General features: G+C 41.1%; 3 protein-coding genes across 6 annotated transcripts; 1 reads left to right on the forward strand and 2 right to left on the reverse strand.

The window, feature by feature from the left end:
- Positions 1 to 699: 699 nt before the first annotated feature.
- On the reverse strand, positions 700 to 7,902 carry ATP5F1C (ATP synthase F1 subunit gamma; the record flags this gene model as incomplete). Of its 3 annotated transcripts, XM_082784438.1 has the most annotated exons (10): positions 7,759 to 7,902; positions 7,115 to 7,149; positions 6,108 to 6,239; positions 5,227 to 5,431; positions 4,594 to 4,737; positions 4,137 to 4,201; positions 3,388 to 3,543; positions 2,240 to 2,336; positions 1,355 to 1,392; positions 700 to 839 (listed from the first exon to the last, which is right to left on the reverse strand). In XM_082784438.1, exons 1-9 carry the CDS (start codon positions 7,800 to 7,802, stop codon positions 1,386 to 1,388), a joined length of 885 nt encoding a protein of 294 aa, XP_082640564.1. In that variant the 5' UTR covers positions 7,803 to 7,902. The 3 variants fall into 3 exon arrangements, with proteins under 3 accessions (XP_082640564.1, XP_082640565.1, XP_082640566.1); XM_082784439.1 differs by lacking the exon at positions 1,355 to 1,392; XM_082784440.1 differs by lacking the exons at positions 700 to 839; positions 1,355 to 1,392 and having other exon boundaries at positions 2,236 to 2,336.
- A 101-nt stretch (positions 7,903 to 8,003) lies between these two features.
- Positions 8,004 to 23,010, forward strand: KIN (Kin17 DNA and RNA binding protein). 2 transcript variants are annotated; one of them, XM_082761101.1, is made up of 13 exons: positions 8,004 to 8,144; positions 9,194 to 9,288; positions 10,213 to 10,256; positions 10,356 to 10,478; positions 11,416 to 11,597; positions 12,736 to 12,784; positions 13,130 to 13,187; positions 16,718 to 16,841; positions 17,281 to 17,331; positions 17,998 to 18,066; positions 19,132 to 19,231; positions 19,473 to 19,573; positions 21,042 to 23,010. In XM_082761101.1, the coding sequence occupies exons 1-13, from the start codon at positions 8,031 to 8,033 to the stop codon at positions 21,102 to 21,104; spliced, it is 1,173 nt and encodes a 390-aa protein (XP_082617227.1). In that variant the 5' UTR covers positions 8,004 to 8,030; the 3' UTR covers positions 21,105 to 23,010. The 2 variants fall into 2 exon arrangements, with proteins under 2 accessions (XP_082617227.1, XP_082617228.1); XM_082761102.1 differs by having other exon boundaries at positions 16,721 to 16,841.
- A 603-nt stretch (positions 23,011 to 23,613) lies between these two features.
- Positions 23,614 to 51,048, reverse strand: ITIH2 (inter-alpha-trypsin inhibitor heavy chain 2). The gene is made up of 21 exons (XM_082758216.1): positions 50,871 to 51,048; positions 49,134 to 49,208; positions 44,363 to 44,398; positions 43,664 to 43,836; positions 42,833 to 42,937; positions 42,339 to 42,501; positions 40,985 to 41,092; positions 39,372 to 39,500; positions 38,572 to 38,688; positions 37,150 to 37,318; positions 35,894 to 36,019; positions 34,783 to 34,964; positions 33,602 to 33,787; positions 32,595 to 32,734; positions 31,849 to 32,021; positions 29,212 to 29,346; positions 27,565 to 27,678; positions 26,119 to 26,317; positions 25,241 to 25,413; positions 24,406 to 24,517; positions 23,614 to 23,957 (listed from the first exon to the last, which is right to left on the reverse strand). Exons 1-21 carry the CDS (start codon positions 50,952 to 50,954, stop codon positions 23,810 to 23,812), a joined length of 2,847 nt encoding a protein of 948 aa, XP_082614342.1. The 5' UTR covers positions 50,955 to 51,048; the 3' UTR covers positions 23,614 to 23,809.
- Between the last annotated feature and the right edge of the window lie 1,199 nt (positions 51,049 to 52,247).

Consider the following 52,247-nt stretch of genomic DNA (forward strand, 5'->3'; position numbering starts at 1 on the left):
TCCCTGCTGTCAAACTCAGATGGGTTTGATGCTTAATGCCACATCCATTTTCTTCAGTTCTCTTCTGTAGATCCTCTTCCCGTTTCTGTCCTGTATGATGCTGAGTCCTTCAGAGCTCTTGATTTAATTGCAGAACTTGGGCTGGGAGCTTTCAACTTTTATGGTCATACTACACCACTATTTCTTTCCTACACGTCTGCTATATCCTTTTATTCACATTTTTCCTTTCTCATATCTGCCACGCCCAGTGAAGGCTGGAAATGGGAGCATTATTGTATTTTACAGCATTCAAATATATATGAACAGTGTGCATTTCAAGTAAACACTGAAATGATTCATATCATCGGCTCAGTTTCTTTTAGAATGTAAACTTCTGGAAACAGTACTAGTATTGTGTTCAAATGAGATAGAGGTCAGTGTTCCAACTGCATGATCCAGAGAGATTATTCCTGTTACCCTCCTTCAGGGCACAATACAACACATATGAAAAAACCAACACTTTAAAACACAAGGTGTTAGTACACTAAACACAGAATCTCTTTTACTCTTCAAAAGAAGCTCCCACTTATATGCTTTCTATGCCAGAAATTAAAAGAATAAGGTTCATGGCCTTTAAAAATTGTATTTTAAAAGAGCAATCAAATCAAAGCCAGATGTTTAGACAACTGAAAGCATTTGCTCCATAGACAAACAAGAACATGTGTTTCATGTAGGTGGTTTATTGTAAGAATTTACATATATTTCTGGGGCTTTACCACTTCTTCACAAAATAGCAAAGCAGTCTCATTAACACAGACACCGGTAAGTTAAACCATCTGCTCAGAAGGACTCTTCTTCACCTGTAAGGCAAAGTGAATCAAATTAAAATCCTTCAATTAATTCTTTTTTAAACTCATCTCCTCCAATCTAAATGCTTTATCAACTCATTCATCTCCCTTACTCCCCGCTCCCCTCAAATTCTCTATATCAATTCTGTTTTTCCTTGAAGCTTTGAATGTGCTTATTTTGCTAAGGAACCCTCCTCAGGTACAATGTGTTACAGACATTTTTAAGTCATAACACAGCATTACAAGGCACTATAGAAAAAAATAAACTGTAATTTCAAATGAATCCAATAACCCATAAATTAAAAAGAAACATAGAAAACTGTCAAATATTGATGTATGCTATTATGGGCATAGTTTGTTTAAAATAATTGGTGCTTAACCTCTTAGATTCAAACTAGCAATGGGCAGTTTCTCAGCTGTCTGAGAGTAGAAATTTGTCTGAACAGCATCACTGAACTCTGACTTCCTTGTTTAAGACTGTGTTTAGAAACCCTCCATTTTAAATGCAATCTATTCCATAACTTTACCTCTTGGATTTGGCTGAACCTCTTTTGTCGATTAATCCCTGGTTATGGTATTATGAGAAAAAAACAGAACAAGCAGGTTAGCAAGCAACTCATGCAAATTAAGGCAAAACTATGCAAGTATTCATAACTGCAAATGTATTGTGAGGAGCACAATACAGCACGTAATTGCAATAGGGGATGTATTCCAGACACTGTAACCATACAGGGTATTATCACATGTATTTGCATCTTTGAGTACACCACAAGTTTTTCAACTGTTAGCTGTAATACACATTGGCTACATGCAGTTACAAAGTGTGGTCTAAGCCCACACATTTTGTAACCTGCCGTACACACAGTTGCAGAACTTCATTCTCAGGGAAACAAGCAATATACTCAACTTTAACATTTATGATACACAGTTGGCATCAACAGACTCTAGAAATTCCCTCTTCTTTCCAACCCCTCCCCCAAACTTCTGAACACACAAGGCTGGTTTATGCAAAGGTATTTCAGTCACCTGAGTTCCTCTGCTGTACTATAGCAATGCGCTGGGCTGCTTCAGGCAGACAGTACGAAAAAAAACATGTAGCAGGGGCAGCGGGGAAACCAATTCAAAACCCAAAATGAGGAAACATCCTCTGCTCAGGCAAGGATGTGTGTTGAAGCTAAAAATCTATTTTACCAGCTTCTGAAGCGTATCTAGCCATAAAAGACTGTCAAGCTTCACATTTGTTAGTAGAACTGCCACAAGCTGAAAAAACTTGGGAGTCATGCCATGGGCTGTTTTCCCTTTGGTTCTGGAAGTTACACGCCTTGACCTTCCCCGTTAACCTGACTGAAGCAGGATGCAAGCACGACATGACTTTGGAAAAACTCCTCTTTCATGTTTATACGGGTACTCACAGAGCAGCAGCACCAGAGATGATCTCAATAAGCTCCTTGGTAATGACGGCTTGACGGGTACGGTTGAATGTCAAGGTCAATTTGTCAATCATCTCAGCTAGAATAAATTAAGGTGGGAATTTAAGCATGTAAGTATTCAAATACAGGAAAAGTTGAATGAACAGAATACCAAATATTCTTGTAAATCCACGGGGATGATCAAGAGTCTCACTGCACTTTTCAGTTTCCCCTACAGGTAATACAACTCACAGCCAATCTAGAAACTAGATAATTTGGCTCGAGGCAACTGAACTAAACACCTAAAGAACAGGTGACAGACTAATAAATACCACAGTACCATTATCACTTATTTTAACATAAAACCAAATAGTGTACGCTTAAGTTAGATTTCCCTGTAAATACCAGCAATATTTCCTTCTAAGTTACTGCTGTTATGGCAAATGGAGCCTGATTTTTTAAATTATTTTTCCTTTTAATGGAGACTGTACCACCACTTTCAAGATAAAGAGGTCAGCAGAGACCTATACTTACAGTTCCAGGTAGTCCTACTGCATATCACATCAGCTTCATTCAGCTTCCAGTAAGCTTTATGCAACACTACTTTCTTGAGACTGAAGTCTTATCACCATGCCCCGTTAAATGTTATTGGCACTCTCCCACTAACACCAACTGCAACTCACTGCAGTGCACTCAACTTGGACATCACCCAAGGAATACTTGCATATTCTCAACTTTCTGCATGACAGGCGGTAAAATATTTAACCTGTTTCAGTTTCCCCACCTTTAAATTGATGCATTACTAGTTACATCAGTCCTACAAATAGATACAGGTTTATAAAATAAATATGGAAATCCTCAGGCCTGCCACCAGGTTAGTTGAATATTTCATGTTCTTATTTAAAAAAACATTAAGTTTGCTTTCAGTCACCGAGTCTTGTTTTCTAGAAAATTGACGGCAATCCTTCTTTCCAGGGACAAAATGAGGTTCACATGTTCCAAAAAAAGCAACAATAGAATTAGCTCACAAAAAATGACTCATATTGTAATTAAGAGAAAAGCTGGTTCACTTCTGATCATTTTGGAAGCAAAAAATTGCAAAAAGGGAGGTCAGCAGTTGAAGTCCTGGATAACCCAGGCAGCAGACTCACATGCGTTTTTGCTTGCGTTGTCCATGGCGGTCATCCTAGCACTCTGCTCACTGGTGGTGGACTCCTTCAGGGAGTAGTACAGAATATTTGCAAGTGTAAATTCCTGGTAGTTTCTCAGCACATCAGCATCGATGTCATCGTAGATACTTAGGCTTTCTGTAAAATATGGAAGAGTGGATTCAGAGAAACCCAAGCTGTACTACTTTTAACAAAACACCACAATATCATGTGGAAAACATGTCGTACGAAAGCTTGTTTCCATTTAAGGCAACGTGGAGGGATTTTCTCCTTGTACTATGTCTACTTTCATAACATAAATTAACGAGCAAGATTACATATTTGGTGTTTTTAATTAAGTTTAATCACTGGCAAGCCAGATTCTAACAAGGGCCAAAGTATCAGTGGTGTATTATGTTTAATCTTCCCGCACAATGCTGCACAAAAATTTTGGGGTGTTTCTACTGAATAGCGCAAAAACACTCAATGCCAAAAACACTGGAACCAAGGGTTTTGCATATGCAATTCTTGCTTGAGAGAAAAGTCTCAAACCAAAATTAGTACAACATTTCTTTTTCACCTTCCTCCCCACAGCCGTTGGATTTGTCAACCTTGGAATGCCAAGAGAAAACAAAATTTTAAACTTATGATACAGTCACCATAATACAATGACCTAATATTTATTTGCAGAATCTCTGCAAAGATACTTTCTATCCCTTGACATACCTGGTGGTTTCCAGTTTGCTACTTACCAGCACCAGCAACTGTTTCAAATGAGAAGATTGGTTTTTCATCAGTTTTGTAGGAGATAACAGACCTATATAAAAAAAGCATAACAGGCTTTGGCTGAAGAGCCTCAACTGAGCATTTAATATCAACTTCTAAGAGACAACTTCTAATTCCTCAAAGTTTTGTGATACTCCTGATGAAGAGATATCAAATACCTGAAAAATATAACGATGCACTGACTGGAAATAGAACAGCACGAGCTATACAAGTAAAAAGAGAACTCCAACCATGGCTATTAAAAAAAAAAAAGGAACGACCAAACCACGAAATCAGGTCTTCACAAAAAATAACAAACCGCACTGAATCTTCTAAACTGAACATGCCAATTCACAGTTTTCACATTTTATTTCACTGGACCAACACCCTATTTGGAAGTCTTTCACCCAAGATCTTTCCAGTGCAGCTTCAGTTTAACCTTACCTGAACCGATTGAAGATGACAGAGCCTTCATCAAATTCGTACCCAGAGTTTAGCAACTCTGAAGCAATGATTGAAGCATCTCCAAAGCTAGGAGGTCTCCGGCCCACTTCTTTGAATGTCATCAGGAAGTAATTGCTGTGTGTCCTGCAGTAACAAAAATCTGTGTCAGAACCAAGCTGGTGCTCTAGCAAACAACTACCTAGCACCAAGAGGCAAGGAATGACACTAACTTACTAGTGTTAGGAACCAAGCATCCTGCTGAATTAGGGTCTGGGAGAAATTTTGCTTCCCTCCCCCAGTTAAATTATGATTATAATTTAACTACAGCTTCATGATGAGCAGACACTTACAACAGGGTTCATGTTGCTACCTTGCATTTTTGGAACAAATCTGAAATGTCATGCAGCAGTTTTGTAAGACAGCAGTCAAATCCCAGTGATCAAAACCCATTTTAGCCCATCACCAATTTTCTTTTATCTAAAGGAACTTGTATTTAGCACAGTTAAAAAAAATGCAATTAGCTGTGAATGCCACACAGCTTTGAGCAGTTTTGCAATTTTAAAATTTCTACAACAGGAAAAACAAAAACAACCCCAACCCCTCTCCTTTTTTTTTTTTTTTTTTTTTTTTTACCTCTGAAGTAGGCCTCTAATCTTGTCGCCTACACCAACCACCATAACTTCTTTCCCTGCATTTGAGAGGTTGGTAATCTGATTCTTCAAGGTTTTAGCAATAGATGTATGGATAGCACCACACAGACCTCTGTCAGAGGACACACCAATAAGCAGGTGCTTCTTCTTGTCCTCGGGTGCCTTAATTTCTGCTTTCTCATACAGAGCTGAAAACAAAAAAAAGGAAATAAGTAAGTTATTCAAAAGTGCCAGGAAGCAAATAGGTCCCATCAAAACATCTTTGACTAATTTCAGTTAAAATCACTTGTAAAGGAATTCCACATCACAGCCAGGTGAATTCTACCTCCCTTACAATCATTCCAAGTTTGCACATGATCTGACCAGGTGACAAAGAAGCAATTCAAAGCCACCTGCACCTCTGCATCAGTGAATTTCAACTAAATAATGACACCGATTGCAAGTCCAGTGTCCAAGAAGCACGTGCAGTTTAAGAGTTTCCAGTAAGGTTTGGCAGTACCTTTAAGTATTAGACCTGATGCTACCGGAGGTACAACACTATTTCATTAACAGGAAGAAGGAGGCCAAAAAATCTGAGTGATGTTGCTTTTATGACTAATAAAGTAAATTATACAACCACACAAAGTTAAAAAATAATTCAGTTATCAGAATGAATTTCACAGTACAACTCTTAAACATATCTTTCCATAAATTACTTATAAAGGAATACTCCAGGTAACGGTGGCTTAGGGATACAAATTCTTTTGGAAAAAAAATCTACAAAAAGGTTAAAAGTCTAGGAATTTAAAAGTGTAGGCATTTAATCAACATCCTAAAAGCTTCCCTCTTCTATTCCCAAATTGAAGTGCAAGAGCCTTCTCTCACCCAGTGCTCCTGTTCCATATATTCTAGCAGGCTTCAGCTCCCTCTCAGCTCTTGCGTATTTTGCTGCAGAAACCATCTTCATGGACTTTGTGATTTTCTGAATGTTCTTGATGGACTTCAAACGCCGGGTAACTATAAGGTTAACGGATGAAGGTCAAAACTAGTTAACACGGGGCACAATGACATTGAAAACAAGCAATAAAATGCTATCAAGACCTATTCAGAAATCATTCTCTGCGTTCCTCAAAGAAGAAAGGTATGCCCTTTGTGTTTGTACCAAGACAGCATACACAGCAAACCACCTAATACAAATGCATTTTTACAGCAGTTAGTTTTGCACCCTAGACATAAATTTAGTATTTACCCCAACATAAGATTTATTTACTACTCTTTCCTTCCATTTCTACCTGTTGCACAAACACATAATTTGAGGAATATTGCTAGCTTTTCCAGGATGACAGGGAACAAACCCAGACCCAATACTATAAAGAGACAGAATAGCTTCCCTCCTCTGTTTAGATTGTGGCAATGAGATTCATAAAGATATTGATGTGAAAAGGAAACAAAACAGGTGTCCTAAGAATAAGTCCAAGACCAAGCCCCTGTATAAAAACCTGTAATAGCTTAAAGAAGCATTATCAAAGCAGAAACGTTCAGACAACCTTTTATTCCCCAATGTGGGACAATAATCATAACAAAATAAGCTCTGTTTACTTAAAGATTAACAAAAGCCTGTTTTAAAAGATTTGACAAAGTTACTTTTAAGATGTGTTTGAATAAGACTATGCTGGTTTGCTTATACGGCACCTGAATTAGTTCTAGCAATGTTTTAAGTGGTGACTTTCCTGAAGGACACATGGTTCATGTAAGTTCAATGAGGCTCACATATCATTGTTGTGGTCTACCACAATGACTTTATCCAACAGATACCAACTGAAATTATCATCTAACAAAGGGCCTTCCTGAAACATTTTTCCCTCTGAAAAGCAGGCCAAAGCAGCACTTACTGTCTTTCAGAGTTGCCATATTCCTGACTTGGCCCCTGAAAATGAAAGTGGGAGAAATTAGGGCAGTTCATTACAACACCTGTCAAAGACAGGTCCGTTTGTGAGAGGCGGAAATTTAAGAACAGTTATTTTTCAAAAAACACCCCTCAGCAGGGACACATCTCTCCAAACCTTCCACATTTCTTCCACATTTCTTTCTTTAGATATATCACTTAATAGATTATCCTCTACCTTGGCTAACAGCATAAGGCAAACAAGGCCCGCAGCGCAGGACACCAGAAGGGCACAACCTCCAAAACACCTCACGTTTTTCTTCTTAAATACTTAAACCCAGGAAGCAGAGAGGGTAACACCGTGACAAACACCCTCCTGGCCCTGTCCATCCCCTCACCCTGCACCACCAGCCGCCTGCCCGTAAAGAGCAGAGCCCTGAGACCCCTTCCTCGCCCCATCGTTCCCCTCACAGCTCCCCCTGCTCCTTCGCCCCCTCAGAGCTCCCCTCAGCCCCATCGCCCCCTCACGGCTCCCCTCAGAGCTCCCCTCAGAGCTCCCCCTCGACCCCTCACAGCTCCCCCCAGACCCCTCACAGCTCTCCCCCCGACCCCATCTCCCCCTCACAGCTCCTCCCCAGCCCTTCCCGTTACCATGCCGGCTGGTAAAGCCCGACGGCAGCGCCCCGGCACAACATGGCGGCGGTGGCGGTGACAGCGGCGGCGGCAGCAGCGCCCGGGGCCAAGATGGCGGCGGCTCCCCCCCGAGCCCCGCTGAAGGTCAGCGCCGCCGCACCGCGCACGCGCGCAGGGCTCAAGGAAGGCGACTTCCGGCAGCACCTCGGTGACTTCCGGTATGCCTCTCGGCGACTTCCGGCGGTGACTTCCGGGAGGGTGCCGGGGGAAGGAGGCGGCCCGCGGGCGCCATGGGGAAGTCGGATTTCCTCAGCCCCAAGGCCATCGCCAACCGCATCAAGTCCAAGGGGCTGCAGAAGCTCCGCTGGTACTGCCAGATGTGCCAGAAGCAGTGCCGCGATGAGGTGAGCCCCGCCTGGGTGCACCAATCCTAACCCTGGGGGGGGGCCTCGGGCTGTGGGAGGGGCGCCTGAAGGGCCCCGACCCCTCTAGGGGCTGCGTGAGGGCGTCTAAAGGGCCTCGACCCCCTTAGGGGTGCTGTGGGGGGCCTCCTGAAGGGCCCTGACCCCTCAGGGGCTGTGTATTGGGCTCCTGACCTTCATTGTGGGGTCCCCAGGAGGAGTTGCAGGGCTGGCAGCCGTTCTGCAGTCGCCTTTTGTGTGTTCTTATCCTTCCCGTTGGGGTTTGAGTCTGTCAGGGAGAGGCTGGACCTCGTTCAGTGGGAGCCAGGGATCTCTGATTGGGAGAGGATCTGTATGGATCTCTTCTGGGGAGGATCTTCAGGTTCTGGGGCTTTGCAGCCCCTCCTGTGTGGATCAAAATCTCCTTGGGAGGAGCTGGGTGGGACCTGAAGGGTTCCTGATCAATTGGATTAGGGATTTATCCCACTAGGATCCCCAGTCCCCCCCCCCCCCGGAGAAGTCCTGAGCCACTTCAGTGAAAGTACAGTGGCCCCAAGCCTTCTTTGGGCACAATCGATCCCCAACACAGTGATTGATCAGCCCTGGGTGAGAGGGAGAGTGTGGTGGTTCCAAACCACCCTGGTGGGGTAATTCACTCCCCACAACCTTAACAGGGCAGTGGGGATAAGTACGAGGTGGCTCTCATCAGCCTTAGGAGTTCAGGGAGGTCGTGGTTTCCCTTGGGTTCAGGACGAGTACTGTGACGTGCTTGAGGGGATGCTGCATATCTGGAGTGCAGTAAGGTCACTTTTCCACCCTTGTCATTCTGTCTCATGATCTTCTCTGCTTCTCCTGTTAGAAAAAGATCTTTTCTCTCTGACCCTTCCCCCTCTTTTTGGTTGTGTTCACCTGGGACCAGATGCCCATGGAATGCGAGTGTCCTCTTCCTCCTGGTTTTCTCAACTCAGGAGGGTTTTGTTTCTGGCTTGCCTCACCAGGAGGAGCAGCAAACTAATTGAGATAAAGCTAAAATAGTTATTTTTGTTTTATAGAATGGCTTCAAATGTCACTGCATGTCTGAGTCCCACCAGAGGCAATTGCTGCTGGCTTCTGAGAATCCCCAGCAATTCCTGAATTACTTCTCTGAGTAAGTTTGCTACATCTTCTTACCCAGCTTTGCATTCCTATGTCAGATCTGCACAGCCAGACCTCTTAAGGCCAGTTATGACCCACTGAAGACACTTTATTCTGATACACCTTAGTGCCAGCTATATTTTTAATGGCTCTTTGAAAAGTTTCCTCCTGAAAGCTCATAAGAGATTTCAGGGAGCCACGATGTTTAAAATCTGACAATCTTATCCCATTTGATTTTTTTTCACCTCCAAATGCAGCAACTTTTTCTCCCAGATTTTTATCCCAAATATGACAGCTTTATCCCATGTCTGAGCCCTGTTCTGAGTTGCTCTCCCTTACAAATTACGTCCCTGTTGTGCCCCAGCTCAGCGGCTGTCACGCTTGCAGAGTTACAAAGAGCTGAAAACCACTGCAGGGAGATAAGAAGCTGGTGATCTGCCCCCGGTCTCGATGTTTCCCTCATGTTTCCCTCGTTCCTTTGTCCAGCTGACCTGCCTGACAGTGCAGCTGCCTGCAGCAGGAGGCTGGAGGGAGGCTTTATCCTCCTGCCATTGAATTAGCAGCGAGATGAGTGATCAATCTCTCCAGCCTGCTGCTGCCCTTTGTCCTGCCTCGTGTTTTGTGTCAGCCGTTAGTCAAGCCTGGAAGATAGCTGGTAATGAAATACCAGCAATTAGCGGGAAGTGTTTAGGCTTCATTCTTTCTTTTTTATCCCTTTGAAAGGGTATTAATGCCTTCGGAGGATTTAACTTGTATGTGTACACGCTGTGCTTAGTGCCACCTCACTGAAAAGAGGGAAATGAGCAGCTGAATTTCATCACGCTCAGCTCAAAGAGTGCTCCTGTTTATGTTGCTGTGACATAAATGCTAATGACAGTAGAAAATCTCTCTGTAATTCTTTACATTTTCCTAAAATACTTTATTTTTATCCCCTAAGGGAATTCCGAAATGATTTCCTAGAGCTGCTCAGAAGACGATTTGGTAAATATTGTTTGCTTGTTTTTAATGTTGTCTCTTGATTCTCTTTTGGTTGGTTTCTCCTAGGACCAATACTTACGTTTAATATTAATTCTGTTTCAGGAACCAAGAGAGTCCACAATAACATCGTGTACAACGAATACATCAGTCACCGCGAGCACATCCACATGAACGCCACGCAGTGGGAGACGCTGACTGATTTCACGAAATGGCTGGGGAGAGAAGGTGAATAGGGTTGGTCAGGGTCAGGAAATTTTAAAATTATTAGATAATGGTATTGCTGATAAGTAACCAATAAGTATTTGTGTTAGTTCTCCTGTTTCTTTCCCTTCCCTCCTGTATGTGTGTAGCAGATATTCAAACACATTTCTGTGCTAACCGTTAGGAATTTGCTTATGGAAAGTGCCAGTGCTCTGGGATAAGTGCATCAATTGTGAACCTTTCCTGTAGTTACTGGAGGTATTGCTAAATCCTAAGTCAACTTCCAAGAGTTGTCATTTAAAAAGTAAAAACTGTGGCAGGACATCTCTTACAAATACAGAATCCTTCAGGATTTAAGGTGACAAGAAGCACACAATTGTTTTAATTCCTGACCTAATGAAAGGGTTTAAACTTGAGCAATTTTGGGTTCAGTGGGGGGAACAGAGTGTTATACTGTGGTACCACAAATTTTACATTGGCTTAATTGTTTGTGTACTACAGGATACATTCGTGAGTCATTTAATGTTTGAAAAGGCACTCTGAGTGTCAGTAACAATAAGGGAGCATAATGAAGTTTCCTACAGTGTGATGCTATAGTGTTTATAGAGGTTAGATTTCTGTTTACTTCCTTGTTAAAACAGTGTGAAGGAAGCCTTTTCTTCAATAAGGAAAGCATTCTGTCTGCTTTACTACATCTTCTGGCCTATTTCCAAATAGAACTGGCTAGCCGAAGGAAGGAAACAATCACTAAAGATAATTCAAAGTCAATTTAACTAGGCCTGTAGGGGATGTATTCTCTCCCTATGAAATATACAAAAAAGTATTTCCTAAATATTCCTAAATATTCCTAAAGAAGAGGTCATTATAGCAAACGTGAGCTATGAAAATGATCTTGATATATTTTTTGTTCCTCCCTTGTTGTTTGTTAGTATTAATTTAATTTTTTCTTGTGGGTTTTTAGGTCTTTGCAAGGTGGATGAGACTCCAAAAGGCTGGTACATTCAGTATATCGATAGGGACCCAGAGACTATTCGCAGGCAACAGGAACAAGAGAGGAAGAAGAAGCAAGACCTTGACGATGAAGAAAAAACTGCGAAATTCATTGAACAGCAAGTTAGGAGAGGCTTGGAGGGGAAGGAACTGGTGAGGAAAATTGCATTATAATTCCTTTCAGTTCAGTTAATGCTGCTAGGATCCTCCCACTGGCATTTCCTTTGCAGTCAGTTAAAAGGTGATGACTAATCTTCAGGCACCAGGTTGCAGGCTGGTCACCAGTTCAAACTGGGGAGCAGTGGGCAATTGTGGCTGCATTTACAGCACTGTTCTTCTCTATACCAAGAGAAAAATTATTTCCCCATCTTACTGTCTGATCCTAGCCATGTCAGGTTTGATTTATGTTGTCTTTTCCCATACTTAAATCATCACATTATTGCGCTTATGTCCTGAAACTTCTGTTAAACATTTATCTAAGATTATAGCCTGCTCTGGAGGAACGCTTGGAATTGCTTTGTACCTGGCTTGCTTTACCACTAAGTGAGTAATAGTTCTCTTCAAGTCATAAGCAATTTAAAAATCCTGATTTTAAAATAGGAGAGTGAACAATGTCCAGGATGATGTCTACATTTATGAGGTTTTAAAAACTTTTAGGGCTGCAAATAACAAGTACAGTAGGAAGGCTAAGGTAACCCGGGAGGCTGAAATAATCAAATCCACAAAGTGAAAAGTTTTTTTTTGATAGTCCCAGCATGCAGTTTGAGAGCTGTTCCTTTGGCATCGTTCCATGACTTCCCTATGCGTTGTTGCCTGGGATTGAGACCTCTCATTTGATCCTGGATGTTGATAGGTACATTTAAATGCAGTTGTAAGCAATTATCTTTTACTTAATTTAAAACTAATTGAAATTTAAATGGTCTGAGCCTTTAGTACTAAAAATCTGGAAAGATTCCAGTATTTTTCTTCTTTAGGTTATCAGTCTGTCCAAAAACCAGTCTAATCATGCTGGTTCAAAATGAGAAAATTTAAGGTAAGCCCCCTTTCCTTTCATGCTAGAATCAAGCAAGTTTAGACAGCATCTCTGGAGAGAGTGTTGAGTAGTTAAGTTTGCACAGCAGCCTGTGATGAGATAATGTTTTCAAGTTATAATTGTATGAATCAAGCCAGGCAGATTATTACAGTTACTAGATAACCTCACAGTAGTCTGTAAAACTGAGCTAATCAGTGATCACAAAAAAATGATATCTTGGCTCAGCTTTCTGAAATCTATTTTGTATTCTTTTGGCAGGAGGCACCAGTCTATACTGAACTGAACAGAGAAAATGAAGAAGAAAAAGGTAACCGATTCTTGAAACATGCCGTTTTTTAGAACTTACAGAAGCTGATCTTGGGACTAAAATGTGATGAGAACTAAGTCTTGCTCAGTGCTTCATAAAGTACTTTGAGATAAGTTAAAAAGAGCAATGGAAATGTGGAAACACAGAGAATTTTTGTGTACTTTTTTTGAACTAGTGTAATTTTTTGAACTAGTTTATTTTAAAAGTGAAAATACTTACTAATTTTTGTTTTAAATCTTACGATCTTTCCCATTTGTGGATTGTTAAAATTGTAACACCTTTCAATGTACTTACATATAAAGATAGACATAAAGTAATTCTTTTTTTTTTGTTTTTGTTTTTCAGTTGCATTTAATTTAAACAAAGGAGCAAGTACTTCAGTAGCAGCATCTTCTAAAACCAGGTGAGAAAAGAATTTAAGGACAACCTTGACTTTTACAAATTACTTACATGTCAATGGTATTTGTATTGGAAGATGTATGTTGTCCTGGAGTATCTGGAGTCTGCTGTCTCATCCTGCCATTTATTCAGGAGGGGATACTAGGCAGCTTCATGGTTCCTTTTGTATTTTAAGTGGTTGAATGGTTAGATCTTAAACGCATGCTGTGAGGAGCCTTCTTGAATTCACTAAGGTCCGTGGTAGGTGCCAATAAAGTAATAAGCAGTAGTAGGTTCCTCTAGGAAGAGATTATTATGTGAGATAGTGGATAAGGGATCTAATCAAACTATTTAAAGTGAATCCCATCTAGTCCCAGCTGCCTTCTGTGAATGGGTATTCATGACTTGTTCATTTCAATTCCTAAAACCTTTGACTGCTTTGTCTAATTGGAGGTAACACTTTCCCTGATCATCTTTAAAGGAGCTGAACCTACCTGACATAAATCTTTCTAAAGCTCACAAATTTAATTGTCATCATATAACCACAAGCAACATGGACAGAAGAGATCAATAATGCAAACGATCTGTACTCACAGCAGTCTGGGGAACTGTGTGATGAGCAGCACATCTTTTCTTGTGAGGCAATATTGTAATTAAATGTATTGCAGGTAAAACGAAAGCTTTCTTCTCATCATAAGCTTAGCTTCCAGATAAGGTATCTGATGGGTGATATGCCAGGCAGAAAATGAGACAGTAAAGTAGTTCTTTGCAATAAGAGATACAGATGCAGGCTTTGAGGAATACTTGTAAATTATCCCTAAGTGTTGAGTTGTGCTTAAGGTGAGTTTGAAACTTAATGCAGACACTCACCTGAATAGTTTGAGTGAAGAAAACTCAGGTTTGCTTTTAGGGTGCTTGCTAAAATTTGGCTGAATGTGAAATCATGTACCAGGAGATCTATTTTTTTTTCAAAGTATAAGATAGGTACTTGTCTGTAAGCTTTGTAAAGGTAGTGTTGAAACAAAATTTGGATATCTCCTTCGCAGTAAGGTGACTGTGGTTTATCTGTCACTGGGGATATAGTTTCCGTGTATGACTGAAGTGAATCCTGCCTCCCTGTGTCAGCCTAAAGGTGTGTTCTGCAGCTGTGAGATGTGTTGGCTGCTGCTGAGGATCATTTTGGTTCAACCTGATACCACACGCTGCAGAATCCTGCCAAGGATTAGTGCTTGCATTTCCTGAATGGGGACAGAAATAGGGCCAAGAGGCCATAGGCTGTGGATGGTGGATTTTGGAGGGCATGGGGCTCCTGGTTTTAGGGTACAGAGATGTAGTTGGAGACTTGCTGAGAAGGGGGGTGAGAGGGGAGGTGTGCCCTCTGTTGTGTTTCCATGTACCTGACACGGAGCTGGGAATCGCCGCTGCAGGAACGGCTTCTGATGCTTTCTGTATGCTCACCTTTAAGTAAACCAAGGGCCCTGGGTTTATTTTTTTCTTTGAGAACTTACATCCTCAAATCCCTGCTTAACGGGGCTGCTCTAGTGGACAAGATTAGAATTACTTCTAATTAAGGAATAGGTAGGAGCTATGGCCAAGGTCACCCTACTGCAAATGTACCCGTGCACAGTCCTGCCCACACAGTTATCAGCCTCTGCTGTCTGCAGTCAGGGGCTCCCCAGCCCTACAATCCCACGGGGAGTTCCTTCAGAACCTGTTTGCCCTAATGTTTAGGAATTTGTCCGCAGTTTTCTGTCTAAATGTAGTCATGGCCAGTTTATACCAGTTGGTCTTGTGTTGGTGCGGGTGTTTAATGTAAATGGTTGTTTTTCTCCCCAGTGATTCTTTCTCCTCAGGCACTAAATATATATAGAGAACAGTTTTAGCCTTTCAACCTTTCCTGTACTGCATGAGCAGGCTTATACTGTGCTAGCTTTTACTGTGCTGGCCTTGTTTTCTTGATCCCTTCCTTGCTCTTGTTCTAGAGTCAGCTAAACTTCCTTGGAACAGGAGAGCTGATCCAATTTGTGCATGCTGCAAAGGAAACCTCACCGTGGCTTATGCAAGACACTAATACTTGTCTGGCTTGATGCCTCCTAGGGTTGCGTTTGACCCTCATGGTTGGTCTGCATTGGTAGTTGTCATCCACGCTTATAGCTAGACCCTCCTCTGCTTCTGTTGTTCTTAAACACTGAGCTTCCAGCAGACAGAAGCTACTCAGAGTAAACTGTTCCAAAGCATGTGAGCTTGCCTAACGTGCTGGTTAATTTTGTCTCATGTAAAACAGGTTTCAAGGTAAAACAGTCCTTTCTTGCATCCAGTTCTTTTTTGTGTCATCCATGCTGATGGCACACCTGAATAGTGTTGGTGGTCTCTCACTCTTTGTTCCAGGGTCCTTGATGAATACCTTAAATAAGACTTGTTTTAGTCCTGGCACCCAGGAATCCCTTAGTGACCTCACAGCATATTCATTTTCTTTCTTAAATGTAGGCATTCCAGTTGTTGTTTTAATTGTATTTTGCCCTGTATAAGATACTTATTTTAAGTATTTGCTGTTGGATTTGTGGTTTAATGCGCTGTTTTTTCTAGAACTCTACTATGGAGGTTTTCCAGTCTTCCTTTGAGACACGTTTGATTTTTCTCTCAATTTTGTTTCTATTGCCATTTCTGTATCTCGTTCCCATTATGAATCTTCCCTTTGCTCCCTTTGCTAGTACCTCCAACATCCTCACTAGAGAACCCAGGCAAAACATGAAGTTTGTTGTAAGGCTGTAAGATTATCTTACTGTCCACCTCACAGTAAGAGGTGACCTTCTTCACCTTTCTGGATGAGAAAACACCCTAATTTTTACTGCATCCAAATGTTTTTCTATAAAAATGTGCAAACACAGGCTGCCTTTAAGCAGTTCTCACTTTACCTAGGTGTTCCCTGATCCCTAAGATAAAAATATCTGTGCTGATTGCTCTTTTCTTTCATAAATCATAGGCTGTTTGCCTATTTTTACATATGACCCTGGAGGTGGTGTTTATTTGCTGGGTGTAGAGCCCTTTTCTACAATTTCCCCTTGTTTCCCTCCCTCTGCCTGATTGATTGATTATCTCTGTCTGGAAGGATTTCCAGGCCTCTACCCGTGTTGGAGAGTTGCTCAGTCCAGGTGGCTTCTCTACAGCCACAAGCTTGCCATTTTTATTCAAGTATTTGAAGGAAATATTCCAAGCAAATGTAAAACTCTTATTTGCAGACTTGTTTTTGCCTTTACCATTTAACTCGAGCCCCCAGACAACTCTTAGCTTTTGCACTGGTGAACTGCCCACTAGGTGGTTTTCATTAACTGGACTGCTTGCAGTGAGCATCAGGGGACATGGAACTCACACCTTGAGATCAGCTCTCGCTGCAAAGCGCAGTCCTAGAGGAGGCATGAGTGGTCTGGAAGGTGATGTTGCGCAACAGAAGTCAGAAAGATCAGCAGGCCTTTTTGTGCAAACAGTTCTTCAAATGCAGCTTGGTAGAGAAGACAAGTTGAGGTCTGCTGTGAAAACTCCATCTTGTTCTTCCAGCAGCGTCCTTGGACCAAGTGCATTGAAGACAGCGGAAGGGGCAGTTAAAAGAAAAGAATCGTCTCATAGCTCTGGTCAGTCCAAAGAGAAAAAGAAGAAATCTGCACTGGATGAGATTATGGAGGTAACAGTTGTGCAAGGATCTCTGTCTTTATAACCCCAATGAGTCCACTCTCCCAGGGCCTCAGTTACCTCAGACCTTCAGTTCCTGTGGAATTCAGACTTTCATGTCCTATCAGGCAAAACTATTTCACTTCCCATTTAAAACTGTTTGCTGCTGCTCATCTGTGCTCCCCACACAATCCAGATGTTGGAAGTAAAGGAATACAGCTTTTGCAAGAGAAGAAAATATCTTGACAGAAATAAATGTAAATCTCCATCATTTTATCATGGACTGCTAGATCTCATCAGATTCATTTTTGTGCAGCAAACACATGATGGCATACCCTTGTACTTTTCTCTACTTGATGTGGGTCTGGAGAATTGGTTCAGCTGTTTGAAAGCATGGGGAAGCTGCGGTAAAAGGAGAAAATAAATGGTGATTATTTCTCATTGTTCTGTAGCTTGAAGAAGAGAAGAAAAGAATATCTCGAACAGACTACTGGTTGCAGCCTGTAAGTGTCTTAAAAATTATTGTCAAAACAATGAAGCTGCTAGTGATTTGAAGCATGTAAAGATCCAAAAGCAGATTCCAACTTAAATTCACTCATTTCCCAAGCTGCCAAATGTGAGAAATTAAAGTATCTGTGAGGAATTGCCCTCTCAGACTGCAGGTCATGCTCAACTAGAAACATCATATACCAGATCTCAGATGGGGTGGAATTCTTTAATTAGGGAGTTGGTGCCATCAGTCTCTGCAGATGATGTTTAAATCGTGGTGTGACTTACAGCCCTCTTCTTCCTATGCTAGTAGTTGACTCACAGAGATGCAGAGTTCAGCATCAGCCTTTGAGCTGCGAGACCTCATTTTAGACTGTTTTTTAGATCAAGAACTGCCCTTTAACCGTTGAGGGCTGTCATTTTATATCCTACATTAAAATGTAACTGAATATGTAAAACAAAAGAAGTCCTGAGAGATTATACTTGGAACCAACAATTCAAGGGTAAATACAAGGTGCTGAATGATGAGAGCAGAGCAGCTATTGCTGCTTCCTTCAGTGTGTCCATAGTGTCACTGTGGTTGGGGTTAGAGTGACTTGAATGTGTAATTAGGTTGTGTAATTGTTTGTATATTTTGTCATTGTAATGTGTTTTTTTTTCCTTCCTTTCAAATCTTCCAGGAAATCGTTGTAAAAATTGTCACAAAAAAGCTGGGGGAGAAGTATCACAAAAAGAAAGGAGTCGTTAAGGTAAAGTGTGCAAATGGAAGCACATCACTTTGGTTAAGTTGTTCTGGTATCAGATGACTTCTGAAGTTTTCTGTTTCACTGTGTAAGCTGTTCAGCCTCGAGTGAACACTTGATGGGGCTGTAATTCACCTTAACTTCACTGGGACTTACTCTGGGCTGAGCAAATCTCTGAATTGATTTAGCTGCATTTACTCAGTGATCCTTTAGCTGTTTTTGTCCTGCCCAGCTTATCCCTATGAACACATCCCTTGTGGGGAACGGTCACTTTTTCAGTATGAGAAGACCAAGAGCAGTGCAATTGCATTTTAATCTGAGACGAGTCAGTTTTGCACAAATATTTACACCACATGCTGCCTTTGAGCAAGATATCTTTTGTGTACAAAATCTTCAGTCTGTAAGCCTTGCTCTGTTCAGAAGTGGTTTCTTTTAGCCACTGCCAGTGAAATAATGCTGTACTAGGTAGTCTGAGGCCAAACAGTCTCTGGCAGGAGCACCGAAGAACAACACCCAAGTGTGTTTTGAATGGTTGACAGAGGCATAGAGAGCTCAGAATCACAGCTTTTTTTTGGTAAGCATCTGAGAAGGTCATGTGTCATGGTGGCTGTCTTCCACTGAGCTCTGAACAAGGGAGGTTGAATGTGGTTTATGCTAGGTGTAAAGATGGTCAGTAACATTTTTCCTAATTGAGAGGCAGTAACGCCAGTTTAGCCCACCAAGAGAGAAAGAATTTACTCCCCATCTTTGAGAGGATAGCTAAGGTAGCTTTATCTGAAGGTTGACAAAACCTTCAGACAAAGCTGACCAAAATTTTTGGTCTTCATTTACAAGGTAGATTGAAGTCATTGATGTTTAAGAGAAGCCCTTTGAGGGTATCCTTAACTTCAGGGTGAGGCCAGCTGGTGGCTTACAGAAACTGGATGCCTTTAGGACAGCTCAGAAGTCATCATTGCATTTGAAAATGTACAAATGCAGACTCACGGTCCTGAATTTGTTAATTTTGAAAATGTAAACTTAGAGAATTTTTGGATGTCATAGTCACTGTTAGGCCTCTGTCTTTCACAACAGGAAGTGATTGACAAATACACAGCAGTTGTGAAGATGATTGATTCTGGAGACAAACTGAAGCTTGATCAGACACATCTGGAGACAGTAATACCAGCACCAGGTATGGCTGTTTGTTCTGCTTGTTTTCCAACTTAGCAGTCACAGCAAAACTTAAATTTCAGTTCTTTTAAACCACAAATCATCCACTTGAAAACACTTTGTGAACGGGCAGGCTGTAAGGCAGCTTGCTGGAGCCTCGAGGAGAAACCTTCTGTTCTGTGGTGGGTGGTGAAGTTGAACCCAGCTCCATGAAAAGAAGTTGGGAGCCCTCTTTGTAACCGTTTTCCTATTTCTCACTTCAGGCAAGAAAGTTATGGTATTAAATGGTGGTTACAGGGGAAACGAAGGCATCTTGGAATCTATCAATGAAAAGAAATTTTCAGCAACAATAATCATCGACTCTGTAAGTATAAAATGCTGTAAGGTTAGTTTGTGTAGAGTGCTTTTTCATCTGTATGCTGGAGAGCTTTCACAAAAAAAAAAAGTGTCATTAATCCCGTCTTATAGGTGGGATTTATGGTGTACAAAATGCTGTGCTCACCCCTCTATTCCCAACCAGTAGGAAAACAGCTGCTTGTTCTTCATTGCAGATTAAGGTTCTGCTATTTGCTTTTAAGAAGATGCCAAGATGCTGAATTTGGCAAGTTTTCAACTTGAAAGAGACTTGCAAAATATTTTGTATGTTTGTTTTGAATGTGGCTGTTGTTGCACTGTTTTGTGGGAAGGTAAAAAAAAAAAAAAAAAAAAAAAAAAAAGTGAAATATGCAGGGAGGTGATTTTTCTCCTCCCTTTTTCTCTTCCCTTCCACTAGTCTGAATACGGGGCTTTATATGCTTCTCTGTTGTTTTGTTTATAGTTAACAACTACATTTGAGGTTTGTTTTTGGCTCTGTTTGTTTTTTTACATCCCACCTTTCTCCGGGCTAAAGTTAAGCCACGTGATCACCTCTGTGTTTGTGGCTATTTCTTTGCTCTCCTCTGCCACGCCATCTCTAAACTCGTGGATATGGCAGGAGATAGACCCTGTTAGTATCCTGTTTAAAGAAGGGCTGCAGAAACTCAGCCCATGTGGAATTCTGGAGAATTTGCTTGAGGACAGACTGTGCAGGTGTCCTAACCACAGCTTTGGCTGGAGATGAGGATTGTGAAACATTGGTCTTGGGAAAGGAGGCTACTTCTTCTCATGTTCTTGTATATGTAGATGTAAAGATTACCTCCTTCTGTGTGAACTGTAAGTCTATACATTAAAAAAGGGTGAAACTACCTCTGAAAACCACTAAAGTCTGTGAGAATTTTCTTAATGATTGTAAGGTTACCAGGAGTTTTATATATAACATGTCTGTATTCAAAATCAAATCTGTTATTCCTTAGAAGCTTACAGTGAATCAACTCAAAACAGCTGCTTAGATTTGCCCCAAAATTTGAGGAACTTGAATTAACACAAAGTGTCCTGAACGTGAAAAGATGTCTGGGACAATATTGGAGCCTTTTCATGTTCTGCAGTCAGATTGCAGGCAATGAAACAAAATGCTGTGTTGTGAAAAAATCCCAAACCTGCAGTTCTTTTTTTTTTAATGCATTCCACTATGTATCACCTGTACAACAGCCGTTGTGTATTTATATGTGGCTTTTGCGCAGAGCTCTTAAGCAGAAAAGTAGCTGTTGTGCTTTTACTGTGCACAGCACCGGATAAAAATGCTAATGCCTGGGGTTTCCAGTACTGTTCATTTCAGTTGTGCTTCTTAAAAAACGACTGAATGCAGCAAGATTTGATACGGCCTATTTAGCTACGTTACTTTAAGTTCTCTGGTGGGAAATTCAACAAACGAGTTTATGCTCTGATCTTATTTCTTACACTGTGTTATTTTCCAGGGACCTTTAAAAGGACGCCGAGTTGAAGGTATCCAGTATGAAGACATTTCCAAACTTGCCTGAGGCGCTAACTGTGGATCAAGAGATGATTTTGGTTCCCGAAAACATCTTTCTGGCTTCTTCCAGGCAGATACAAGACTCTACCATGTCAGGGTTTTTGTTTTCTGTGTATATGTATTTATAATGTATATAGAAATCAACCACGAGCAAACTGGTTTTATTTAAAAATCACTATAAATTTGTTACATAAAATGTTTGTGGAAATCTTATCAGTGGAAGTACTCTGTCTGATTCTGTTTCAGAGTTATTTTATGATACTTGATTCAATTTCCAGTTGTAAAACACAGCAGATAGCTGCAAGCTGGAGTATTCTATTTACTGAGGTGCATTACAAGTTCCGTAGGGTAGAGAATTACCTACAATAACTGCTTGAGGTGGGCGGAGAGTGTTAGGGCCAATGGAGTTTAAACTGCACACTTTTCAGCCTGCAGCCAAAATTAAATTCTGGCTGGAGGAACAAGGGAAAGGATTAACAGAATAGCAAGAAGATAGCAGTGCTGCAAGGGATTATTCTGGATTTTTTCTAAAGAATGGTCTGGTTTATTAAGTGTTGTTACCAACTTATTTTTAGTTAACTTATCATCTGTAGTAGAATCCACATAATCAACTTTCTCCATCACCTTGTTTTCAGGGCTTCTAATAATACCAATATGCAATTTATCTGCATGTGGACTGCCAAGATAAATGTTACTTGTGGGCTTTCTAGGATGCCAACCTGAGTGCGTGCAGATATGAGTTGGTGATTGCTGTTTGGGTTTTCCAGAGCCTTTTCCTTTGTTCATATTTCCATTGTTTCCATACTTTGCTGTGGATGCTAAATGATTAACATTATTTTTTTATTTTTTGACACATTTTGTACAATATTTTTAAGGCTTTTCAGGAATAAATGTAAACCTTTCTTAGGTGAGTGTATTCCTTTTCAGCCTTTTAAACACACTGGGTGGCACTCTGTAGGTTTATATCTACTGAAGAGCACAGTAAAGTGTCCAACTGTTGTAACTGCCTTACTTGTGGAATAGAAAGGTGCAAGTTTTTCTTTTACAGGCAAACTACAACCCAGTCAAACTACAAACCATCGCCTTATGGTTCAGTCTGCCTCTGATTACACTGTGTGGATCTGGAACCTGATGGCAAGAAAACTGATACCCCTGTACCTTTCAGAGCAGATCTTAGCTGTGGGAAGCTGCTGTGTTTGATGCTGTGTGGCTTTTGGGGGAAGCTGAGATGTAGGAAGCTGGGGAAGGTGAGAAGACCATCTGGTCTGCTCATCTGGGAATAGTAGAACTTTTTTGCCATGCTAACACAACAATTTTCTGTGTTTGAGCAAAAATCCTTTCATGAGACTTGATTTTTTTTTTTTTCTTAGAAGAGGTACTCAGCACCTTCTTTAGTGGGCTGAGGGTCGCATAGGACAGGATGCTGTTGTGATGTCACATTCAGTGACGTGACATCAGTTGCACTGCAATCTACAGTTCAGGGTCAGTAGCAGCGAAGTCACTATTGTACCTTTCTTTGCCTCAGAGAACCATGATTTTGTGGTTTCCAGGGGACCCCTGCAGGAAGGCTGGAAGACTGCAGAGGCTTAGTGAAACAAGCTGCTGTCTGGAATGACCTCATACAGGAGAACCAAATGGCTTTCCAGGGATCCCAGACATAAATGCAAGTCTAGCAGTAATGCAGTACCTAAAAAAAAAAATGCAGAAGGGATCTGAAGACAGAAGATTGGCTGTCAATTTAGGCTGTTTGAGCAACCTGGATTGTGTAAAGAGCTCTACCTTTTCTCAAAGGACAGGTTCTGATTAAGAAGAGGCATGTAAGAGACTAATGAGAATAAATGAAAAAACTGAACAGCTTTTCTCTCACTGAAAACAATTACACCTGACATTCTAGAGCCTGAAACGTTAGAGTGAATATAATAGAAAAGTTGAGTTGTGTGGAGATGAACAGAGAATGATTATTCACTGCTTTTCACATACGGGCCATGAAATGGTAGAACTAATCCCCCTGGAGGAGAAGCTTTTAGTCCTGTTGGTGATTTCTGTATAGTCTGAATTCTAGGCTCTTTATCTGATTTTACCAGTTTTATATCTGGGTATGAACTTCACTGTGACATTGAAATTTTTCCCAAAAACAAGCAAAGTCTGGAAGATATTTTGGGCTCATCCAATTTATTTTCCTGCAATATGGCACTATCAGCCATTTCAAGGACATTTCTGACCACTAGTTAACTCATGCTTAAAGACTGGAGACTCCTTAGGATACCCATTCCAGACCCCACGTTCCTTTTCTCTTAATCCAGCAGTCCTTGAACTTGCATTTTCCTAGTGCTTTGACAAGGCAAAAGCTTAAATTCTACATCTGTCTGTGGGTGTTGCCCACGCTACAGAAGTCACAATGCTGTGACATGTCTACTATGAGATGTATATTACAAAGTAGTTAATATTTTTAATGTGGTTTAATATACACCAAATCACACAGGGTAAGTACAAGATACCGACTCCACTCCAGCATGTCACCTTATTACAGATTTATTTATTTTTAATGGAAAAGGGAGTTACATTTGAAACACTTTGAAACACTGATCACTTATAAAAGAATGGATGAAGTCACCTTTGGTCAATCCAGCTTGGTAGGCTGACAACTACTGTTTGGGGTGTGAAGGAGCAGAGAAGAATTTTTTGTAATAAATCTGTCTAGTGCTTGAGCATTCAGGGTTTCTTCAAAAAGCTGTACAGGTGAGGGACGAGGTAATCTTTGTAATGGCCGTCAATGAAGCCTTTCCCACTGTTGTGCACAAACCAGCACTGCACGTTAGTCCCAAACACACGGTCTGTCCTGTAGTCCTTCTGCAGTCCCCTGTGAGGAAGAGGCCACCCAAAATGAAGGTCAGGGCATGACAAGTAGATGAGAAGACATCATTAATCCTGCTTGCTTCTGGCACTGCAAAGTGGCGCCTTCACTGGCAGAGTGGAAATGACCACAAATGCAATGAATTTCTTGTTTCTGTGACTGCGTGGGCCTTTTGTGGGCATCCCAGGCACTTTTATATGGTCTGTCCAAGATGAGATGATGGGCAGCTACAGGGCCAGGACTGCTCATGTCCAGGTACAAATACAAAAGAACCCAACTTGCATTACTGCCCTGAGTGTCTTGCCAAAAGCTAAAGCCAGATTATTTGTTAGCAGAGGGAAAACAGGGATTATTTTCCCCTCAAGATCCTTAAAAATTATTAAGCCTGCAGTCAGTGATGTCATTAAAAAGAGAAGAAAGATTTAGAAAGAGCAATAAAGCACATTATGTCTACCTGGTAACGGTGAGCTTGTTTCCTTTCACTTCCATGGTGGCTTGTGGTTTTTCTGGAATTTGCCCAGGTCTTTGGTGGTGGATATACACTTCTGGTTCAGCTGCGAACTGACCTGATCAAAGAGAGATTCAAAGCTCTTCGCATGTACTAACTTTTGTGGCTGTGATGTAAGCTGCTGCTGGGCACTTCTGAAAATCCAAACTGGCTGCTGGAGGCAAACCACTCTGCATGGATCACAGCATCGTGTCTCCAGCTCTATAGGATCACCCGCACAGGGCGGTTAAAAAGCTCTGCTTCTGAGCCAGTGAACCTTTACTTAAGCAGACTGGAGCTGTGAAGGGAAAACCACCTCTGCTGCACTGGGTTCCCACATCTTAAAAGGAGCCCTGGGTGGGTCCAAGGCTTGGAGGGCTCTTTTTCCCTGTGGATTGAGCCCTTGGCTTTTGTTTTATACTCTTGCCAGAAAAGGGAGAGCTGAATTACAAACTTTTTCACAGACATTTCAGAAAGAAGAAAGAAGGTTTGAGGCGTTTGATTCAGGCTTGTTTTCAACTCACAACAGATTAGCCAGGCTGGGAAAGCCCCGTGACGACATGACCAAGGCTAGCAGGCCTTCTATGAAAACACCCTCCACAGCTGGGATAAGGAATTATCTCCTGGCCCCTGATGTCCCACAGTGTCCTTGGAGCTTCCAGGACATTACAGAAATCTCCCCGATTTCCTACTTGAATGCTTTTCATGCCTTCTCCATCAGGACTCAGAGACGGCTGATTCACTCAAAGATCTAGCAAAAACCCTTCCTAGCACCCCCCTTGTCCCAGCACCCAGCCCTTACCTATCAGCCCATGTGCTTCAGGAGATAACTGGTTTTCAGGGGGGATGTAGATTCCCAGGAAGTCAACGTTAACTGGGTGATTCTTCCACACACGGTGCAGCAGAACCATGAAGGACATTTCCTCACCCACGGTGATAGTGACATTGCTTTCCTTCTTCACCGATATGAGAAGTCTAGCAGGAACAAAACAAAAATACGGCTCAGTTCAGCTGCCCATGGGGCAGCTCTCAGGCCCCTTGAGATGCTTTGGGGCATCCAAAGCTACTGTATGAGGCTAGGAGATAGGACAGGCCCCAGGAGAAACCCATAGCCCTGGAGTGGTCCCAGAGGTTTGGCAGGACATTGTCTAATAGGATACTTCATGCCCATGTTCAGGCAACCGAATCCTGCCCTACAAATCCAAGCTCTTGTGACAAATAATGAAATTTAAGAAGTGAACCCACTGCCTACACAGGTGTCCAGTGCTGGAGGGTGTCCAGTTTTGCTGCCAGCTGTTAATCTGCAGGTGAAGGTCTCTGGGATGTTGTGAGTCATCTCCCATCTATTGGTGTATATCAGGAGCCCCTTGGGTACCTCAAATAATACGGTGTGCTTATGTTCAGGCAACTGAATCTTGGTCTTTGTTAATACAGTTAGCAGCAGGGAGAGAAATTCAGCTCTTTGTATTTGCTCTTGATGAATTTAATCACCCTCTTGGCTCTGCTGCCTAATCTTCATTAAATTCATAATCTTCATATTGAGACCTCATATGTCTAGCTAAGATGCACACACCCAAATGTAGGCACCCTGCAGCCTGGATCCCACCCACGGGTGGATAAACCCAATGCTGTGTTGCAAACGGTCTCCATGGGGCAACCAACAAATGCTCAGCAACTTACTGTTTCCGAATGATGTGTCCCGTGTCAGACCAGGTCAGCGCGATGCTGTAAGATCCATCCTTCAGCGTTATTGTCTCTGTGTTGATCTCCACTTTCAGGCCTTTGGTTTTGAAATAAAACCCAATTTTGCCAAAGTAGGTGTTGAGTTTCTTATTCTCTGCCTTCTTGGCCCCGATTAGCTGCCCATTGACAACAACTCCTGTGAAGAGCAGAGAAAGAAATGTTGCCTGAGTGTTGGAGCACAACCTAGAGGCTTAGGATTCTGCTCTCAGCAGGGAGTGCCATGGGATCAGCAGAAGTGGGACCCCCCTCTTACCCCTGCTCCTAACAAGCAAAGAATTTATCAGATCATCTCCTGATGGTACTATTCACCCCTTGGCATATTAATTTGGTGGGAATCCATGCTAGGTCTTGCTGGTATTATGAGTCGATTCATAAGCCATTCAGTCCCTTGTGTGACAGGTGAGAGGGATGGGCAGTGGAGGGATTTCCAAAGCATTTTCACCCTTCTGGACAAAAGCAAACACTGCCACGCTTTAATAGGCAAACCCTGATTGTTGGGAAGGCGAGCACATGAAGACAAGAAGATTCAGCCTACAGCGTTTTAAGCCACCACCATTTGGAGAAAGCAGGCAGAAAAGTGGATGCCAGGAGCCAGGTTCTACCCTCTGCCTGTGGTGGAAGTACCCTGGAAACTTGTGCCTCTGCTTTAATGTGGGTCAGGAGTGACCTTAATGGTATGCAAGTTGTTAGTGTTTAATGGGGGCAGGCAACAAGGAAAAAATCATGGAGCAATTTATGTTCTGAATGGATTTCTGGAGCTCTCTAGTCCAATCCTCCATTCAAAGCAGGCTTATCTAGACTGGGTTGCTCAGGGCCTTTTTCAGTTTAGTGCATAATATCTTTAATGATGGGGATTTCCTCATGTATCCTGCCCCCCTTTACAGTATTTGGCTGTCCTTATGGTGCGCTTTTCCTAGTACCCTCTAGTGTGAATTTGATATGTTTCAACTGGCTTCTGTTGCCTCTTTTGCTTTTGCTATGCATCTCTGAGAACCATCTGGCTACATCTTTGCCTTCTGATTAGGTGTTTGTAGACAGCAACAAGATTCATCCTGAGACTTTGAGTATTTTTAAAATAAATAAATAAATAAATATATTGATTGGCCACAGCTCTGTCAGCCCCTGCCTGTACATCCTGTGTTCCAGCCCCAAAATATCTCTGTGGCCACCACCGACTTTGGTCATTTTTTGTACTGGCAACCCTCAAATTGGACACAGTAATCCAGATATGGAGGGACATAACCACTTCCCTCAATCTGATAGCCATGCTCTTGTCACCGTGCATCCTCCTTGTATACATTTTCCCTGCACCCTTTCAATACTTTACAGACCCGAGGGAAGAAAACTGTGCCATAACTTAAACTGCACTTTTTATACCCTTACCAGTACCACGATCAGAAACCAAGTTGAGGATATCTCCAGGCTCCGAGTTGATATTAAAGCAGATGTTCCTCTGGCTCTTGGGCAGGTATATGATGAAATGTGGGTCGTTGTCCACTGAAACAGAAAGAAAAGAAAGGAGTGTGATAAGCAGGCTGGTACCTGTCCTGGAGGACACAAGCACTGCTCAACTCTTGGTGGTTTGGTGGTGGCTGGCATCTGACCATCTCCCTGTCAACATTCAGAGATATCCACCCCTCTGCTCATTGCCTATAGGGATATTCTGGCCAGCTTCCATTCATTTACTGGTGTTCCTCACGTTTTGGAATCATTTAGCTCTTCCTGTATGCTCAGCAAATCCCAGCCCCTTGGCCAGGATTCTCTTCACAGAAAGTGGTAACAGGTAACTTTCAGGGGGTGAAGGAGCTTTTGAATATATTGACTCTTTTGAACGTATTAAATCTTTTGAATATACTGAAACTCTTGATCAGAGTCAATCTTTTTTCATTATTCTTACCAGCTCCTTTGTCTTCTTCAGCTTGATGCCAGGGCCCATTCTGATCAGCATTTCCCAGAACACAAAATTTCCAGTTCAAAATACTTGTGTAAGATGGGCAGGTAACTTTGCCTCAGTCCCCTTCTTTTCCAAGCAATTTCTTGACTATCTCTAAGTCTTAAATTAACCCTTGATCTATGCTGGGGAGGGGTTTGATAGCTTTTTGTTTGATAGCTTTGTAAATACACCCATTTGCATACAGGCATAGTCACAGAGTTACTGTAGTAATACCACTTTTATAGGCAGTGGTTTTCCCAGATGGTTTGTGTAAGAAGGCACTGAACTGTGGCACAGGCCCAAGTGTTAACAGGATCCATCCGTCACCAGAACATTCAGAGATTTTTATCTACCACAGAGCATTTGTGCTGTCATTTACAATGGCAGTAACTTTACGTTGGCTTTGCTGCTGCAGTGAGGCTGCTTGCAAGCTCAGTGAAAGCCTTAGCCTTGGGGAAGCAGGCAGCAGCAGATGGGATCACTGGGATCCTATTAGGGTCTAAATTACTCTCCCTCTTGTAATGTAGGGCATGTTTTTACAGAGTCATTTATTCCAAGTCAAAATGACTCAATATTTTAGAAAGAAAAGCTTAAACCTCAGGCGTTACATGGATTTGCAAGAATTTGATGGAGGTGGCTGTGATCTGGGACACCCATGGTTGTGCCATGCACAGACCTTCAGCAAGGGCTGTATCGAGTGCCTTTCACACTGATGTCCTCTGCAACTGTTGTGGAGTAGCTTCATCAGCTAGTCACAGCAGTTGATTTATTCTTTTGTGCACTAGCCCTTAAATGAAGATACAGCTTGTATACAGTACAGAAAACTCAACAGGGAAAAATAGGACAACCAATAGGCACCTCCATCATCAATGGAGGCAGGACCTTTGCTAAATTGCCGTGTTTCATTTTACTTTATTCCAGTTGTCCCAGCTGCAGTTTAAGAGCTGGTTTAAATCATTCATGGATGCTCAGCATCATGTCACCAAAGCTGGAATTCCCAAAGTGCCCAACAACTATGATGATTTCCTTTATTTGTTTTTTGGGTAATGAATGTTGCTGTCTGGTACTTCCCTGCAGGGAAATGCTGTAGCTTTTACCTCTGTTTATGCTCACAGCAGACACCGGAGGACTCCTTTGCTCAGGCATGAAGCTGACTGGTACAGCTGTGACATTGGCCCAGGCTGGGATACCTTTATTATTATTAGGTGCATTTGGAGTTAATCCCAAAGTGCCTGTTAAACGACAGCCATAATTAGATTTTTGTTAGAACAGACATTTTAACAGCATAATTTTAAAAGTAATGCAGTGGATCAGAGCCTGATGTTCCTATACCAATGTAAAGCAGGCACAACACTATTACTACAGGCAGATTTATGTACAATTAGGATGGGTTTGCTCCAGCATCACTGCCAGAGAAACATGACCTGCTTACCGGTGCAATAAAGCTACATGTAAGCTATTGGTGAAAAATGCAGCCTGACATTTTAACCCTTACTGAATAGGCCCCACTTCAGCAAGGCCCTCAAAGCAATGCCTTTAGTGTTCTGCCATATAAACAACTGCATGTTTAAAATCTAGCATGCAGTAAAAAGCTGTGCTGACTTTGGTCCTGAGTCTGGGGTGCCTGAAAATAGGTATGTCTGTTTCTGCATGCCCTAGAATGGCCCATGTGCAACTGCAAATAAATGCAAACATTTAAAACATCATCCCCTACGTTTCCCATTCTGCTAGAAGTTTCTCTTCCTTTGCCATAGAGAAGAGAAAGTAACGTGTCACCTCTCTCCCACTCAATTCATAAAGCTTTCAATTCATAAAGTTTTAATATTCTGGGCAAGAGCCAGAGCAGGGCACATCAGCGAGCCATGCTATGAAGGGTGCAGGGGGGAAATGAATTAGAGGACAGCAGGACAGTCACATCTTAAACCTTCATGGCTATATCTTCCAAATATCTCAACATCCTCTCTCTTGAACCCCTAATGCAGATGCTGGGTTATTTTTACTCAGCCAGTGTTATTTCTATTAGGACAGTTATGTGTGAAGCCAGTGCAAGTAATAATGGAACTAAAAATTGGTCATAACCGCAGGAGTTTCCAAGCCATATTAACCCTACAGACTGTTAGGCATGAAGAAACTATCCTATGCACAGCTCAGTTTTGCAATAAGACCATTCTGATAAAAGAACAGTTAACTAATCCTTTGAAAAGTGAGTTATTTTGGTGGAAGCCACTGAGTCTGTCTATGCAGACAGTGCAGCCCTAACGAGAATTGTATAGGGACAAACAGAAAAGTCTGCTTCGGATTATACATATGCTTGTATACATAAACCTTTTGGTAGAGCCTGCATGTTTTGCACAATCAGAAACACAGATTTACTCTGATACAACTTTGATAAGTTCTGTCCTCTGCTACGGTTCAGGAGTGCAGATGTTTTGACACTAATTTCGGTGCTGTTAAGTTTTGACTATTCTGTCACACGCTTAAAGACACAAGGACCTAATGATAAAATCACTTAAGTCCTTTGCATCTTGTAAATCAAAATAAACATGATCTGAATGTCAGCTGGTGCCATCTGTAATGAATTCTCACTGTAATACATGCCAGGTCTCTGCTGAACTGTTTGATAGTCATGAGCTGTAGCACCCAGTAACAAACATTTCGTTTCTCTTTGGGTCTCAGCTGCACACATTAGAATTGAAAAGACACATAAATGAACTAGAAATTAACAACTGGCAGACATAAAAACCTCATTTCACCAAGTCAGCATCAGGACATCTTTATAGGCAACCAGGAGTGTGAGGACTGAGCATGCTGGATGTGCCTGGAGTTTCCAAAAAGTCACAATCACTTTGAGTGTGAAATGCCAGATGGATGATGCTGCCTGTTGCCCTTATGTAGGTTGTTTCTTTCCTCCACAGCCAATTTTAAACTCTCCCACTTATTAATAAATTGTAAATCACCAGACTTAGATGCCCAAGGAGTTGATCTTTTATTTTCTTTACTTTTTTTTTTTCTTCTACTTTTTTACTGGCAGTGTTTTCCTAACAGTAAGAGTTGTGCTTTTTCAAGTCACTGGCTGATAAGGGCACAAAATAGCTGCTGTTAGGTTCTGCAGGGAGCGCATGGATGGACAGGGATGACCCACAGGTGACAACAGCCATTGCTTTGCGACTGGCTCCGTCATCTAATGCCAGAACAACCCAAACCCACCTTGTTTGGCTAGTCCTAGGATAGCAGTAAGGAGGAACATGTATTGAAGTGATAGATTTAAAGGAGTAATCCAGAAGTTTAATTAATAAGGGCTTCTATATTGTTAGGACAACTCACATTCCACATATGCTTGTGGCTGATTGCTAACAACCTTGGGAAACTTCCAAGATATGAAAGTGGTGATAAGACACAGTTTGGCCAATTCTACAGCTTGATTCAGTGTGGGGAACTAGACTTATCTGCCCCAGTAACAAGACATTCAATCTGTTACAAAACTGGTTTATCATGAAGTTCATCAGTGCAATGTCAGCACATTCAGCCCTCACTGAATCCGATGGCTCCAAAGAGCACTTGTGCAACAGGATGCTCTCAGAGTGGCTGAAGATTTGGTCAGCCTTCCCTGAAAATAGGGGCTGTCCTAAAAGTACAAGTACTGTGACTGAACAATCAACACAGTTATTTTTAGAGATACGAGGAGAACAAATCTAAAATGAGAGGTAGAGTAATGGACAGACTGAGACACTGACCTGAGCAGCAGCCCCTTCTGGGGTCTTTGGGCTGGTCTGCCAGCATTATCTCGTCTTTCTCAGAGTTCTCTATCAGCATGGCTGTGAAGGGGGTGACAATATGATGGTCAAGGGACATCTGCAGGATGGATTTGGTGATGTTTCTCTTCAAAGCTGCAGTGGGGGCTGTGTTTCTGGGTGGGAAATAAAACATAAGGCATAGTTAGTAGCTCTGCATGCAAACTGCTGTGATTATGCCTCCACAGAGCAATCACAGAACCAAGCTGATAGGATCCAGAGGTTGCAAGAAGGCAAAGCTGAGGGCTCATATGAACACAGTCTATATGAGAAGACTATTCTTGGCTTCTGTGGCCTTTGGGCTGGACTCAGAGATGCCCAGTCCCATCTTCTGATCTCAACAGAAGACCTCATTCTGCTTTAGGTGGGATTCATCAGACTTCCTAAGGTCAACGGGCTTCATCCTGAAACTGTAGCTCTTACTCAGGCTCTAAAAGGCAAATGAATTTCATTCACCCAGCCCCACAGCTGCATCTAAGTCTTATTGCTCTAATTAATTGCTCTCAAACCCTATTGCCTGATATCTGTGAGTGCTAACAATAGGAGTGTAAGGGTCTGGAGGTATCACCTACCTTTATTTTGATTTGTTTATCTTACCCATGTGAAGCCCATCTCCCTGTGGTCTCAGAGAGGACCAGATTGCTCTCCAGTTTCCCTTCCCTCCCACCACAGATCATGTTTCTCCTCACCTCTCTGCCAGCATCTGGTTGACAGTCAGATAGGCCCACAGCTTCTTAGTGAATTCAGGATCTGCATATTTGTCTTTCTTCATGAAACCATCCAGCTCTTCAACATCTCGCAGGGTTTCCATGACAAGCTCTGCATTTGCCTATGGAATAAATGAGAAATTAAGATGATGGAGGGTGAGCCAGGTGAATGGGGTGGCTCTGAGGTCCCCTCCTTGTCACCTCTTGGCATGGATGGCATTAAGAACCTACTATGGCTTTGTCCATGGTTACGTCTAGATCAGAAAATCCCAGCAGTGTTGGCCTGATGGCCATGGGGAGGAGAGATATGGCAAGATGGTCTTCTGTTAAAGACACTTTTAGTGACAGTGGATTAAAATAGGTAAAGCTGCTGTTAGCAGTAGCCAAAGAAGGTGCTACCGCATACCAAAATAAGAAGCAGCTTTTCCTCTGCTCTTAACAAAGCTTCTCTATCCTCTCCTCAGGCTTTGTCATGTATAATTCCTCCTGAGCAACAGAAGCCAAATTCTCCTTTCTCCCACAGGTCCTTGAGCAGCACTATGTTTTGGTTGGGAAGGAGATTGAACATGCTTGATTTTTGCAACAAATAACAAATGATGACTCCCTAGCCCTGTAATAGTGTGGATATTTTGAGTCTCCTCAGAAAGAAGGAGCTGGATGTAGTATTTCCTCCCAACCCCATTCTGCTCCATGAGGAAAAACAGCCCTGAAACATGGGGAAAGTCTCATTGCACATACCATAAGGCAGAGCATAAAAGGCCAGCACTAGGACATCACCCCGTAGAGCCACCAGCTTGAACTCCCCAACAGTGGGAGGTTCAGCCATACACAGAGCTACCTTAGGGAATCTCCCCCTGCCCCTCCACAAGGCACGAAGGAGGACTCCATAGTCTTAGAGCAAAATTCCAGTTTGCAAAAGGAGACCATATGCATGAGTGAATAAACCAGCTCAAGCCCCAGGAGCAGGTATCCTAGAGAGCCTCACTCACTGCTGTTGCTGTGACGATGCTTTCCAAGTGCTGCAGGTTCTCCGTGTCCACCTTCCCAGCCACCACAATCTCTGAGCCACCAAAGTAGTTGTGGAAGCTGCTCTGGGTGACGTCTGACACTGACTCCTGCGGGTAGTTGAACTGAATCTTCTTCAAGAGAGGGGTGGAGACCTGGTTGTAGAATTTCTGACATGGGAGGAGACAGAGAAGTGAGTCTGTTGTACCCAAAGTAACCCTTCTAAGTGTGCCATTCCTACTGAAAGGAGAGCAGGTGACGAAACTGGGAGCATTGGTGGGCAAGGCGATCTTTCCCTGTCCCATTGGATGCAGAGTCCTTTATAGTTAAGCCTTTGCACATCTGTATGTGGGTATGGCATGGAGGTCTGGCCCACGTTCTGTGGAAGTCAAAGGATGGTCATAACCACACGGACTATTATTACAGAACTTGTTTTCTGCCTACAACTTGACCACAGGTCTATATGAGCCTGCACTGATTACCAGGTTGGTCAGCTCTTGGCTATTATGTAAGACAAATAGCTGCTTCCCACCTAATTCTTGCCCAAAATTAAGTCTCTGTGTCACTTGTGTTCACTTCTGAACTGTGGACTGTCTACCCATTGCTGATCCCGTTGTACTTGGCTGATGTGAACTAGGATTTGTACACAGCTGGGGTTAGCATATGGGACCAGAGAGGGAAAGCAGTTACCCATACAATGCCACGGGTGGCAGCCATCTCCTACTAAGGGGCTGCACTCCCAGGGCTGCCAGAGCTGAAAACTTTGTGCAGTGTGTCCTGTCACACCTGTCCTGATGAAACAAGTGAATTGAAATGGAATAAGGGTATAAACAGCATAAGGAAACAAGAGTTTGTTGCTGTTCACAGACTTGGAGCTAGAGCCTCCTAGAACTGTGCACTTTCTTATACTGGTAAATTTTGGACTAACATTTAATATTTATGTTTGGGCATTTTCTAACACTGAAGTGGCCTGAGGTAAAATCCAGGACTTAATTTTAATTCAGATGATCTATTTTTTGGTTAGGACCGTTTTACAGTATATAAATCCTACACTGAGCAGTACAGTAAATATGCATTATAGATGCTATAAAAAATGTAATTAGGAGCACTGAGCTGTTAGAAAAACTGGGTCCTCAGTTTCAGAGGCAATGGGCAAGAAATGCACCTTCATTTGGGCAGAGGTCTCCTGATTTCCAAAAATCCTCTGGGCCATGCCACGGTTGTCAGTTGCAATTCTCTGCAGGAAATCGTAATCTACATCAAATCCAATCCCAAGGCAGAAGAGAGAGAATTCATCCTTTATGCTCTGCTTCACATTCTTCTGAATTGTAGTCAGCTTGAGCTCACCTTTGAGATACACAAAAAAATGACATCCATATGAGCAATGGTGGAAGTGAGAGTCTCCCATGCAGTGTCTCTGGTTCTCTCTTAATTATAAGGAGAGTCTAGACAGCTACCTCAGATGACAAACTTCTATAAAATAAGGTCAGATAAACCCTGTCTAGAGTGACATTTGGGCTTCTCCCAGATGGAGATTAACAAATCATTTCCACTGAAGACAATTCCTTTGAACAAACTTTTTGGTATATGATGATATATTCTTTGTCTATTCAGGGCTTTTACTAATTTCCCAGGGAGTCTGCCATTGCAAAGCATCCAGACTTCTCCCATAACTCCTGCTTTAAGCTCACTGAAGACTAAGACATCTTCATATAGGTTTGGTTTGGTTTGGTTTGTAACATTTACTATGTCTTATGCTACCATTGGCACAGTTAAAAACAAAACCAAAAACAACTTACTAAAACAAAACAAAAAAAAATTATTATTTTTTTTTTTAAACTTATTTTGAATGGCAGTTTGTCTAATGGGCTGGCATCTTGCACTGATGGATTGATTCTGACCTGTGTCAAATTCAACCCAAATTAATTTGCTTTCTGCCTTATTTTTCTGATTTCAGTGTTTCACTGGGGACTGCATAGATCTGTGTGGACTGAGACCACTGGAAGAGGAAATTTTCTTTAAGGTTGTTGTGCTTACCTCTCTTATAGGACTCACACATAGTTGCAAGAATAACCTGCATAACATAACCTGCTCATCTATTGAAAATTTCTGTACAAAGCCCCATGGCATCTCTAGCACTTGGCAAAAGAACAGCAACCCATTGGAAGAAAGGGGAACATTTTTTTTTAAACGTACTGTCAAAGTGTCTATGTGCTGCATGCATTTGTCAGGTTAATCCCACTGGCCTTTCTTCTCACTTAAAGCAGGATCCTTACCTACTGTTGGGTCTCCGTCAGAGACCAGTACAATCATGGAGACTGAGTTAGGGTCCAACATGCCTAAGTTTTGAGCTTCGTTGAGGATGAATGTGGCTCGGAGAAGAGCTTCATTGATATTGGTGCCTGTCAAAGACATAATGAAGAAAACAGGTTTGATAATTGTTGAGTCTCTTGTCAAATCCAGATCAGTTCTGAGTTTCTAATGGAATTAATTAGCATGGACAAAGACCTGAGATCAAGGCAGCAAACCCCCTCCTCTGTGATGCTTATGGTACATCTGCTAGCACTCTGGTTCCCTGAGGAAACAGAAGCTGAAAGGTGTTGCATGTGGGTCATTGTGTTAAATAGACCTCCATTTTTCTAATTCATAATTATACCATGTATGGAAATTGACAGAATCAGCCAGGTTTTACATTGCTTAGAAATAGAAAATTAATTCACCTGCTGTAATTCATCTGCTCTTGAGTTTGTTCACCAGCGTGTTACTTTTTTCATACCAAGATATTGAAATATATGAATACTTATACGAATGTATACACACTTGTATATACACACACATACACATTTCGCACTAAGTTCCATGAAGAGACCAGATGTTGATACCCTTTTTCACCCCAGGCTGTTGTCTACAGCTGGGCCACCCCACCACTGCCAGCAATTCCAGTAGGACCAGAATGAAGCCTCCAAAGGCTGAAAAAGGCAACTGTCCCTCTTTACCAGACAAGGAAATAAGACACAAAAAGGATGAACAGCTTGCACAGGGTGGCACTTACTAGATCACGGTGTAGTCTACAATTTACAGCCTTTGGGTTAAGAGAGACCTTGCTTCACAAAGCCATGAGATGGCCATGGTCTTTCATGTATATTTGGGGTCTATAAGGCTGCAGATAAGCCCTATAGAGTAAAGATAGTTGTACTATGGTATAGTAAAGCAGAGGTGACACACCAGCCACAAACATACCTCATTTCTGGGGCATGGTATTGTGGTGGTGCTAACAGGGCAGAAGAAGGATCTACAGCTCTTCTACTTCCTCCCTAGGCTCACATCTGTCATAGTTTATTCAGGGGAAGGAGATGCCACCCCATCCCGTAACACAATAAAATGGAAGCCTTGCTCCCCTTTAGCCTCAGGGCATGGGAGAACATCTTAGGAATCAGACTTCTTTTTAAGAATACTCCACCAATCTGAAGGTTGTATTAGATACCCATTTCTGTGATACTTCCAAGAGCACCTTGCAATCAAAACCTCATACCCCCGTTGGGATGGATTGTCTGGATGTACTTCTTAGCATCTTCAACCTGTGCTGGGGTAGCTGAGACTAAATTATCTCTCCAGCATCGGACATTGTGGTTGAAGTCAATAAGAGAAAATTGATCGGCAGCACGGAGCTCACTCAATATTGCCTTCATGGCCTCAATGGTCTGAAAAGAGGAAATTCAAAAGATGACAAGTTTAAGGTCCTGTTACTGAGAACATCTTCTTAGCGTGGCTACAAGCAGATGCCTCTGATGAATAAGAATGTGAGTACTGAAATCCAAAATAACATCTGCTCCCAAATCTCTTCTAGTTTATACTTCTCACGCAAAGTAGAACTTTTCTCTAATGAAACACAGGAAAAATGCAATTAGCAAGAACAAACCCATGTGTCTCAACCTATCCTTGCTTAACACCTGTTAACAAAGGCTGAGGTAAGAGAGAGAAGCAGTCTGTGGGACATTGTTGTCCAGGTGAAAGGAATTACTAGCTCAGGAGATTTAGCTCTGCCCGCAATGCTGTCATTTTAGGCTGGGTAACATCTGTTTGAAGATATGTGATTTCAAGAAGTAACAATTAGCCTATATCCCAGTTTTGCAGCATTGATTTCCCAAAGGAAGCAATCTGCCAAGCCTTAGTATTACACTCTGAAACAAATTCAAATATACCTAGATCATTCCAGACAAGTGTTTGTCTATCCAGTTTTTAAAAACCTTCAGTGACAAACGATCTACAACCTCTCAAACTCCCCTCTCAGCACTATAAAGTTTTTTTTTTTGTTTTGTTTTGTTTTTTAATATTTAATATAAATCTTTCCTGCTGTAAATCCATCTGATTCCATCTTATTCTACCCCCTTTGGTGGACATGAATGTCAGTTGCTGGGTTTTTCTTTTGGAACAACAGCTTGCATACTTGAATGCCCATTACATCTCTCTAGGTCTTTTATTTTGCAGACTAAACCATCTTTTTTTTTTTTTTTAATTTTTATTTTTATTTATTTTTTTACCCATGGGTTATGTTACTGCTGTTCAGTGGGCAATCAACAATTTGGCCACAACTTTTTGAAAGCAGAGATGTAGTACCTCCACTGAGACTTTCTCAGGATTTACTAATGGAAGTTTGAAAAAAGGGGGTTCAGAGTCCTTGTAAAATGTTTTGTGATGTGTCATATAAATTTTTACTGTGGAGCTAAAATTGGTATTCTGATGGCAATATCTCTTCCTTACAACATGAAAGGAGAGTTACAAATAATGAATAAAATAATGAAGACCTTGATTCACCAAATGTTCACCAAATTCACTGAGACTTTTGACAGAGTAAAGAATCAGCCTGGTAATTCTGAGTGGCAGTCTGCCACAGAGTTGTGCGGTAAAGCACATGGGAAAAGTTGGCAGGAGGTTCTTTTAGTCAAACACTTACTTGTTTCATTTTCAGTCCCCACATTGAGCCACTGACGTCTATAACAAACAAAATGTTTTTGGGCAGAGGATCAAGATTTTCCGGAGCAAAAAAGTGAATAAAATAGCCATTAAAAATCTGCAAAATAAAATAAAAAGCTTCACTGTCAAGTGAGCTATATTAAAGATGCCAGGAAACTCAACACAACAACAGAACAGAAAATTGTATTCATCTTTATGGGCCAAATCTAACTTCAAGCTCTGCACATATTTGTACTTGTAGCCTTACACCATCTATCCTCCATAGTCTTTACTGTTAATCAAGAAAAGCAGAGTCCAGTTCTTGGACAACTACCATGCACTGATGCACTGGCATGGGGATGAATGAAAATGTTTTTTAAAAGGCTGTTCTCTCTGTAATAATTCTACCACATAACTTTTCTTCATAACATAAAAATAGTGATGTTCTGTCTGTCTCCTTATAATATATTAGTACAACTTCCAATGACTGTCCTCTGATTCAACATCTAGTTATGAAAGACATTGGCTTGTGGACAAGACAGAAATCTGCTCCTGACTATATGTAGGTCCATGCCTTAGTCATAAATTAAGTAAATCCATTCTGCTCACTTAAAATCTCTCTGTTCTTTCAATTGGATACAGAGCTCTCTCTCATGCTTGTTCTCCCTGAACACACCAGCACAGCTTCATTTCTGCCTACTGAACTGCAGAAGGAATACAGTGATGATGTTTAGCACAGTTTGTTTAATGACAGCAATTTTTTTATTCACCCATCTCCCATCCTGGTTAAACAATACTTACTTCTAACTCTCCACCTGTTTTTTCTCTGTTCACATCATACTGCACCACAAAATTTCCATCCACTGCTGTGGATGAGCACGTGGGGCATTTTCGTTGTTGAGCCATTGTTGGCTTGAAAGAAACATGAGCCTGGAAATGAGAAGTGATCATCAGTTAATCAGATGTTGTGTGAAAGGTAGATCTTTGAAATGAAAAGAGTTCATCAATTTATGAAATATTTTACAGAAATATTTTCTTCTTTCTTTATTTACACACTTGGTGTAAGTGAGAAATTATCTTTGTCACTTCATAAGAAAAACTGCACTAAGGTTTGCCTGGACATGCTGATTCAGTAGTAGCAACTGTGACACAAACACAGTGACCCACCTTTACAACACCAAATATTTATATGAGAGCCAGGCAAACCATTTCTAGGAGGTAATATGCTGTCCTATTTAGCATTTTCCTAGTTGAAATTATCCATAATTTTATCATTTTTTTAACTTTTTTTTTTTTTTTTGAAGAAGTGTGAGCTTGTCATTTGTCTATAAATTGAGTAGTAGAAATTATTCTCAGTCCTGTGACTGGTTTTGCAGGTTTTATGTTATTATTTCTCTGCTTTCACTAGATAACTAGATAACTTAAGATAAATTTCTTAAGACATAATAAATATATCCAGAAACAAACTTTCCCATACACTCAGAGTTAGTGCTTGTGCATCATCTTCCTTATACTGTAAGGTCTTTGGAACATGTGAAACATCTCTGTTTCATTGATCTGAATACTCAGGACTATTGGCAATATTTTGCTATATATCAGTTATATATGTGATTAAGAATATTGCCATGACATTAAAGGTGGAAAATGACAACAAACATTGCCTTTTGACTTGAGAAGAATGTGCCATAAAAGCAGCTGAATAGGACTTTGAATTAGTGTTCGCTTATTTTCCTTCAAATTCATGATTAAACTCTCTCTGATGATATCTGTTAACATTAGCTCTGAAGTAGTTTGCTAAACTAGGAATGTGAGTGAATGAGACATGAAGCTGAACCTGGATATCACGGAACAGTACTGCTGGATATAGTGTTATAGCAATATAAACTGATTTTGGGGTCTGAGTCACATACCTTTTGTTAGATCTGTGTCTAAGAGTGAGAAGAGGTGTATCCCACTAGAGTCATTGCTAGAAAATTCTACTCTGGGAGGGTTTTTCTATACACAACAGCTATGCTGAAGATAGCTAGGCTAGGAATGTCAAGAAAAACAGCATTCCTAAAATAATTCCCCTTGCAGATGTTCTCAGCTGAAAATGAGATTATGGAGTTATTCCAGAGTGGTTATACCACTTGATATTCATCACCTACCTTTTTCACATCCAGCAATGCCTGTGTACTGCTCTTTCAAAATTACAAATGAAAGCTTTGTGCAAAGATGGGCAGGCTACTTGCTGTTTCTGTACTGCTCAGTGATATTGGAGCATTTTGTACATACAGCTAGGTAGCAATAATGAAAATACTATATTTTTGTCATATTTTACCACGCGTGTAGCAGGTTTGAGGAAATAGCATACCTGTGTAGTAACATATGTGAAAACTGAAGTTTTCAAGCTATTTCCACTCTGTGACTGTTACCTTTTTCTCTCCCTTGGAGATGGTGGTGATTCCATCAAAATGATCTCCGAGGGAATTGGGAACGTGTACATAGCGAAGTCCTTGAGGCTCAATAATGCGGACATCCACCTAGAGGCAGGAAGGGAGGGCATTTAGTACAGTCCAGCGCCAGTGTTGTACACAGTGGGTATCTCATAAGCTACCCATAGACAAACTCCACAAGAAGGGTGGAATCCTCTTGAGAATGCTTCTATAGGGCTAATGTCATCTGGGGTGGGGATATGCAATACTGAAAACAAATCATGATGGAAAGATAAAAAAATGCATCCAAAGAGTAGAAGAGTTTGTTGGAAATGTTCATTCTTTCTCCTCCTCCCTCTCCTTGTGGCAAGCACTGTGACGGGAGTCAAAGGTGATATTCTGGAAGCAGAAAAACATTAAATGTCTCTGCCTAAATGCTGTTTTTTGTACTGAGGCCAGGAGGAATGTTAGGTGATGAGTCTTCCTCTCTACACATGCTGGTGACAGGACAAAGAGTATTTTCATTTTTGGTTGGATGGCCAGGGTGATCCTGTTGGCCTGAAATAAGGGTGTTTTGTGCTTTTGTTTCTGAATAGCAAGTAGGTCTACTTGGAAGCAGGATATGATGTCCTTTTCAGACTAACTCAGGCCTTTGGAAAACTTGAAACAGAGGAAATGTGAGCAGCAAGGAAATGTGAGCAGCAAACTTTCATTTACAGCTTGTGTTGAAGCCAAGGAAAGCGGAAGAATGCATTTATGATACAGAACCATAAGAACAGCCAGATGGAAATACCCAGCTAGCCCTGAATCCTGCCTCTTGACAGATGATGGAAGACATCCTTGGATGCATATAAGAAAGAGGGTAAGAATAAAACTAATTATCTTTTGGCAGCCAGCTGTGGAGGAACTGTCATTCAGAGAACATCTGCTATCATAGGACACTATCTCATGAAGCTGGGGTTATTGTAAAAAGCCCTATTCTGAATGAGTAGCACATGTTGTTTGTTTTCCTTTTGTCAAGGAAAGTTTACACGAGGGTATATATGGACCAAATCTTGTTTGCTCATGTCGTTGTGACGTGAGTTAGTCATGATTCTGGAGATGCCCAACCAGGTTAGTATAAGAGGAGGAGGCAGAACACATTTGCTCTTCACTCAGGTGGCTACACAGCTCTCATCTTGAAGTGTCTGGTGCTGGCCTGTGCAGTGACCTTGAGGCTATTTGCATCAAGACCACACAAAAGAAAGGATCTGTAGAAGAAATGTCCTGCCGTAGGGCTCACAGGAACTTTGGTGGCCTTCTCAGGGAGGATTCACCTGTGGGGTGCTGCCTACACACAAAAGCTCTACTTTACCTCCATGTGCTTTGCCAAGCGTCCTGGCTTCATGGAAATAACATGCTCATAGGAGCTCAGTTTCCTTCGAATCATTTCCTGATAGTGAAGTTCAAACTGGATTCTTGTTCCTGGAGGCACATTCACTTCGGTTTTGAAGTTTTCCATATCCAAGGCATTGCTCCTGAAAAGTTAGCTGTGGAGTTATTTTGAGAAAATACAAGTAGAAAGAGAGCTTTTTTATGTTTTGGTTTAGAGTTATGCATTTGGTGAATCCAATTCTAACTGAGGACTATACCAGGGAACTGTCAGCACCACATGTTTTATCGAGCTGAAAACAGAAATGGAAGTCACTGACAGTTAATTGTCAGAGTTGCTCTAAGTAACCAAAACCTGCCTCTCCAACCCTTTTTCCTTCCTAGGGTCCCCCCTCAACTCTCTCCTCTTGGAATAGGCCAGCTCAGTGCTCATATGCATAAGTTTAGTACAGTACCCATATGCCAAAGTCCTTATACCTCACTATTCCAGCAGCTTTGCCTTTGGCTTTTGCTTGAGAGTACATCCTTCTGGCTTCAGATTTTTCTCGAATCGAGCTGGTAAATGTTATACCATTGACATCCCTAGGAGATAGAAGACAGTCAGTTTGTAAAAGAAACAATTTCACCATCAGTGACTGTTTTTCTACTTCAGAAAAACACCAGTGAAATCTAATCTCTTTATAAGCTGGTGGGAAATAAATTAATAAGGCTCTTGCTTAACCCCAAATTAATGTTTTCTGGTACGTCTTTGTCTTTTTCCCTGCCTGCTTTTTTTTTTTTTTTTTTATTTATTTTATGTAGCCAACCCTCTTGCACTCTGAGGAGGAACTGCACTCCCTCACCTCCTTCCCACCTTCTCCATCCTTTGGAGAGGACAGGTAGTTACTCATGTCCTGGCTGTCTAGAAATAGGGCTCAGTACATGTCTGCCAACCAACAGCTGGCTGCTTCCTCACTGAATGAATACGGAACCAAGCTACCTTATTTCTGTTTGGTCATGGCTCTCATTTGGGTCTCTCCTTTGATCTGGTGCCAATTTGCACAAGACAGGTAGTCTATTTGAGACTTCTGTCCTTTTGTCAAATTTTGTTGACATTGGCCAATGGCCCAACAATTACCAGGGACAGAGAGATGGACAGACAGATAATACAATGGCATGAGCCTCTCTGCATTGAAAAAGCGTGTTTAAATTACACCAAAACTGAAAGATAATGAAGTGTTTTGATTTTATGAATATTTTCCTCCCACTATATTCTCCCTCTTTATTGAACCTACTAGAGCACAAAGCTGTTATCTGCCCTCTACTTACATAGTAAAGTTGTCAATAAAAGCTCCTTTGGGAACTTGTACATCAAACACTATGTGCTGGGACCGTTTTGCGTTATTCACCATTTTGGCTTGGATCATAGTGTTGGCCAACCGTGAGGTTATAGTGGATTGGACTTTGTAGCTGTAGAGACCTATTTTGTCATCATCCTCCACCTGTAATTGACAAAACGACTCTATAAATTTGGGACACAGCTAGAAAATATATTCCACAGCAGTATCAACTGCTTTTATAGTCTTGGTTACAAAGTAATTCTCAACATCACATATTGAGGAAGAGGGAGCTTCTATTTTCAAGAAAGGTCATAAATAAAAAAGACCTGAAGCATTGAATATTGACCTAGTATTGTAAATGGTTAAACCATATCAGTGGCAGAACAGTATTAAACTGGTATATTAAAATCTGCCTTTGTCTAATCACTTTTGTTGCTTATTTCTTCATATTTACCATACTCTTCTCCCTCCAGGAGCAGTTGTATAAACAGCATTATGCAAACAGTCGGCTGTTTAAAGAAAATAGGTTAATACCCAACCAGGAGTAAAAGCAAGGAACTGAACAAACAAAAAGATTGATTTCCAAAAAGAAAAAAAAAAAAGGAAAAAAAAAAAAAGAAAAAAAAAAAAAGGTTAACTACAAAATCACTTTGTTCAATATTTTTCCACAAAGGAAGGAAAAACTCACCAGATCTTCAACGTATCCCCAGTCGGATGTGCTTCTCTGCAAAAGAAAAATACAGAGAATGTATTTCAGCAGAGCTAAGAGCACAGATTGTGGCTGTTTCGAACAGTGGTAACTATCTAAAAGCTGCTTCCAAAATGATCAGAATCAGTTTGAGTTCTCAGATGTGGTGTGCGGATTCCTTTTGTCTTATTTTATGTATTTATACATGGGATCTTGGAGCATGTGATCTGCCAGCTGTGATTTAGACTCTGCCAAAACAGAAAGGCAGCTCTCTTCTTTTATTTGATCATATGAAGAGAACAAGAAAAGATTCTCTTGAGAACATATGTATTCCTTCAAGAATAAAAACATCCTTTGTGAAAACAAAACATACTGGCAAAAAGTCATAGGCAGAAACCCCAGCTTTTAGTAACAACAACAAAATCTCTTGTCTTGGGAAAAGTGGAAAACCTCAAATCCCTGAAATTTTAGCTAATTTTGTTTTTATTTACATTACAGAATATTTATTTATATCACTGAATACCATGTGATATGTGTTTATATATAAATCAATTATGTAATTGGTGTTATATCAATTTATGCACTTTTACATACGCAACGTTAACATACGCAATGTATTGCTTAGATGAACCGAAACAATGCTCATTATTGGTTGTTTTTATTTCCTGCCATAAAAATATTTCCATTTGGGAATTTCTCTGAAGAGGTGGTGACATCTTGTGGCTATTTGACTCATTCTGTTTAATTCCCTGAAACTTAAACTCAGAGCAGTAACCCTGGGATGGGATTTGGCTCACCTAATTCTAGGGAGAGAAGCAATTGCTTAATACAGCTGTCTACATTGGTCTACAGGCAACCTCAGCTCTTCAGAATGAATGGGGTGGTCCACTACATCTGGAAATAGATACCTTCACTTGGTTAAATGAGTCCTGCCCTACACTTCACTGACTGTACTGATTAGGGGATTGGGTGCCCAGTGCTGCTGGAGGTGTCCAAGAGTACCACCTTTTTGTGAGATGGGGCTCCAGGAGGTCATGAGGCTCTTGTAGGTCTTGCTTGTTATCCCACAGCCCATAAGATGGTTTGGACTCCCTATGCTATTTCACACACTACTAGATGCATACATTAAGGCAACAAAATTAAGGCCTTCAGCTTAACCGAGGATGATTAGGAGCCTAGTTCACATACTGATGGGTAAATTATGAAAATGTACAAAAACAGATCAATCCTATCTCAGTTTTAACTAGTACTTGAAGCTAAAAGGACCCTAACCCACAGAAGATGCTTATGATAACTGCTTTAGTTGCATGGTGCATAAAAGACTTGCTCTGCATTTAGTAATTTTGTTTGAAGCTAATTTTTATACCAGGAGAATCTAGAGCTGCATAAGAGGGGATACATGTCATAGCAAGATCATTTTAATTAAATGATTGTAAGGATTCTTTGAAGCCCAACAGATAGACTGAAGGATTTCCATCTTGCTGAGAACACATTCAGGTTCTTATTTCACAGCTGTACAGGTTCCACCTGCAACATTCAGGATTTCAGTCTCTGGAAGTTTATGGCACAGTAGATACCCCCTGCAAAACATGACGGGTTGATCCTTGCACAGTCCATCGTGAAACCCTACAAACATCATTGTACAATGAACTGGACCCTTCACATCTGATAAAGAATCAGACTGTGAAGAAAAAACTGTTGTCCCTAGACATATCCTTAGGGTAGGAAACATCACACTGTGGGTACCAACTAAGAGTAAACAAACATCAAATGAAACAAATTCAATTTTGCATTAGTACAATGGGGATTTTTAAAAACATTTTAATTGTGGTACCTCAGTACATTGGGGATTTTTTATTTTTAATTGTGGTACTTTTCTGTTTTTCAGTGGGTCTCAGGGTTTCCAACTCACCCACATAAAGCTTTCAAGATGCCCAAGTTTCCTTCCTGATTGTTTTTGTGAGGATGGAGGAAAAGGGGGAGGTGGTGATGGAGACATGAGCTTATCAGTTGTACACGTAGTGACTCCCACAGCTGCTGTTACTGATCAGACATGGGGTGGGCCAACCAACCCCCTAGGATCTCAAAGGTTGCAGAGTGTAGCCACTCCAGCAGGTCAAGAGGACAGAGCTGTAGATAATTATACTTCAGGTTTTAGTGCTGGTGTAGTTACTGAAAACATGGCCTTTGAAGAGACTTCTGTGACATGTGAGACTCATGTTGTTTCTAAAGTGAAGACTTGGGGCTGATATTTTCCTTCACACCACATCCAAATGAACACACTGCATTGAAACAATACCTCGTGCAAACCTAATGTGCAGTAAAATGCATATTAGGGTAGAGACAAGAAGTGCCTCAGGAACTGTTCTAAGGATCTGGTCTTAATAGATTCAGAGCCATATCTTCAGAGTACTGAGACCCATCTTGTCCTGATATCTGTGCAGGCTATGGGTATTTAGCTCTTAGTATGATCTTTGTCCAAATCACTGTGCATGAATGTTGCAACAGCTATCCAATCTACCACAAAAAAATAAAATAAAATATTGGGTGCTTCAAACTGCATATTATTCAGGGCTCCTGACCCTGGCTCCTTCTGTCTTGTCCATGGAGGAAGCAGCCATGGTGTCTAAGGAAGGAGTGCATTATGAAAGGTAATGCATTAAAAGACATTGCAGGGGGGTTAGGTTATCTATGGGATGTATCCAGCGAGTTGATTCCCAGAGAAACTGTGGATGCCCCATCCATGGAAGTGTTTAAGGCCAGGTTGGATGGGGCTTTAAGCATTTTGGTCTAGTGGTAGGTGTCTCTGCCTATGACAGGGGGGTTGGAATTAGATGATCTTTAAGGTTCTTTTCAACACAAACCTTTCTATCATTCTATGATTCTATGATTCCACCCTTTCTCTCCTTCCTCATTTCCTCCCTATGCTGGTTCTCATGGATAGGAAACCAGGCAGGAAGAACAGTAAAGGAAATAGGTCTGATCTCACAAGTTGGAGTCTCTAGTCTGCTAGGATCAGGACCAGGCCTGCTACAGAACATCCTGCTTTGCAGTCTAGACACACGTGCTGCCGTTATCTCTAAAACAGAGATAACGGTGCTGCTCCACCACACAGAGGTTCACAAGGTTACCTGCATTCCAACCTATCAGGGTTGGAATGTTTTTTGTGGTCTGTTTTTGTGGTCACACAGACCATTCACATACCTGAGACACAGTGGTTTTGGAGTTACTCAGGAACATTTTTTTTTCATTTTATTTTTTCAGCAAAATACTTAATATGGTACCTAGAAAACAGTTCTTTCTCTTTATAGCCTATCAGTATGGGCTGCAGAGGACTTCTGTTGTCTTCTTGCCAATGGACTAGTGAGCTCACTGCAGGAAAATGTACTGTTAAAGCAATAATTTGGAAGGTAGTCTTCCTCTAGTGAGAGACAATAAATAACTGTGCATCCACTGTTGGCCAAAAGCTACAGTCTCAAGATGGTTTGGTTAGTTAATTTTCATTCATTAATCTAGTTCTTTTCATTTATTAATCTATTAATCTTTTAACACAAGGGTAACTCATCCTGCAGCTGAGATCTTCGCTCTACTGGTTTGCAAAGACTCATTTGATAGGTAAAGAATGGGAAATACTATACGGATGTAAGGAATAACTGGTATCATTAAAAAAACCCGACACTAGTAGAATTGCAAATTATTACATACATATGTCTGTATCTCTATGTATCCAGAAAGTCAGGGACAAAGGTAACATAATGCATATGGCACTAATATAGATATATTGGAAAGAAATGATGCCCCAAAGAAATGCAGCTAGAGAGGATTTCTGCTTAGATAGTCATTAAAATATTTAAATACTGGTCTGGCAAATGTGAACTCGCTTAATTCATATTTATGTTAAAATCATCCGTCTTTCTGGCAGTGTAATGGGAGCTTTAGGTGTCAATAAACTACATTCAGACTCATTCAAAAAGAAAAGCCTTAGGATAAAAATGAATCACATTTGCCTGGGCTTAACTTCAAAGATGCTGGGAAATCCAACTTTATTCAAGAAGATCTTTCATATTCACTATACTGAGCAAGCTCAAGAAAGGCAACACCAGAGCTATGGTGGAAGTCAAGGTCCACTACAGTCGTCATTGTTTTCATTCAGTGTAATAAAAGTCAGCATCTTTAAATAACTGATATCATTATTATTTCTGTTAATTACTACCATGCAAAACACAAGAAAACTCCTGCAATGTTGTTTTAAATGGTTCTGTTTCAGAAGCTGACAGAGTACAATTATCTGCAACACATCAGCATGCTGGAAAGAAGTTATTTTTCTTGGTCTCAGACTCTACCGGATCATTTGCTATGTGACACTGTAATGAACTCTTTTGACCTGAGCTAAACATAAATGAATGAACTACGTGCAGCACTGGAAGGTTTGAACATATGTTGCCGATGTCAAAAGTTCTTGCCTTCCATTTTATCATGGAAAAAGCCCACGTATATCACACACAAAATCAGACAAATGTGTCCATTGCTTATTATCTGTATTATGTTCCTACCTTAGGAGCTCAGGTATAAAACAAGACCTTATGCTAGGTACTACAGAAAGGATAGTAGCTGTTCTCCCAACAAGATATGTGGAGGTCTCAATGTATATAAGGACTTGCAGGTCCCATCTGATTGCACTTTCACAACCCTTGAAATGGAACAAGCTGCTTGGAAAGAGCTCCCAGGGATTATTGCTTCCCTTTTCTTGAAGCATTTCAGGGTACTGTACCTGGTACCTGCCATTTCTTGACTTGGAGACTGGAGGAAATCCATCAATTTCTACGTCAATCAGGTTTTCCACTTCCTGGAGGAGAAAGAAAGGGAAAGAAAGAGGTGTTGCTGCTGTCTTACAATGTGATTCATCACTTGAATTGTTGTTGATTAGCAGTCTGAGTTCCAAAAGGAATTTATGTCCCCTTGGTGCACATGCAGAGCAGAGGTTTAAACTACCTCAGACCAGAATGCTGCATATTCAAACATTCAGTTTCCTTCTGTGGCCAACTAGCTTTATACACTCTTAAAACATCATGACCTTCACTATCACTTCACAACCTTTTCTTCTGAAACAAGGAGTAATATTTAATATACTGAAATGCCCATAAAAAGCAAGAGGCAGATTACCATTGGAATGGGTCCATCTATGTTAATTGCAACATTTCAGATACTAATCTCACTTAAAACAGCAACTTTAGAGAATTTATGCTCACACCAGTGGAAACTGTCTCTAATTTTATACTTGGGAATTAAGTTTGACCCACGGTCAGCAAAGGTACATCAGATCTTTTCCAAGTGTAAATCTGCACCGTTTCAATTAGAAGTATGTTTTTTTACACCACAGCGAAACTCTTAATTAAACTTTCTTAGCAGTTTAATTTATGGCAATAAAGAAATTTAAGTTCATGAGTTGCTTTCCAACTTAAATGATAGCATACATGCAACACTTTGCACAAAATTAACTTAATTTGTTTAAGCACATTGGTATTAAAGTGATACAATATCTATGGTTAGAAAGGAGCACAGAACTTTTTTTTTTCCATAACATTTTTCTAGAATATTTTCTAGAATATTTATGGGAATCATAAACACAGAATAAAAAGCTCACTGTGTCACGAAGAGTGCTGTAAGAAGAAAGAAAAAGAGAATATCGCTTCTCATTAATTCTTTTTTTTTTATTTTTTAATTTTTTTTACTCTTGCAAAGGAAAAGAAAGCTTTGTTTGATCCCTGCTGACTTCATAGAAATATTTCAATACACACTTGAAAGTTGAATTTGAAACAGAGTTTTCAATTCATTTGGAAATAGGTGTAGACACTCAAATATAAATTCACTGGAGTCTAGGGGTTTAAATCTGGACTCAGCTTTCAAGTCAAAACTATAACTAAACTTGTTTTTATTATTATATTATCTACCTTAAGCATTTTCATGCTGTTCTATAAATTATCTCATCTTTCTGCTAATAAATGTACGGTCAATGGGATCTTAACTCTATATTTGAATTCCTGTAACAAAAAACTAAGTTGTTATGAAACTTTGCTGAAATTCATCGTGGTTCATACAGGAGAGCCCATCCACAAACAAAACTAAGTGCTGGATTGCTGCTTATTCCAGAGAAACTGGATCTAAACTACACTGAAGGTCTGAGCATAGAAGCCCACTTGAATGTTTAAAGCTTAAAACCACCAGAAAATGGCAAAGTTGAGTTAAAAATTAGTTGAGTTATGCTAAATGAGTTGAGTTACCCTTATAACATCCTGGCTTTAATAATATTAAAAAACAACACTACGAATGGCAGGAGAAAACCAATTATCAGAACAAATTCCATTTACAGCTCAGAGTAGAAGAGAATTCATGGGGCACAAGCAGAATGATGAAGCAATGACCCAATTCCGCCCTCACTGAAGCCTGCTCCAACTGATCTGGACTTCAGCAAGGAAGGCAGCTCTAGGCCCTCTCTTGAAATACTCACATCTGGGATTTCATCGATAATGAGGTCAAAGCTTCCTACTTCAGAAATGAGGTACAAAACCATTAAGCAGACCAGGTGCTTCATTTTCTTCCTGCTCGTCTCCTGAGAACAGCCCGCATAGGTACTAGACACAAGATCTTCCCTTCTCTGAGACAAGTTCAAGGAAACGGCTTGGGGTTATGTAGTATTTTGAACAAAGTTTTGAAACGCTGACTTTGTTTAGGCCATAGGTAAATATTTGCCTTGCAACACAAGTCAGAGCTGTGGTGTCCGAGCAAGGGTTATCCAAACAGTGTCTTCGCTCGCCTCTGCCCTCGATAACAGCTCTGGCTTGGATAGGCTCACGTCTTGCTTTTGTAGGTCCCCATTGATGTTTGGCTAATTTCCTGCTAGGCACAGACCTTGGGGCACCCAAAACTTTGAAGGATCAAAGCAAGAACTCACTCCCAGCCTGTTTGTTTATAGTAAATGAGGTGGAGGCTGGTTCGCAGAGCGATGGAGGCAGCGATATTGTGCTTCTTGAAGGGCCCTCCCACCCAGCCACCTCACAGTGGTGGGCAGAAACCTTTGGGCTGGATCCTGACCCACACAAATACCCTTTTTCCTCTCCGACTGGGAAAGGATCATAGTTGGTGGTGGGATAGCTCTAGTTTCTTGAAATTAGTCACATGAAAGCATCTGATGATGATTTTCAAAGGCATGCTGTAAGGCTCCTGGGTGATTTTGAAACTGTTTAGGTCTCCCTGCCTCTTTGGTACTCAAAGAAATAGGATTAAAGTAAGCCAGCAAGGCAAAAGGGAGAAAGAAGGGAGGAAGCAGGTTTCTGGCAAAATAAGCTGGGGTACCACTTCCAGTCTTCTGGGAAGAAAAATTTGCAGATATCATAGCAAATTCAATAGAAAAGATTGAATCACTATGTGGATCCAGCAACAGAATAGCAGACTATAGTATAATATAATATGGAACAGTGTAGCATAGCATAGCATGGTATATCTAACATATTCTCTCACTTTATCCTGTTATGCTACATTTTGATGTTTCAATAAAAGATTTCTGCATCACTACTCTGCAGATATCACAAGTTCTTCCTCCATCTTTTCAACAGATCACTTCTCAGGCTGAGACCTGAAACTAGAGTCAGAGATTCACAAGGAACCCAAGCAGAATAGTGGCTTTTCAACTCACTGCCATGTACCTGTTGCCAACAGCGGTTAGGAGAGAACATAAAAACTGGAGCAAGCATATCAGGTATTTTTCAAAGACCTTTCCAGTCTCCAGCTATTTGCAGCTATGGTACATCCTGACTAGGAGAGGGTTTCCATTTATTTAGCAATCCTCAATTAATTTATTTTCCATAAATCTATTGTTTCCTCTGGA

The sequence above is a fragment of the Aythya marila genome (assembly GCF_965140915.1).
Source record: "Aythya marila genome assembly, chromosome: 1".
Lineage (NCBI taxonomy): Eukaryota > Metazoa > Chordata > Aves > Anseriformes > Anatidae > Aythya > Aythya marila.

Bases quoted from the DNA above. Each gene is read 5' to 3' on its own strand.
- KIN (XM_082761101.1), top strand. From the start codon at position 8,031: ATGGGGAAGTCGGATTTCCTCAGCCCCAAGGCCATCGCCAACCGCATC. The intron at 9,289-10,212 runs GTAAGTTTGCTA...TTATCCCCTAAG, and splicing joins TTCCTGAATTACTTCTCTGA to GGAATTCCGAAATGATTTCC. The intron at 19,232-19,472 runs GTATGGCTGTTT...TTCTCACTTCAG, and splicing joins GACAGTAATACCAGCACCAG to GCAAGAAAGTTATGGTATTA.
- ITIH2 (XM_082758216.1), bottom strand. From the start codon at position 50,954: ATGAAGCACCTGGTCTGCTTAATGGTTTTGTACCTCATTTCTGAAGTA. The intron at 29,347-31,848 runs GTCAGTGTCTCA...GTCGTTTAACAG, and splicing joins CAGAAGGGGCTGCTGCTCAG to GCACTTTGGGATTAACTCCA. The intron at 27,679-29,211 runs GTAAAAGCTACA...TTTCTGTTTCAG, and splicing joins TGCTGTGAGCATAAACAGAG to TGGACAACGACCCACATTTC.